We start from the raw sequence: 72,089 nt of genomic DNA on the forward strand, positions 1-72,089 counted from the left end.
GGCTCCGTCCCCACAAATTACCACATGAGGCTCCGTTCCCCCACATTACCACATGAGGCTCCGTCCCTACACATTACCACACAATGCTCCGTCCTCACACATTACCACACGAGGCTCCAGTTTGTTTTTGATTTTACACTGTAAATAAAATGTATTATTAGTATTATTCAGATTTTTAATGATTATTATTGTTATTAACTTCATTTTAAGTTAATTTACCACCTGCGTAAGCGCTATTGAATGTTGTCATTATTTACTTTAGTTCACCAGCAGCGTTAGTTAGATAGCAATGAGCGTGCCGAGCGTTAGCTGTCTGGAAACAGCTAGTTTAATATATAATATATAATTTTTTATATATATATATATATATATATATATATATATATATATACCGGTGTGTGTGTATGTATATATATATATATATATATATATATATATATATATATATATATATATATATATATATATATTTTTATTATTATTTTTTTTAATTTTTTTTTTTGCATAAAATAGAAAGAAATGTCACCTTTAAGTTTAGGCCTTTTTGATAATTTCATCTTCAACTTGCTTAACTACTCACAATAACGGTGATTTTGAACAGGGGTGCCTAGACTTTTACATGCCACTGTACAGTATATGCACATTAGGTATATACACATAATGGACAAGTCGTGTTCTATAGATTTTGGTGTCGGTAATGAAGTAGCAGGATGTAACAATGCTGCACATTTCGCCCCTGCACATCTGAGCTTCTCCAGTTGAGCCCCCGCTTTTTGCTTTGGGATTCACGATGCGCAACAGTAAACGCAGCGAATAATGGAGTCCGGCAGCAGAGATACATATCATTAGGGATATAACACCTTCAGCACGGAATATGGGGCCGGCGCGGACTCCCAAAATATTAGGAAGTCACTGCCTGTGATCTGCAGCTAAAGGGCTCACTGAGTGACAGTGAGATGGACGGTAAATATAAAGGGGGAAATCTACACCTCATGGAGAGAGCTCAGTGGGGGCTTCACATGGCCACGAGCAGATGATTAATTACATCTCCATACACCGTGCATATCATCAGCTCAGGTACACGTGTGATACCCTCTATCCAACATTGTATCTTTCATTACAAACACTGACAAATGCTGGTATAACCTGGGTATAATTATATATGTACAGCTGGTATAACCTGGGTATAATTATATATGTACAGCTAGTATAACCTGGGTATAATTATGTATGTGGAGCGCCCCCACACCGCCACAGGGCCGAGGGGTACCCGGAGCCGGGCCTCTGAGTCTCAGAGTCCTGGGGTTGTCACGGTGGCTAGACCCGGTCCGGGTAGCTGGGGGAGTCCTCGGCTCCGACCCCACGCTCCGGCTCCGGGCGGCTGGCCATGGCGTCCTCCATGTCGCTGAATTCTTCTTCCTGGTCCTTTTCCCGCTCTCTCCTTCGTGGGCGGTTTCGTTTTCTCTGTCTCTGCCCACCATTGAGGATCAGGAGGCGGATCTCGGCTGCTGACGGACACGTCCTCAAGGGGCCGGAATGTTTAGACTGGGCGGCCATTGTCTTTCGCGCTCTTCAGCTTGTTCACGCCCACTTCCACGCCCTTCTTCTCCTGCGCTCTCCTTAGCGCTGTAATGGCGGCGGTTTTGGCGGGAACTTTTGGCGGCAAGTGGCAATCCACAGTCTTTGCAATAAAGTACAGTCCAAGCACGATAAATCACAGTTCCAAGGCACACATGACCTGATTCTTCAGGCTTAAGTAGATCCTGTTCGTGACGCCAAGTTGGAGCGCCCCCACACCGCCACAGGGCCGAGGGGTACCCGGAGCCGGGCCTCTGAGTCTCAGAGTCCTGGGGTTGTCACGGTGGCTAGACCCGGTCCGTGGCCCTGTCTGTCAGTGGGGGACGTCCGGTGCAAATAGTGGTGTTGTAACGGTGCAGTTGTGGGGTGCAGGTCACGGTAAATAACGAGGACACCAGGTTGCAGTCTCTTTACCTCTTTACTGAAGATCTCTGGGTCCTCAGTCCAGAATACGGTTCGCCAGGCTACGCAAGTCCGGCCGGTCCAATGGCACCTCCAGAGTTCATTTCACAGGTGGAAATCGGTGCCTTCCTTCTTAGCGCTATGTGTTGTAGTCCTTCCCTGCTGTGCTTACGGAAAGTACCCCACAACCGTTGTGTCTGTTTCTTAAGTTCCCTCACAACTCGATTAAATGATGTTCTTCTAATCTTCCGTCCCTTCCTGATGTTACAGTTAGAACGGCACCCGTTTGTCGGATAGGCCTGGAGTTCTTCCGGGACCCTAGAGACGCCCCTCTCCCGCAATTGCCTCCCAAGACTTCATAGGTGATATGTGTTAGACAGCCCACCTTAAACTGACTGTCCTGCCGCTGTTTAGAGTATTGCTTGAAGCTGGTTATTGTAATACTCCCTCGGCGTTCCGGCCACCGGTAGTGCGCCTCAGTAGGATGTTGCTCCGGTCTTACAGCACGACCCCTACTGGTATTCTCCTATTGCTTGATCTCGTTTCTCACTCAGCACAATCCATCTCGCTTCTAGTCCTTTCTTGGGCACCGCCGCTACCCGGAGCAGGCGCGGTCCCTTTTCGTTCTTCCTCGTTGCCAAGCCTCTGCCAGGATCCCACCCCTGACAGAGACCCTACTGTCTCTTACTCCACAACACCCTCTGCCACTAGGTGTTACTTCGTTCAATCCAGTCAGCTTTCTGATCTAACTTCCTGCCTGACCCCCAGTTTACCCACTATGGTGGGGAGTGGCCTAATGAATAGAACCCTTAGCTCCCCCCGGAGGCCCTGCGGTGAAATGTATTGGTGTCTGTGATACCTGATCAGATGAACTCCTTCAGTGCCATCGGACGCACCGTAGCTCCCCATAGTGGCGGAGCCACAGTGCTGCAACGACCAGGACTCTGGGGCGCTGCACTCCCCCCTGGTTAAACACAGTACTCCGGGACTGGGAAGAAAACAACAATACAAGTTAGCAAAAAGACATACAATTTTGTTGAGTGCAAAACAATAAGTATACTTGAACAGGCTTCCCTTTATGGGAGGTGAGGACACTTAAATGTTACAAACATGGTTAACATTATAAATTACAGGCTATAAATAACTCCTGTTACCCAACCGGGTATTCTACTAAGTGCAAAATTGTTGAACAATAATTTAACATTGCCTTTAAGGACTCACACTCTAAATCCACTAAAGACCTTCCTATAATCACATTATAAGGCACTTTAACTTTTTCATTCTCCTACTTTGGATCTGCAGGACCGCCTGTCCTATCGGCACCAGACCTACTGCCTCTCCTTTCTGTTACAGGACCGCCCCGTTCAGCCAGGGCCTACTGCCTTTTCAGCTACTATACACAGTATAGAACATAACATTACTTTCAGTTTTAGAAGCACTGAGCCATCTACGTATGGCTCCTAGGAGGACTCACTACCTAACCCCTACGGGTTCACTTTCTGTCCTCTGTAACACATTATTAACTCTTTCTTTACAATAACTAACTTCTTATGGAGGACTCAGGGTCTACCTTCTATCCCCCCTTTTCTATCAACATTATTAAATATCGAACTTCCATCTTTACTCTTCTTACTACCGACTATGCAGGACACTGTGTCTACCCCTACGGGCCTACTGCATCTTTCTTCTAGCTCTCATTCTTTCTTCTAAAGGACATTATCAACATTTCTTTGTCTTACAGCCAACTAGTTCAATACAAGTAACTTCAACATATAAGCATTATCATCACATTACTGTTCTAAAACAGTATCACTCATAAGTACACAGTTGAGCATCCCCTTTAAGAGAGGATCGAGTCTTTATGAGGTAGCGTATCTCCTCAGGCTACCAGTCCTTGCTCAGCAAAGGCTCCGGTATGGTATCTTCGCAAAGAGTCTCTTTCCAAGTAAGACCAGTAGGAAGCGCCTTTAAGAAGGTGCAAACTATATACAGGAAGTTTGTATCATGCACTGTTCATGATTACGACAGTTCTTATAACATTGTGGAACAAAATAGCAAAAATGAAAGTGAAAGCAAAAATAAAAAGCAATAGGGATCCCGGGTAAACAAAGGGATCCTTTTAAGAGTTAACCCAGGACGGGTTTTAGCAGCAAAATAGCAAGGAAATAAACAGTTAACTATTTACAGTTTCAGGTTTCCGAGGCTTAGTTGAACGGCTTCCAGTGCTGCACCTGGCACTTAACCCCTCTTGGCCTGGGCAAAGTGAGGTCCAGGGTTACACCCAGTGCTGGACAAACGCCGTTAATCCGTCTTTCATGTACGATTAAATCATGCGCAGTGATGGAGGTCTGCGCAGCTTGAGTACGGGCATCTGCTGCAGCAGAGGTAGCGGCTGCTGCAAGATCAGTCACTGGAACGGAGTCAGCAGCTGTGGCACTAGCAGTCACTGGAGTGGTGTCGGTCGTCAGGGCAGGGTGGCTCTTCCTACCTGCTTCAGATGCGGTTCCTCCGGTGCCGGTCTGCTCCATCTCCGCTGGGGTCTGGAACGCTGGCTGCGGGGCCTTGTGCTGCGACGCTGTCATCTCTGCTTGCAGCACCTCGTTTTCCGGCAGGGCCTTGCTTTCTGGCTTCGGAGCGCTGGAACTTCTTTCTTGCTCCGGACCAGACGAGGCTGCCGACAGATGTCTGGTGAGGCTCCCGATGATGGTCTTCTTCCACCCGGCCTCAGTGCTCAGCTGCGTCTGCGGGAGTCGGTGGATCAGCTCGTCCGCTCCGGTCTGCAGGAGGTCAGCGTCAACTATGGAGGTCTGGCTGCGGTGCCTCTCCGGGTAGCTGGGGGAGTCCTCGGCTCCGACCCCACGCTCCGGCTCCGGGCGGCTGGCCATGGCGTCCTCCATGTCGCTGAATTCTTCTTCCTGGTCCTTTTCCCGCTCTCTCCTTCGTGGGCGGTTTCGTTTTCTCTGTCTCTGCCCACCATTGAGGATCAGGAGGCGGATCTCGGCTGCTGACGGACACGTCCTCAAGGGGCCGGAATGTTTAGACTGGGCGGCCATTGTCTTTCGCGCTCTTCAGCTTGTTCACGCCCACTTCCACGCCCTTCTTCTCCTGCGCTCTCCTTAGCGCTGTAATGGCGGCGGTTTTGGCGGGAACTTTTGGCGGCAAGTGGCAATCCACAGTCTTTGCAATAAAGTACAGTCCAAGCACGATAAATCACAGTTCCAAGGCACACATGACCTGATTCTTCAGGCTTAAGTAGATCCTGTTCGTGACGCCAAGTTGGAGCGCCCCCACACCGCCACAGGGCCGAGGGGTACCCGGAGCCGGGCCTCTGAGTCTCAGAGTCCTGGGGTTGTCACGGTGGCTAGACCCGGTCCGTGGCCCTGTCTGTCAGTGGGGGACGTCCGGTGCAAATAGTGGTGTTGTAACGGTGCAGTTGTGGGGTGCAGGTCACGGTAAATAACGAGGACACCAGGTTGCAGTCTCTTTACCTCTTTACTGAAGATCTCTGGGTCCTCAGTCCAGAATACGGTTCGCCAGGCTACGCAAGTCCGGCCGGTCCAATGGCACCTCCAGAGTTCACTTCACAGGTGGAAATCGGTGCCTTCCTTCTTAGCGCTATGTGTTGTAGTCCTTCCCTGCTGTGCTTACGGAAAGTACCCCACAACCGTTGTGTCTGTTTCTTAAGTTCCCTCACAACTCGATTAAATGATGTTCTTCTAATCTTCCGTCCCTTCCTGATGTTACAGTTAGAACGGCACCCGTTTGTCGGATAGGCCTGGAGTTCTTCCGGGACCCTAGAGACGCCCCTCTCCCACAATTGCCTCCCAAGACTTCATAGGTGATATGTGTTAGACAGCCCGCCTTAAACTGACTGTCCTGCCGCTGTTTAGAGTATTGCTTGAAGCTGGTTATTGTAATACTCCCTCGGCGTTCCGGCCACCGGTAGTGCGCCTCAGTAGGATGTTGCTCCGGTCTTACAGCACGACCCCTACTGGTATTCTCCTATTGCTTGATCTCGTTTCTCACTCAGCACAATCCATCTCGCTTCTAGTCCTTTCTTGGGCACCGCCGCTACCCGGAGCAGGCGCGGTCCCTTTTCGTTCTTCCTCGTTGCCAAGCCTCTGCCAGGATCCCACCCCTGACAGAGACCCTACTGTCTCTTACTCCACAACACCCTCTGCCACTAGGTGTTACTTCGTTCAATCCAGTCAGCTTTCTGATCTAACTTCCTGCCTGACCCCCAGTTTACCCACTATGGTGGGGAGTGGCCTAATGAATAGAACCCTTAGCTCCCCCCGGAGGCCCTGCGGTGAAATGTATTGGTGTCTGTGATACCTGATCAGATGAACTCCTTCAGTGCCATCGGACGCACCGTAGCTCCCCATAGTGGCGGAGCCACAGTGCTGCAACGACCAGGACTCTGGGGCGCTGCATATGCACAGCTGGTATAACCTGGGTATAATTATATATGTACAGCTGGTATAACCTGGGTATAATTATATATGTACAGCAGGTATAACCTGGGTATAATTATATATGTACAGCTGGTATAACCTGGGTATAATTATATATGTACAGCTGGTATAACCTGGGTATAATTATATATGTACAGCAGGTATAACCTGGGTATAATTATATATGTACAGCAGGTATAACCTGGGTATAATTATATATGTACAGCAGGTATAACCTGTGTATAATTATATATGTACAGCTGGTATAACCTGGGTATAATTATATATGTACAGCTGGTATATCCTGGGTATAATTATATATGTACAGCAGGTATAACCTGGGTATAATTATATATGTACAGCTGGTATAACCTGGGTATAATCATATATGTACAGCAGGTATAACCTGGGTATAATTATATATGTACAGCTGGTATAACATCGGTATAATTATATATGTACAGCTGGTATAACCTGGGTATAATTATATATGTACAGCAGGTATAACCTGGGTATAATTATATATGTACAGCAGGTATAACCTGGGTATAATTATATATGTACAGCAGGTATAACCTGGGTATAATTATATATGTACAGCTGGTATAACCTGGGTATAATTATATATGTACAGCTGGTATAACCTGGGTATAATTATATATGTACAGCTGGTATAACCTGGGTATAATTATATATGTACAGCTGGTATAACCTGGGTATAATTATATATGAACAGCAGGTATAACCTGGGTATAATTATATATGTACAGCAGGTATAACCTGGGGATCTTATACATATAATTATATATGCACAGCTGGTATAACCTGGGTATAATTATATATGTACAGCTGGTATAACCTGGGTATAATTATATATGTACAGCTGGTATAACCTGGGTATAATTATATATGTACAGCTGGTATAACCTGGGTATAATTATATATGTACAGCAGGTATAACCTGGGTATAATTATATATGTACAGCAGGTATAACCTGGGTATAATTATATATGTACAGCAGGTATAACCTGGGGATCTTATACATATAATTATATATGCACAGCTGGTATAACCTGGGTATAATTATATATGTACAGCTGGTATAACCTGGGTATAATTATATATGTACAGCTGGTATAACCTGGGTATAATTATATATGTACATCTGGTATAACCTGGGTATAATTCTATATGTACAGCGGTATAACCTGGGGATCTTATGTATATAATTATACTAGATGGTGGCCCGTGCTCATGATTATTGCAACCCCTGCCACTGTACAAGGAACTATAAACAGTGGAGCAAAGTGGACTAAAGTGAGCAGGCCAGAGGTCTGTGTAAACCTAATGGCGTGCTCACTTATTATGAGGGGGGAGAGGTTGTGATGGTGTGATATGCTGTGTGGGTATCTTTTTGTGTATATTTCTATTTTACTTAGGGTACCGTCACACAGTGCCATTTTCATCGCTACGACGGCACGATCCGTGACGTCGCAGCGTCGTATGATTATCGCTCCAGCGTCGTAGACTGCGGTCACACTTTGCAATCACGGCGCTGGAGCGATGCCGAAGTCCCCGGGTAACCAGGGTAAACATCGGGTTACTAAGCGCAGGGCCGCGCTTAGTAACCCGATGTTTACCCTGGTTACCAGCGTAAACGTAAAAAAACCAAACAGTACATACTTACATTCCGGTGTCTGTCCCCCGGCGTTCTGCTTCTCTGCACTGTGTAAGCACCATAGCCGGAAAGCAGAGCGGTGACGTCACCGCTGTGCTCGCTTTCCGGCCGGCAGGCGCTCACAGTGCAGAGAAGCTGAGACGCCGGAGGACAGACACCGGAATGTAAGTATGTACTGTTTGTTTTTTTTACGTTTACGCTGGTAACCAGGGTAAACATCGGGTTACTAAGCGCGGCCCTGCGCTTAGTTACCCGATGTTTACCCTGGTTACAAGCGAACACATCGCTGGATCGGTGTCACACACAACGATCCAGCGATGTCAGCGGGTGATCAAGCAACGAAAGAAAGTTCCAAACGATCTGCTACGACGTACGATTCTCAGCAGGGTCCCTGATCGCTGCTGCGTGTCAGACACTGCGATATCGTAACGATATCGCTAGAACATCACGAATCGTACCGTCGTAGCGATGAAAATGGCACTGTGTGACAGTACCCTTATTTTCATGGTGTTGAGTTGTTATTTGCCATCTGATATTCTCCCCACAGTTCTGTATTGTTATCTCTCCACAGGGTCAGTGAATAATGTTGTTTGCTAATATGCTAATGACATGTTGACCTAGCTTGTTGAAACAATGAGCCCCTGAGACCCACCCCCCTAACCTGTGAATGGGGAGGTGAGACACAGACCAGTCTTGTTTGGAACTAGGAAGGGAAGACAGCACGTCAGAGAGAAGGGGAAGCATATGGACCATTTTTTATCCTCTGTGTGCTGGATTGTTGGATCCTCAGTGTGGTGGATTATATGGACCTTTCGTGTTTTTGCCTAAATAAAAGTTCTGGAATTGTTCACTATTCTCTTGCTCTGTTGATTGTCTGATACCGGAGAAGGAACGCGTGACACCCAGCCACGTAATATATCGCACAGCCACGTAGTATATTACCCAGACACGTAGTATATTGCCCAGACACGTAGTATATTGCCCAGCCACATAGTATATAGCACAGCCACATATATATAGCACAGCCACGTAGTATATTGCACAGCCACGTAGTATATGGCAGACACGTAGTATATTGCCCAGCCACGTAGTATATAGATACCGGAGAAGGAACCCGTGACAACTGGTGGCAAGCAGCGGGATCAACAGAGCATAACCTAATAGAGAACCACACACAGAGTGAGTACAGAAATTGGACTGTATCCAGTTTACAGGAGAGAGCCAGAGACCTGGGCCTGAACTACCAGGGACTGACTAAAGAGGCCTTAATTGATCTACTGGTGGGTGCTAGCCAGACCACCTACTCCCATATGTCTGAAGGACGAGCACTGGAGACGAGTACCCCCACCCCAAAATGCCAGTGGGTGGTGAGGTACGAAGAAGAGATGGCGGTTCTGGGCCCAGGCGTCTCTCAGGAGTACAAGGAGGAGGCTGCCCGCCGGGCACAACGGAGACAAGAAGCAATGGAGCTTGAAAGAGGGAGTAACGCAATGTGGAATGTAAACCCAACGATCCGGGAGCCTGTACGGATCACCCGGACAGACTTTAAGCCATTTGATGAGGCTTCCGGAGATGTGGAGGGTTCTTCAAGGACATTGAGCAGCAGTGTGCTGTGATGGAGGTGCCCCACTCTGGCTGGATGCGTTTGTTAGTGGGACTCCTGAACGGTAGCCTGGCAGAGGCTTACCGAACCATTGACTCCCAGCAGAACCAGGATTATAACATTGTAAAGCAGACTATCCTGGATTACCATGCTATCACCCCAGACTCATATAGGGCCAAGTTCTGAGACCTCCCATGCACTTCGGGGGGATCGTTTAGGATGTATGCACATAAGATGTCCCAGGCATGTCGGAGATGGCTTTAAGCAGAAAACGCCTTTACTGTGGAAGATGTTATACAGGAGTTCCTTATAGAACAATTTCTTGCCAAGTGCCCCTCAGAAGTACGGGAATGGGTCCGGGAGTGCACGCCGTGCACCGTGGATAGAGCTGCAGCCCTGGCCGATGAAGCCCTTACTATCCGACCGCAATGGAGGAGGCTTCTGGACAATGAACCACGGCCTTCTCCCGCGTCCCGTCCCCCTCCGATTATATCTGCCCCTCCACCCAGCCGCAGGCCGATGACAATCACAGCTCACAATCCTGGGCCCCAACAGTTCTGACCACGACCTGGGGGTATCACAGAGAGGAGATGTTACGGGTGTGGGCAACCTGGACATTTGCAGTCTGGCTGTCCCTCAAGGATTCAGAGGGAGCCCCACGCAGCCCCACCTCGTCCAGTGCATCTTGTGCACTCCATCCTGCCTGTGGAAGAGCTACCACCACCCCCACCAGTGTGGACCACCGACCACGGCACATAGATACCCCTCCTGGAGTGTACGGACTCCGGCCTTTGTCCATCAGAAATACACAGCAACGGCACTGCCACCTGCAGGATGTCTTAATTGATGGATACAAAGTGTCGGGATTTAGAGACACGGGGGCATTCCTGACTATCGCTGACCCCCGTGTGGTTCGACCCGAGGCAATTCACCAGGGCCCGGGAATTCCCATTGTCCTGGCGGGGGGTGTCCGCAAATATATACAGAGAGCTTTGGTACATTTGGATTTTGGTTTTGGAGAAAAACTGTGTTGGATTGGAGTTATGGAAGGACTTCCTGCAGATATCCTCCTTGGAAATGACATTGGGGAGTTGCAAAGTCATTTTGTGGGAGCAGAAGGTCCGTGGGCCTCTCCTTATGAAAGAACAATTGGAGGGAGATATCGCAGATACCGTAACGCCCATCATTCCCTACGTTCTAGAGTTCAGAGACTGTCTCGCCCAGCTAGCTACCTTGGCTAATGAACATCAGCGAACGGCCCAGTCCAGTCAAAAAGCCTGGTATGACCATAAAGCCAGGACCCGGGAATTTATGGACAAATGCTCATGATTATTGCAACCCCTGCCACTGTACAAGGAACTATAAACAGTGGAGCAAAGTGGACTAAAGTGAGCAGGCCAGAGGTCTGTGTAAACCTAATGGCGTGCTCACTTATTATGAGGGGGGAGAGGTTGTGATGGTGTGATATGCTATGTGGGTATCTTTTTGTGTATATTTCTATTTTACTTATTTTCATGGTGTTGAGTTGTTATTTGCCATCTGATATTCTCCCCACAGTTCTGTATTGTTATCTCTCCACAGGGTCAGTGAATAATGTTGTTTGCTAATATGCTAATGACATGTTGACCTAGCTTGTTGAAACAATGAGCCCCTGCGACCCACCCCCCTAACCTGTGAATGGGGAGGTGAGACACAGACCAGTCTTGTTTGGAACTAGGAAGGGAAGACAGCACCTCAGAGAGAAGGGGAAGCATATGGACCATTTTTTATCCTCTGTGTGCTGGATTGTTGGATCCTCAGTGTGGTGGATTATATGGACCTTTCGTGTTTTTGCCTAAATAAAAGTTCTGGAATTGTTCACTATTCTCTTGCTCTGTTGATTGTGTGATACCGGAGAAGGAACCCGTGACACCCAGCCACGTAGTAGTATGTAGCACAGCCACGTAGTATATTACCCAGCCACGAAGTATTTTGCCCAGACACGTAGTATATTGCCCAGCCACGTAGTATATAGCACAGCCACATAGTATATAGCACAGCCACGTAGTATATTGCACAGCCACGTAGTATATGGCAGACACGTAGTATATTGCCCAGCCACGTAGTATATAGCACAGCCACATAGTATATAGCACAGCCACGTAGTATATAGCAGACATGTAGTATATTGCCCAGCCACGTAGTATATTGCCCAGCCACGTAGTATATAGCAGACACGTAGTATATTGCCCAGCCACGTAGTATATAGCACAGCCAAGTAGTATATTGCCCAGCCACGTAGTATATTGCCCAGCCACGTAGTATATAGCACAGCCACATAGTATATAGAACAGCCACGTAGTATATAGCACAGCCACGTAGTATATTGCCCAGCCACGTAGTATATAGCAGACACGTAGTATATTGCCCAGCCACGTAGTATATAGCACAGCCACGTAGTATGTAGCACAGCCACGTAGTATATTGCCGAGCCACGTAGTATATAGCACAGTCACGTAGTATATTGCCCAGCCACATAGTATATTGCCCAGCCATGTAGTATATAGCAGACACGTAGTATATTGCCCAGCCACGTAGTATATAGCACAGCCACGTAGTATATAGCACAGCCACGTAGTGTATTGCCCAGCCACGTAGTATATAGCACAGCCACGTAGTATATAGCACAGCCACGTAGTGTATTGCCCAGCCACGTAGTATATAGCACAGCCACGTAGCATATAGCACAGCCACGTAGTATGTTGACCAGCCACGTAGTATATTGCCCAGCCGCGTAGTATATAGCAGACACATCGTATATTGCCCAGCCACGTAGTATATTGCACAGCCACGTATATAGCACAACCACGTAGTATATAGCACAGAGACTTAGTATATAACACGGCCCATGCAGTATATAACACAGGCCACGTAGTATAGAGCAGAGCGATGCAGTATATTGCCCAGCCACGTAATATATACCACAGCCACGTAGTATATAGCACAGCCCATATAGTATATAGCACAGAGATGTAGTATATAACACTCCTGTGGTCTGTTGGTGAGCTGACTGGGCCCTTGGCCCCTGTATTTTTCTATTAGTATATAACAGCCCACGCAGTATGTAACAGCCCACGCAGTATATAGCAATGTGGGCACCATATCCCTGTTAAAAAAAAGAATTAAAATAAAAAATAGTTATATACTCACCCTCCATCAGCCCCCCAGATCCAGGCGAGGCGTTTACCGATGCTCCTCGCGACGCTCCGGTCCCAAGAGTGCATTACGGTCTCGCGAGATGATGATGTAGCGGTCTCGTGAGACCGCTACGTCATCATCTCGCGAGACCGCAATGCATGGACCGGTCACCGGAACGTCGCGAGGAGCAGAAAAGGCCTCGGCTGGATCCGGGGGCCCACGGAAGGTGAGTATATAATGATTTTTTATTTATTTATTATTTTTAACATTAGATCTTTTTACTATGGATGCTGCATAGGCAGCATCAATAGTAAAAAGTTGGTCACACAGGGTTAATAGCCGCGTTAACGGAGTGCGTTACACCGCGGCATAACGCGGTCCGTTAACGCTGCCATTAACCCTGTGTGAGCGCTGACTGGGGGGGGAGTATGGAGCGGGCACTGACGGCAGGGGAGTAGGGAGCGGCCATTTTGCCGCCACACTGTGCCCGTCGCCGCGACCAATCAGCGACTTGGGATTTCCGTGACAGAAAGAGAGACAGACAGACAGAAAGACGGAAGTGACCCTTAGACAATTATATAGTTGATATGTACAGCTGGTATAACCTGGGGATCTTATGTATATAATTATATATGTACAGCTGGTATAACCTGGGTATACTTATATATGTACATCTGGTATTACCTCGGGATCTTATGTGTATAATTATATATGTACAGCTGGTATAACCTGGGTATAATTATATATGTACAGCCAGTATAACCTGAGCATCTCCTGTATATAATTATATATGTACAGCTGGTAAAACCGGGGCATCTCCTGTATATATTTATATATGTATAGCTGCTATAACCTGGGCATCTCCTGTATATAATGATATATGTACAGCTGGTATAACCTGGGCATCTCCTGTATATAATTATATATGTACAGCTGCTATAACCTGGGCATCTCCTGTATATAATTATATATGTACAGCTGCTATAACCTGGGCATCTCCTGTATATATTTATATATGTACAGTCGCTATAACCTGGGCATCTCCTGTATATAATTTAATATGTACAGCTGGTATAACCTGGGCATTCTCCCAAAGGTGCATAAAAATGTTCGCAACCCTCCAGGTAGGCCAATTATTTCTGGGGTGGGTGGGCTTACGGAGGGCATCGGCAGATATATTGACTCGTTCCTCAAGCCCCTGGTGGAGACTATTCCTTCATACTTGAAGGATACTTCTGATTTTTTTAAAGAAAATAGACTCCGTGCACATTGATGATGACATGATCCTTGTGACTTGTGACGTTGAGTCATTGTACACTAATATTCGCCACCAGGATGGTTTGAGAGCGGTCCGGTATTTTTTGTCCATGACCAGCTTCTCCTCCAGTGACAATGAATTTCTGCTTGTTCTTTTACAATTTCTTTTAACTAAAAAATTTTTTCTTTTCAATGGGTCCTTCTACCTGCAGCTCCAGGGAACTGCGATGGCCGCGGCTTGTGCGCCAGCTTACGCTAACTTGTTCCTGGGGCTGTGGGAGAGGGACCTGTTCTCGTCGGATCGTGATTCATCAATGGAGCGGGTCATTTTTTGGACCCGCTACATTAATGACATTTTCATGATCTGGCGGGGTACTCCTCTTGAGTTACAGGATTTCTTTTCTGCATTGAATTTGAATGATTTGAACATCCATTTGACTTTTAAATTTGATTTCAATTCGATTGATTTTCTAGATGTCACTGTGAGGAGGGGTACTGATGGTATTTTGTTTGCCGATGCCTTCCGTAAGGACACGGCGGTCAATTCTGTACTGCATGCCACATCTTCCCACCCTCCCCATGTGATCAACTCTGTTCCTGTAGGCCAGTTCCTCCGTATTAAAAGGATTTGTACATCTAATGAGGACTTCGAGGTACGGGCTGGTGAAATGATGGATCGTTTCCTGGAAAAGGGTTACAGTAAGAGGTGCCTTAAGAGAGCTTTCAATAGAGCCCGAAACACTGGGAGGCATCAACTTCTCTACTCTCCTGGTACTATTAAAGAAGATACACAGGTAAGATTGGTCACACAATACCACTCCCAGTGGAAAAATATGCTTGATGTAGTCTCCAAATACTGGCCGATCCTTCTGGTGGACCCCATCCTTAAGCAATATTTACCCTCCAAACCTTCTATTACGGCCCGTAGGTCTCAGAATTTGGGTGATCACCTCGTAAGGAGTTACTTGGTGCCCCCTCCCCCACCCCCCATTTTTCCAGGTTTCCCTCCCCGGGTGAGTACCTGAGGTTGTCAGCCATGTGGTAGATGTGTGGCGTGTCCTAACATCTTGACAGCTCGAGATTTTTCTTCTTCTGATGGCCGTACATTCACAATCACACAAGCAATTACGTGTACGACCACAATGGTGGTGTACTATGCTTCTTGCCCGTGTGGCAAAATCTATGTAGGCCTCACTACGCGAGCTCTCAAGGTGAGAACAAGGGAGCATGTTCGCGACATTCTAGCTGCTGCTGAGGAGGAAAATATCGAAGCCCTAAAGACTATGCCACGCCATTTCAGGAATTTCCATTCCTGCGACCCCTCTGGCTTTCAGGTAAAGGGCATTGACCGCATTGTCTCTGGTTTACGTGGGGGTAACTTAAGTCGCCTTTTGGCGCAAAAAGAATCATTCTGGATCTGGAAACTCCGTACCCTACAGCCACAGGGTTTGAATGAGGTTTTAAGTTTTGTTCCCTTTCGGAAAACCCCTTGATCTCTTTTGCTGATTTATTTTTAATGGCATCTTAATTTATGGTGTGTTTTTTATTATTTTTTAACAGTCTTTATTTTCTACCTTCTATTTTAGTTTTATCGCTATTTTGGTGTTTACTTGCCTTTATTCAGCTTTGGAGGTGAAAATTAACTCCCATCAATCAGCCACTTTACTATGGATACACGCTGGATTCTTCACGTTATGCACTTTATATATATATTGCTGCTTTTTTATGTATTCTTTTTATGTATATCTCATGCGCATTTTAAAATATTTTGGCACATGTATTTTATATTCTTTATATATATATATATATCTATGTACCATTGTTTTGATCTTACATCCACTTCTCTGAGCACTTATTTATCAGCATTTAATTACTGTATTGTATCGTATCGCACTTTATTTTCCTATGTCGGCTGTTGTCCTCTAATTTTGGCCTCTCACCGTTGTGCGCATGTGCGCCTGCCCCTGGTGGTTGGACGCGTGTGACGGCGTCTTCATCGGGGTGTTTCCTCCTGTGCTCCGGGCTCCGCTCACGTGATCTTGTGTGGGCGGGGCCTCGCGGTCGGGCTAACTCACCCGATGACGTCCTCGCCCGCGCCCGCTTCCGGTTGTGCCGGCGCTCACATGCGCCGCTTTCATACGGTGATTACGACAGCTGTATTAGCTTCATTGGGCAAGTTCTCCTATATAAGGACTCTGTTGTGTTCTGGATGCCATCCCCCGGAAGAAGGCTTATAGCGCCGAAACACGCGTTGGGGACGGTGGCACCTCAGAGCTCCAGAACTCACTCAGGTAAACTACTTATAGCACTTAGTGACCTTATTGGTTTTACCCTGCTCTCAGTCTTAAGGGTGGTTTACAGCCCCTTTTTGCACTATCTCTGATGCTTTTTGTGACTATGCACAAATTCTGGTATCTGATCTTTGAGCATGTTCTTTATACTTCTAGCATATACCTGACTGGGTTCTGTTTTTGTTCTGTGGTGCCATCTACTATTGGTCTACCTTGTCATATCCCTGTTTTATCATTTTTTTCTTTTGTTTTTTGTTAATGTAATTTTCTCTTTAATAAACTTTTGCTATTTTTAATATTACTTTGTTATGGTGTTCCATTCTTATGTGATTTTCTATTAATTTTGGCACCTATCTTGATTATTTCCTCACCGTTCCTTGATTGGTTGGGGGTGCAGGCCTTGTTTATTTTGATTTATATATGTATAGCTGCTATAACCTGGGCATCTCCTGTATATAATGATATATGTACAGCTGGTATAACCTGGGCATCTCCTGTATATAATTATATATGTACAGCTGCTATAACCTGGGCATCTCCTGTATATAATTATATATGTACAGCTGCTATAACCTGGGCATCTCCTGTATATATTTATATATGTACAGTCGCTATAACCTGGACATCTCCTGTATATAATTTAATATGTACAGCTGGTATAATCTGGGCATTTCCTGTATATAATGATATATGTACAACTGGTATAACCTGGGTATCTCCTGTGTATAATTATATATGTACAGCTGGTATAACCTGGGCATCTCCTGTATATAATTATATATGTACAGCTGGTGTATCGGGGTCTACCGTGCTGGAGTACCTCTTTCAGTACCACCCTGTGTTTCAGGAGGTCCACTCTGCTTTGGCTGGAGTCTGAATGAAGGACGCTGGCTGGAATTGCTTGGTTACATGGGCGCATAAAAAAGATCACTGCTTCTCCACGTATTTCCAGTATGACAACACTTTACTCACCGGACACAGAATATATCACACAGATACAGAGGGCGGGCCAATTGAAAAGCGGCAGGCCAGACATACATTACAATAGCCGCAGGTGGCCGGAGCCTGCCGATATTTACTGTGGAAATTACAAAGGTGGGGGAGGACAGAAGGGGGATATCTTGTCCCCTCTGCCCAAGGGCGCAGCCTGTGGGCTGATGCATTAGGGACATGCATCTCACATGGAACCTATTATACATACATATAACTGCTCAACATATTCTGGGTGCTGGGGGGTTCCGTAACACGGCTCCCCTTTTCAGCGACGCGATCAGCATACACAGTCTGATCCTTAACGGATTGGTTTGGGGATGACCGAAGTTTATGGGGTTGGTACAAGTTCCGTTTGTCGACTTAGTCCTACTGCGTTACCGTTTTGTTTGCCGGGTCTGTAGTGGATGGTGAAGTCCAGAGGTTGTAGGGCTAAACTCCACCGCAGTAATCTGGCGTTGTCTCCGGAGACCCGATTAAGCCAGACTAGGGGATTATGGTCCATTAGGAGGGAAAACTGTCGTCCGTACAAATATGGTTGCAACTTTTTGAGTGCCCATACTACCGCCAGGCACTCTTTCTCGATGGCCGCATAGCTTACTTCACGGGCCAGTAGTTTCCGACTCAGGTAAGCTACCGGGTGTTCTTGGCCATCCGGCCCGACTTGGCTCAGTACTGCCCCCAATCCAAACATAGAAGCGTCTGTGTGAACAAGGAAACGTTTAGTTGGATCGGGTGCGGCCAATACAGGGGTATTGGTGAGGGCGTCCTTTAGCTGGCGGAAGGCTTCCTCACACTCTGGGGTCCAGGTTACCTGGCGGGGTTGGTTCTTACGGGTCAGATCAGTGAGGGGCTTGGCTACACTGCTGTAATTGGGAACGAATTTCCTGTAATACCCCGCTGTCCCTAGAAATGCCATGACCTGGGTTTTAGTGCGTGGGGTGGGCCATTTGGCTATGGCCTCAATCTTGGGTGGTTCTGGTCGCTGTTTCCCACTTCCCACCCAATGCCCTAAATACTGAACCTCTGCTTTGCCCACGTGACACTTGTTTGGGTTCAGGGTGATTCCGGCCTTGTGGATCCTGTCCAATACGGTCTCTAGGTTATTTAGATGCTCTTCCCATGTCGCGCTGTAGATGGCGATGTCATCCAGGTAGGCACAAGCATAGTCCTGGAGACCATCCAGAAGCCGGTCAGCCAGCCTCTGGAAGGTTGCCGGGGCATTCTTCATCCCGAATGGCATAACTCGAAACTGGAATAAGCCGAACGGGGTGACAAATGCCGACTTGGGAATAGCGTCAGGACTAAGGGGAATCTGCCAGTACCCTTTGCATAGATCGATGGTGGTCAAATACTTTGCCCCCGCCAGCCAGTCTAACAACTCATCCACATGCGGCATGGGATACGCATCCGTCATCGTTTTCTCATTGAGCTTACGATAGTCTACACAAAACCGTGTAGTCCCATCCTTCTTGGGCACTAACACTACGGGGATGCCCAGGGACTATCTGACTCTTCAATGACCCCTAAACGCAACATCTCTTGTATCTCTTGTCGCATCCCTTCTCGTACAGACTCAGGGACGCGGAAGGGGGGTTGTCACAGGGGGGTCTGATCCTGGGTCTCAACCTTGTGTTGTGCCAGGTGAGTGTACCCTGGTCTCCCCGAAAACATCCTCTGTCGCTGCCTCAACAACGCCTCCGCCTGCTGTCTCTCCCAGGGACCTAGGTCTTCACCCAAGTGTACCTGGTCCCATGTTTTAGACTGAGTCCTTTCCCCTAAGACATCAGGGAAGGGAAGTCCGGCTAAATCCTCTGCTTCAGGTGCACAGATGGCCACTACCTCTTCAGGGCGCTCCCGGTAGGGCTGCAGCATATTCACGTGGAACATGCGGATAACCCTGGGGTCGTCACAATCGGCGACATTATAGGTGGTGTCGGCTATTTTCCCCACTACCTGGTAGGGCCCCTGCCATGCAGCTTGAAACTTGTTCTGCCTAATGGGCTCTAACACCAGGACCTTCTGTCCTATTTCCAAGGTGCATTCTCTGGCCCTCCGATCGTACCATACGCGCTGGCGCCGCTGGGCCACCTGCATGTCCCACGTACAGCCTGGGTCAGCTCCTGTAGGCGGTCCCGGAATTCCAGCACATAGGTACCCCTTCTATGATGCCCTCCCCTTCCCAGTGTTCTAGCACTAAGTCTAGGGGTCCCCTTACCTGCCTCCTGTTTACCAGTTCGAACGTGGAGAACCCCGTGGATTCTTGGGGCACCTCCCGATAGGCAAACAGGAGGTGTGGCAAGAATTTCTCCCAGTTCCTGTAGGTCCTGGTAAAAGTCCCAATGAGTTGTTTTAACGTCCCGTTAAAGCGTTCACACAACCCATTGGTTTGCGGGTGGTACGGAGCGCTTCTAATGGACTTTACGCCGCACAGCTTCCACAGTTGGTTGGTCACCTCTGCTGTAAACTGGGTACCCTGGTCCGAGATAATCTCCCGTGGAAATCCAACCCGTGAGAAAACCTGGAGCAGGGCAGCCGCCACCGTCTCTGCCAGTATGTTAGGTAACGCAACCGCCTCTGGATACCGTGTGGCATAATCTACCACTGTCAATATATACCTTTTCCCTGGCGGACTGGGTTTGGCTAATGGCCCTATCAGATCGACCGCTACTCGGCTAAATGGTTCCTCCACAATGGGGAGGGGGCGTAATTTGGCCTTGCATCGATCTCCTCGCTTGCCAATGCGCTGGCAACTGTCACAGGTCTGGCAGTACTGACGAACATCATAGGTTACCCCCGGCCAAAAGAAGTTTTGTGTCAGACGATGCCTGGTGCGATTGACGCCGAAGTGCCCGGCCAAGGGTATGTCATGAGAGATTCGCAGTAACTCCTGCCTATACTTCTTGGGAACTACCAGCTGTCGTTTTATAGTGGGGCTTGTCCCTGTGTGGTGCTGCTCTGTGATCCGGTAGAGGAGTCCCTGCTTCCATACAAACTGTTCCCTTTCCAGTACCCCTCTCCCCTCCTGTGCCTTCCCACGATATCCCTCCAATGAAGGATCCTCAAGTAACTCCCTCTTAAATTCATCTGGGGTGGCCCAAGAAATGTGTCTGGCTATGGGAATACGTGTAGGGCTGGGATGTCTTACCTGGGCCTCCTTTGAGTGTGATTCTGCCTCCGCAGTTCGAGCTTGTCTCCGGGTGGTCACAGGATATGTCTCAGCCAGAGGGGCAACCGAGAAGGCAGACAACATGGGCCCCAAGTCATTTCCCAGCAAGACGTCTGCAGGCAAATCCTCCATCAAGCCAACCTCAACAAGGCCATCTCCGACTCCCCAGTTCAGGTGAATCCTGTCCGGTCCGTCTTCTCTTGGTCCCAGACGAGATGAGGCTTCACAAGGGTCAAAGTTGCCCCGGAATCTCTTTGTCCCTGCATACGTTTCCCATTAACCCACACGACCTGTCGATGCTGTTGTCGATTATCTGCCCGGGCTGCCTGCACGGAGTCTACTTCATGCAGCACTTCCTCCATCTCTTCCACCCTCTGGTTAGTCGTAGCCCCCAATGCCGGGTCAGCTTCGTCTTGGTAGCAGTGTACAGCGACCCGGCTCACGGTAGCTGTTCCTGTCTTTGGCCACTGGGTATGCTGAGTCCAGTTGGGACATTGTCTTTGCAGGTGTCCCAGCTGATGGCAGGTGTGGCATCGCACCCCAGGGGGACTGTGGTAGGCCGTGTTTTTAGCTGGTCCCCCTACAATCTTCTGTGGTTTGGGGGCCTCCAGGTCTAGGGTCGGACCCCTAGTGACCATCTTTGATCTGGACAACTGAGGCCTCCTGGCATCATGATGTTCATTGGCCAGACGAGCGGCCTCCTCAAGAGTCGTTGGCCGCCTGTCCCAAAGCCATTTCTATGTCTCGGGGGTTAGTCCATTAAAGAATCGTTCTAAGAAGAAGAGCTGCAGGACGTCCTCCTTAGTGGTTGCTTAGCTCCCTTGTACCCACTGTAGCAGTGACCGCCGTAATTTACAGGCCCATTCAGCGTGGGTATCGGTTACTCGTTTTATAAGTCCGCTGAACTTTTTGCGGTATGCCTCTGGTGTCAGCGCATACCGGGCCAAGATCACTTCTTTGATCCACTCATAGTCCATACAGTCCTCGCCAGGTACCGTGCGATAGGCGTCCGCTGCCTGGCCTGTCAGCTTGCTAGCCAGAATCTGAACCCATTCCTCCGGCTTCACTTGATGAAGGGCACACTGCCGCTCAAAGTCCTGCAGAAAGCCATCAATGTCTTCCTCTGCCTCCCCCAACTGTCGGAAGGCATTATACTGGATCTTTTTGTGGCTTACTGTTGAAGGTACCTGGGCGGAGGCCAGAGCTCCCCCTGCTCGCTGACTCTCCATCTTGGCCAGCTCCACTTTGGTCTTCTCTGCCAACTCCATCTTGGCTAGCTCTATCCTGGTCCGCTCGGCCATCTTTTCCTACAGATCAGTACGCACATCAGCCATCACCTCTCGTATGATCTCTACTGCAGGGTTTGGGCCATAGAACGCCAGTCTGTTCTTTACCTCCCTCTGGAATTCAGTCTCCTCCACGTTCACATTGGGGTGCGCTGCACTGTCGTGTTCCATGATGGCTGCTATCAAATCCGTTTTGTTTTGTTGCTGGCGATTAACCCTCGGGCTTCCACCAGATCTTTTAATGTAGTCCTCTTTAACTTCTGGTAGTTGTTTTCCATTCATTCCTTTCCTCCTGTAGACGGGGTATGATATCCCGCTGTCTGCCACCAGTGTAGCGGGGTCTACCATACTGGAGTACCTCTTTCAGTACCACCCCGTGTTTCAGGAGGTCCACTCTGCTTTGGCTGGAGTCTGAATGAAGGACGCTGGCTGGAATTGCTTGGTTACATGGGCGCATATAAAAGATCACTGCTTCTCCACGTATTTCCAGTGTGTCAGCACTTTACTCAGAGGACACAGAATATATCACACAGATACTGAAAAGCGGCAGGCCAGACATACATTACAATAGCCGCAGGTGGCCGGAGCCTGCCGATATTTACTGTGGGAATTACAAAGGTGGGGGAGGACAGAAGGGGAATATCTTGTCCCCTCTGCCCAGGGGCACAGCCTATGGGCTGATGCATTAGGGACATGCATCTCACATGGAACCTATTATACATACATACAACTGCACAACATATTCTGGGTGCTGGGGGGTTCCGTAACAGCCGGTATAAGGCGACTTTCACACTAGCGTCGGGCTCGGCCCGTCGCAGTTCGTTGGGCCGAGGTTACTGACGCTAGCGTTCTCTGCGCCGCACAACGGGGGCAGCGGATGCATTTTTCCAGCGCATCCGCTGCCCCATTGTGAGGTGCGGGGAGGTGGGGGCGGAGTTCCGGCCGCGCATGCGCGGTCAGAAAAAGCGGACCGTCGGCGGCAAAAAACGTTACATGTAGCGTTTTTTTGTGCCGACGGTCCGCCACAACACGGCGCAAACGTCGCACGACGGTTGCGACGTGTGGCAATCCATCGCAATGCGTCGCGTAATGTTAGCCAATGGAGAAAAAACGCATCCTGCAAGCACTTTTGCAGGATGCGTTTTTTCTGCAAAACGATGCATTGTGACGGATTGCAGTTAACGCTAGTGTGAAAGTAGCCTAACCTGGGGATCTCCTGTATATAATTATATATGTACAGCCGGTATAGCCTGAGCATCTCCTGTATATAATTATGTATGCACAGCTTCTTTCCCTTTTCCTTCTCTATATTTTTTATTTCTCTCTTTTTTTTTGTCTGTCTCTTTCACTATGTTTTTTTGTCTTCCTTTCTGTTTTTCTCTTTCTCTGTCTTATTCTTTCACTTTTTCTTTCCTTTTTTATTTTTCTTTGTTTTGTATCTGGCCGTTTTTGTTTTTTTTCGTTTTCTTTCTTTGTCTCTATTTTTTCTTTCTTTCACTCTTCCTCTTTTTTGTCTTTCTTTCTGTTTTCTGCCTCCCTGGCTATTTCTTCCTTTGTTTTCTCTCTTTTTCTTTCTTTCTTTCTTTCTTTCTTTCTTTCTTTCTTTCTTTCTTTCTTTCTTTCTTTCTTTCTTTTTCTTTCTTTCTTTCTTTCTTTCTTTCTTTCTTTCTCTCTCTCTTTCTCTCTTTCTTTCTCTCTCTCTTTCTTTCTTTCTTTCTCTCTTCCTCTTTTTTGTCTTTCTTTTTCCTCCCGTCTGTCAGGTCTGAGGTTTGTGGTGGGGACACTCACCCTTCACAGAGTATGACACTAATGTCGGCCTCAGAGGAGGAGAATGGAGGTCAATGCTGAGCGGCACAGATGTGCTGGAGGTGATTGTGGGAGATGGATGGAGGACGCGCATGAAACTCTCACTGAAATGTTACATTGTTTCATTAATCTAATTCTCTGTTATTAGGGAGATGGCGCTCTGTTCTGTAACCCTCCCCAAGAAGAGACCTCTTATTATAGGAGAGAGTGCCCCCTGCAGCTGACAACCCCCCACTGTGACAACTTTCACATGAAGGGCACCAGGCTTCTAGATGAGTGGCAGGTAAAAGCCCTGAATATCAGGAGAAACCTGATCTTAAAGCTGCAGTCCTGCTTGATTGGAGAAGAGACCTGCATGCTGAACCTTTCTTTTCTTCAAGGCTAATTTTTGGGCCCAGTTGGGATTGGTGTCTTCATATTGTCATCTTTGTAGCCTGAAAATCTCCTTTTTCTTCAGAGACTCAGTTTGCTGCTGCTTTTTCACTTCCCCCATGCTTTACACTGCAGCACATCTTTCTCTGACTACTATGCCGAATCACGAGCCATTCTACACGTGGGTGGTAATACACATTGTATCAGCATACGAGCTTGTGATTATGTGAGTATCTCAGATTTGGAGGTCCCGGACCCTCAGGCTCGTGCATCTTATTGTTATATGGATCCCTTGGGTGAATCGGCCACGTTACATTGCAGCGGGGCCGGTGCCGTCATACGGATTGTCAGCAGCCTGAATAGGAGTCGTGTATTCATAGCTTGTGCTTCTGGAAGGATCCGGCGGAGAATAGCGCTCCTCGTGTGCTGATTGTTTGCCGCTTATCACAGTGACACATAAAGGTTCCTTCTCCGAGTCGGCGGCCATGTCCCCTGAATTCTATCTCTCACATGCACGCTTCTCTCAGCGCCTCTCCTGTGCACTCACCTTGGCTCGTAGTCAAGGGTAGCACTCTATAGGATTGTGCCATGTCTCTTATAGGTGGTGCAATCATCTGCTGCTGCGCTTTGTGCCAACCTGCTGTTGTCCTGCAGAGCAGTAATCTGGAGCAGCGGCTCCTCTATTAATTATCCTGACTGAAGTTGTGAACTGGGTCTCACAAAGATGAGCAGATAATTGCTTCGTATCCACCAATTACGGTCAGTGTGTCGGTACTAATAGACCATTTTCCAAAGAGGCCAATATCTGCGCAGTAAACAATTGTCCTCCCACTCCTTAGCTATGTTCTTGATCACGAATATCATCTCACTCCTGGTTCTGAGCCTTGGATATGTTCTTGGCCACGTCTGTTGTCACACCCCGGGTTCTGACCCTTGGCTATGTTCTCGACCACGACTATCGTCTCACTCCTGGTTCTGACCCTTGGCTATGTTCTCAACCATGACTATTGTCTCAGTCCAGGTTCTGACCCTTGGATATGTTCTCGACCACAACTATCTTCCTACTTCAGGTTCTGACCCTTGGCTATGTTCTCAACCATGACTATTGTCTCCCTCCAGGTTCTGACCCTTGGCTATGTTCTCAACCACAACTATTTTTCTATTTCAGGTTCTGACCCTTGGCTATGTTCTCAACCATGACTATCGTCCAACTCCGGGTCCTGACCCTTTGATATGATCTCAACCACAATTATCATTCCACTTCAGGTTCTGACCCTTGGATATGTACTCGACCATGACTATCGTCCCACTCCAGGTTCTGACCCTTGACTATGTTCTTGACCACATCTGTTGTCCCACTCCAGGTTCTGAGCCTTGGCTATGTTCTTGACCACAACTATCGTCCCACTCCTGGTCCTGACCCCTGGCTGTTTTCTCGACCACGAGTATCTTCCTACTTCAGGTTCTGACCCTTAGCTATGTTCTCAAACATGACTATCATCCCACTCCCGGTCCTGACCCTTGGATATGATCTCGACCACGAATATCATCCCACTTCAGGTTCTGACCCTTGGATGTGTTCTCAACCATGACTATCATCCCACTCCAGGTTCTGACCCTTGACTATGTTCTCGACCACGTCTGTTGTCCCACTCCAGGTTCTGAGCCTTGGCTATGTTCTTGACCACGACTATTGTCCCACTTCTGGTCCTGACCCCTGGCAGTGTTCTCGACCACGACTATCATCCCACTCCAGGTTCTGACCCTTGGATATGTTCTCGGCCACGACTATCTTCCCACTCCAGGTTCTGACCCCTGGCTGTGTTCTCGACCACAACTATCATCCCACTCCAGGTTCTGACCCTTGGCTATGTTCTTGACCACGACTATTGTCCCACTTCTGGTCCTGACACCTGTCTGTGTTCTCGACCATGACTATCATCCCACTCCAGGTTCTGAACCTTGGATATGTTCTCGGCCACGACTATCTTCCCACTCCAGGTTCTGACCCTTGGCTATGTTCTTGACCAGGACTATCTTCCCTCTCCAGGTTATGACCCTTGGCTATGTTCTCAAACATGACTATCATCCCACTCCCGGTCCTGACCCTTGGATATGATCTCGACCACGAATATCATCCCACTTCAGGTTCTGACCCTTGGATGTGTTCTCAACCATGACTATCATCCCACTCCAGGTTCTGACCCTTGACTATGTTCTCGACCACGTCTGTTGTCCCACTCCAGGTTCTGAGCCTTGGCTATGTTCTTGACCACGACTATTGTCCCACTTCTGATCCTGACCCCTGGCAGTGTTCTCGACCACGACTATCATCCCACTCCAGGTTCTGACCCTTGGATATGTTCTCGGCCACGACTATCTTCCCACTCCAGGTTCTGACCCCTGGCTGTGTTCTCGACCACAACTATCGTCCCACTCCAGGTTCTGACCCTTGGCTATGTTCTTGACCACGACTATTGTCCCACTTCTGGTCCTGACCCCTGGCTGTGTTCTCGACCATGACTATCATCCCACTCCAGGTTCTGACCCTTGGATATGTTCTCGGCCACGACTATCTTCCCACTCCAGGTTCTGACCCTTGGCTATGTTCTTGACCAGGACTATCTTCCCTCTCCAGGTTATGACCCTTGGCTATGTTGTTGACCACGTCCATTGTCCCACTCCAGGTTCTGAGCCTTTGCTTTGTTCTTGACCATGACTGTCGTCCCACCCCAGGTTATGACCCTTGGCTATTTTCTTGACCATGACTATCATCCTACTCCAGGTTTTGACCCTTGGCTATGTTCCTGACCACTCTCTTGCATTGTTCTTTAGAGTGCTTAGTCTACTATGTCAGCCCTACTGCCATCAATCCGTGACTATTCTGGGTCGGTGGTCTCAGGATTTTCTTACTGTGAAGTTCATACCTTCTGGCAGGAATTAATGGTGAAGATCAGGGGATTTCTTAGAATCCACACCCAGATTTAGAGAAACCTCTTCCCAGCATGTGACATTGTAGCAACTATGTAACCATAATAATGGTAGGATTGGTGCAGCTATGCTAAATATTCTGGACGTATTAATGTGCAGGCTCCTAATTGGTGGAAGAGTTCACAGAATCTTCATTTCCGTCTGTCATTACAGAGGATGAGATGCCCACAGGTTCCTATTGGGGTGACCACCGGTCCACAGCTGCCTGCACTACAGAAGTTGCTCTGAGTTGCTGCACTACAGGCTGCTCCTCATGCTGCACAGTCTAAACTGCGCAAAACAAGGCTGAAGGGTGAGAGGCGGCCAACACAAGGGAGATGGGCTCCAAGTCTTCTACAGTCGGGATAGCTGTCGTTGTGAGATGCGGAACGACCATCGTAGCTACATACAAGGCAGATGGTGCGCAAGGTTTGGTTCTCCATTCACTGCTACACTTATCTACTTGGATCTGCACAGCGGGAGAACACTATTGTCTCAAACTTCATTATATGGTAAATCCTTCCCCGTTCTTTCTTTGGGACGGCACAATATTAACCGCGACCTTTTCATCTGTCATCTTTCCATGAAAATGACATTATTTATGACCGGCTGTAGCAGAGCTGAATCTCTGGTGGTGAAATACGGTCTGCGCTTCCCACCGACGATTATCTGTAACTTATTATCTATATCGGCGGCAGGTGGTGAAACATTTACTGGAAACATAGAAATGTATGTGACCGTTATATTCTATACGTGGTAGGTCGTGAGACAGAATGATCATATTCACACAGGGCGATGTCATCATGTCTGACAGAAGAGTGTTCAGGTCACCGGTCAGTTTAGATGGATCAAGTGGGGATTTCTTATTAAATGTGGAGCGCCCCCAATTTATGAAGAAAGTAACAAAACTAGAAAGTCCCATAAATATAGAAATTAAGTTCTACGTAAGAAAATATCACTACAAGTATAGGAGTCAGATGCACAGAATGAAAACGTACTAAAACATCAAGATTTACCCCCATGGTAAGACCACCGCCTTTCCCACCGAAACCCACCCCAAAAAAGCACACACCTACCGGATGACTGTGAATATTACACGCAACATAAAAGCCTCCAAACAAATCCTAATACTATAAGATACAGCAAAATGCGCAAAACACGTGCAGAGTTATAGAATGCCGTCCAAAAAAAGTGCAAAAAGAGGAGTCCGAGCTGGCGACATTTGTGGACACAAACCATTGCCCCATGTTCCCATGTCATGTAAATGCTATTTTTTCTGCTACTTTTTTTGTGCAGAAAATCTGTTGTCTGACAAACGTGGCTATGACTTCATGAACTTTCCTGCCACTGTAGCTGTAGATGATGTCGAACTCTGCAATTCTTTGGGAGATTTTTTTTTTTCTCTAAAGGCTTCTATGAGGAACCTGAAAAATAAGCATCTAAAAACGCACAAAGAAAACACGCAAGATGCATTTATAAGAGCGGAATCAAAGTACTAAAATAACACATTAATAAACGCTGCTTCAACACTGCACTGAAAATGAGGAACAAGCACAGGAAAAATGCAACAATCAGAGAAGGACGTTATTGCATGTTATGGTGCAGATGTGAGGGTGATCTCTTAAAGCGAGATCTATATGATTGCTTGTACCTGACCAAATATAAGCTGAGTGCTAGCTTAGAGGCTAAGAATGTATCAGATTCACAGAGAAGATACACACACTCCTCTCTCAGTCAAAGATGATGCCCAACTGAACTTTATTCTCAAAACAAAAGAATATACTAAGAGCAGGAAATAGGGGGGTCGCACAACTTTTGAACAACTAGTCACTTTGTCCAACTTCACTTCCATATATGGTATTCAGTCCATACCAGTGTTCAGTGATGTCTTCAGATTCCAAAAGTTCCTTCCAGTGTGCTGCTGATCAGGAAATAGACTCCATCTTGCTACACCATATCTGAACTGACTTATATAAGTTTTAATAATTGATTTCATTAGCCATTTTCTCCTTCACAGTCCCCCCTAAATCAATTATTAACCTGATGTCACAATGTAACATGATCCAATAGGTGGTCGGTCAATGAATTCACAACACACAGAAAGGGATGGAAAATGGGGAAAGGAAGGCCTTACCGATAGGGAAATGGGGAATGGTCACCACCTGAATTTAACCTGAACCTATCCCTGCACTGCCCTAATTGGGTCCTTCCCCCCACCGCCGCCAGGATCCTCGTCCCTCACTGATACCTAACTCTGCCCTGACTAGTGCACTGGCCGGCAAGGACGCTAGCCTCACCACTGCAGATAATACACACAGGGGACAGTGACAAACACAAAAAGACAAGGAGAAAACACAGTACATGGATCATGATATCTGAGCTGTCCATTAGACAGGCAATGTTAAGCTTTTACCCCCCTTGATGCAATCTTTATTCATGTAGAAATCAGATATATATTTATCCCTGTTTAATAAATCGAATTGGTCTTCAGGGGTTTTATAGTAGAATCATGGCCATCGCCATCTTCTTGGAAAACCAGTGTAGGGGTTAGGTTGTCCACGCTCTTGTTGACCATCTATTTAATACAAGGAAATATACAACAAGAAACCACAGACATGAAAACAAGGATTACCATAATAATTGTACCAATCTGTGCCAACCATTTCTGCCATCCTGTCAACCACCCAAACCAAGTATCCTAAAGATCACCAATTTTTTAATTTTTCTTAAGTTCCTCAGATAAGGATTCAAGCTTTTTTATAGCTAAGGTGATCTTTCCATTCAGACCTGTGTTATCGGGGATAAAGGTACAACAAGTTTCTCCAATCGTTTTACATACCCCTCCTTTCTCTGCTAGTAACATATCCAAAGCCATCCGGTTTTGGAAAGCCATAGTGGATGTAGCTTCCAACTGTTCAGCTATCCCCTTTAATGCATCCTTAGTATAATTTATGAATCTTTGTTGGTTATAATATATGTAGTTAATCCAATCTACATTTTTATTGACAGTTACAATAGGGATTATAGACTCAAATCCTGCTTTAACCTGGTCCCTTGCTTTAAACTCATCAGGGACCACCCCTATAGCATCAATATACACATGAGGGTCAAAGCTTTTTTGGGGGGCAATTCCCCTTTTCATATGTTGGGGCTGTTTCTGATTAGTCAAAGGCGAACCTTCAGGGATAAGATGAAAAGGCATGATGGCCTTGGCCAAAGTACACTGTCCCGTCCAATTACCCTCTAACTTAGACCTTATCTTCATATCCTCACATATCCAGAATATGTCTGCTACTGAGGAGACCTGCTGTGTTAACTTCTCGGGGGTTGCTGAGGAGTAATTATAGCAAAAATCCTTACTAAAATTCCCCAAGAAACAGCCCTCTCCTTGTATTTGCATACAGGTACAATTCCCAGGATAGATAGTAATACTTTGACCAAGAGACAGAGTTTTATCCAACGCAGGATATTTATCCCTCCATCTCCCACATTGTGTATAATTAGTGGAGGTGTTGGTAAAGAGGGCAAGGACACACTGCTCCTCCAATTCAGGGATTAATAGGGGAACAGATCCCAAATAGGGCCTAGCTGCTGCACACATAACAATTGGTTCAATTTTGTTGTTGTGCAGTGTACCTCGTCCACTCAACCCAGGCGTTAACATCTGTATACCCAGTCTCTATAGCAAGTGTATCCTCATAAGTGGGGTTCTGAATTGCGGTCATGCCCCTAAAAACACGAACATGTTGAAGAAGTGGAATCCATGGTATTCCAGATTTGTCACTTTCACCCTGCACATTTGCCCATTCTTGAGGCTCCAACATATCTTTAAATTGGAAATTGCCTGTTGGGGTCTTTCCCCCTGATTATAATATGCACCCAAAGTATACTCTCCTACATCATTGGGTGATAGATCCTCAATACTGAGTATCAAAGGATGACATTATGTCCTACATTGGTCACTAGAGTCAGACTTGAGTAGCGTCATCGGCGTAAGCAAGGACTTCCCTTTATTACTCTTTTATTTGAAGGCAGGGGTCGGTTTATATCCCCACTCTTTATCACTTGTATCCCATCCTACAGATGTCCAAGAACCACAGTTTTTATTTCTTCTTTCCCAATTACCCCAAATAAAGAATACAAACTGTTGTCTTTCCCGAGAGTCGTGACACTCCTGGCTCCCCACACCCACTTCCCTGTATTATATCACAGGCATCAAACCCATATGTAGCCACCACTGTACTCGAGGAATTGTACCAGAAAGTAATAATTCCCTTTTCTTTAGTTACAGCTACCTGTTGCCCAGTTTCTATACATAACAGTATTAGGTAGATGATTACAAGGATATGTATTACTCGGGTGGTTAGTCCACTTTTTTTAATGTTAGGCATGAATCCATGGTGGTCTCCCTTAGAGTTTCACTGAGGTAGGTGTTGTCAGGAGAACTTGGTATAGCCACTCAAACTGTGGATCTAGACTTCTTCTCACGTGTCTGCATATGACCACCAATCACCTGGATTCAGCTGATACACGTCTGCACTTTCATTAGGATCTAGAATGGATGAGAACACATGTTTATGCACCACAATAAGTCTTTTCCTGCAAGGCCTGGACATAGGTTGTAGTACTTATGGGAAGTACAGACCAGTCTTTGGGGCACTACCAAACAGGACTTCAGAAGGAGATAAGCCTGTCTTTCTATTTGGAGTGCGTCTGACTGAAAAGAGTGCAAGAGACAAGCACTCTAGCCAATTCTTTCATGTGTCTGTCATTGCCTTCTGAATTTTTAAGTTTAAGTGTCATTTTAGCATTAATTAGCACATTTTACTGGATGGGCTTCCAGCCAACCAGAGTAGAGATCTACACATACTAGGACATTTTTCACACACTCCTACCTGGGTAGCTGTATGTAGTCAGTCTGCAGTCTCTGAAATGGGTAGAGAGGCCTGAGTGTCGCTTTCTTAGGAATTTTTTTACTGTTTTACCTGGGTTGTGCTGTACACAGATGAGGCACGACTGTACGAGTTTCACCGCTACGTAACTGAAACCAGGAGCGATCCAGAAGACATTTACCATGGTACACATGTGACATTTTGAGGTGTGACTGGGGCCATATATTGCTTGCGCCATAATTGGGAACAGGGACCTTGGTATATACAATTCATCCTTATTCTCCCATACTCCTTTTGAGTTCAGCTCAGCCCATTCTCTCCCAGTGTTCCTTCTGTTTGGGCAGCTGGAGGGATTTCAGGATATCTAGGCTCAGTGTGGCTGGAATATGCTGACTCTCCACCACTGTCCACTGCTCCCTAGGCCGCCTTGCTGCTACTTTAGCAAACTCGTCCGCCCTTCTGTTGCCCTCTACCTCCACGGAGTCACCATTTGTGTGTGCTTTCACCTTGATTATGCCAACCTGGACTGGTAACATCAATGCCTCCATTAATTGTTTCACCAGCTCTGCATTGTTAATGGGCTTACCGGCTGATTTAAGAAACGCTCTGCTTCTCCAGATAGGGCCATAATCATGGGATATTTCCCATCCATAATTCAAATCTGTAAACATTAGCGACTTTACCTGCAGCAGCTCTACACGCCTCACTGAGTGCCTTCAACTCTGCCTCCTGCACCGACATGTGAGGAGCGAGTGGTTCAGCTCAGATTACCTCATTTGAGGATACTACTGCATATCCAATGTAGAATCACCCATCCTGGTGGTATCTGGAGCCATCTACAAGAAAAAATTCAAAATATACATTAGGATCAGGTTTATCATGGACATGTGCAAAACCCACTGTCTCCTGACTCATCTATGCAGTCATGTTCGTGCGTCATGTCAGAGTACTCTTCCTGGACCGACATGTGTGGGGACAGCGGTTCCACATTTATGGTATCATGGACCAACAGCATATTCGGTGTAGAACTGGTCATCCACACAATACTGCAATCCATCCACAAAGAGCTCATGGTCTGGGTTATCTAGTGGGACATCGCACCATGACTGAATCCCCCTGTGGGACATTATCTGTACAGTCATGGTCCTGTTGTAGTTCAACTAGCAGGTCAGGCAGGTTCCACTACCACCCACTTCCCTCCTCTTCTCCCCAGAGGCAGCAGGATGGCTGAAATCAGTAGTGCGCCAGGAATGCTGATATTATCAGACACAAGGAGGCAGAGTGAAATCTGAGATCTCAGCAGCACTGAGAGAAGGGGGAGAGAGGGAGGGGGACTATCACAGCAGCACAGCTTTATGACCCTGACCTCCCCCCTAAGAGACTGAAGAGGGGAGAAGGAGGGGGCTATCCCCCTGCGCAGCGTCTGTGTGCATACTTTACACATATAGGAATGATATATATCAACCACTGAGGACTCTCAGTTCTAAATACTTTTCTACTTTACACATTAAGTTTCTTTTCCCTTGCCTGGTCTACGTAACAGGGGCTCTGGACCAGGTTTTTGCATTATCAGAGCTGGGAATATGACTTTAATACTCTGAGTGGGACATTATTAGTGGCTCTATAATCAAAGACTTTAAACCTTTAACTTTGCCAGAGCCAGGTATAATATTTTCTCCTGATTCAGTAGAATCCTGTTGGATATCATGAAGAATGACTGTCCTGGAGGCTAATCTGTTCCTCTAAATCTCACCAGCAACAGCAGAAAGCATTACTATTTTTTTTTTTATTATCCTCTGTAACAAATGACATGGAAAATATTTCAGGGTCTTTCATTCTACTCATTATGGCCAGCATTTCACTAGGATCCTGGGACTGTACCATAACTGATCCCCTAGTCTGGGTAGTAAGGTCTGGTGGCTATAAGCCAGATAAGCACTGCAAGAGAACAGCAGGGGTTGAGGTGGGCTGCCCACCCTGGCTGAGTAATTGTCCTAGTGAGTCTCAGATGGCAGCAAAAGACAGACGTATTAGTAACTGCTGCATCCATTTGGATTTTATCAAGAAAAGATCTAGAGGGCAGGAGGGCCTGAAGGGGGTGCTGGTGCCATCCAGTGCAGGCATGGTACTCATTGAGGGCATGGACAAGACTTATGGGGGCGTAGCATTTGGGACACTGGACAAGAGGCACAGTATGCACATGAATGGTGGGGGGATAACAAAGGATACAATCCTAGCTTAGAAATAGGTTTAATAGTTCCTATGTGCCAACAGGGGGCACCACATACAGTTCTCCACCCAAACTAAATTCTAGTTCCTACATACACAACATGTCCATCCTCTAGGGACAATGTAAGGGGTGGAGACAAACTGGGAGCAGCATCTTTGTTTCATACTTTCTCATACTAAAACTTATCACCATGTTTTTCTTCCTGCACATCACCTCTAATTATGCAGGTTTTTTCATAATATCTCAGCCTGATCTAACAAGCCAGCATCATTTAAAGATCCTCTTTTTTACTTCAATACATTTCCAGAAAACCCTCATTAAGTCAGTCACCCAACTTTCCTGAGACAGACAGATTTTCTGTTGTTCTGCACCATGCTAAACTTACTTGCAGAAATTCCTCATCTTTCAACTTCCTTTCTTTCCTTTAATAACTCCCTGCCATTCTAACTACTGTAATCTGCCTTTCTCGGGGAATACACATACTTTCATTAATCACCTCATATTCTATATATACTTCTTCCCCCCTCTGGCAAACACTATCATACAGCAGTCTTATCTGCCATCATCACATTCCCTCCTCTCTTAAGGTACCTTCACACTAAACAATATCGCTAGCGATCCGTGACGTTGCAGCGTCCTGGCTAGCGATATCGTTTAGTTTGACACGCAGCAGCGATCAGGATCCTGCTGTGATATCGCTGGTCGTTGAACAAAGTTCAGAACTTTATTTGGTCGTCAGACCGGCGTGTATCGTCGTGTTTGACACCAAAAGCAACGATACCAGCGATGTTTTACACTGGTAACCAGGGTAAACATCGGGTTACTAAGCGCAGGGCCGCGCTTAGTAACCCGATGTTTACCCTGGTTACCAGTGTAAAATGTAAAAAAAACAAACAGTACATACTCACCTTCGCGTCCCCCGGTGTCCGCTTCCCACACTGACTGAGCGCCGTAAAGTGAAAGTGAAAGTACAGCACAGCGGTGACGTCACCGCTCTGCTGTTAGGGCCGGCGCTCACACAATGCAGGAAGCGGACGCTGGGGGACGCGAATGTAAGTATGTACTGTTTGGTTTTTTTACATTTTACGCTGGTAACCAGGGTAAACATCGGGTTACTAAGCGCGGCCCTGCGCTTAGTAACCCGATGTTTACCCTGGTTACCCGGGGACCTCGGCATCGTTGGTCGCTGGAGAGCTGTCTGTGTGACAGCTCTCCAGCGATCAAACAGCGACGCTGCAGCGATCGGCATCGTTGTCGCTATCGCTGCAGCGTCGCTTAATGTGAAGGTACCTTTACGGAACTGCAAAAACTTCTCCACTTTCTGCTGGCTTTAGACAAACAAAAAAACTGAGTGTTTTCCAGTCACCAGAAGTCCCAGCCCAAATCTATGAACTGCACAGAGAATGAGACGTGTCTGCTGGATGCCGTGTCTCCCCTCGGAACTGCACCGAGTTACTTGGTACCACACAGAATTTGCGCTAACCCCAGCACCAACACTAAATCTCGCCGTTCCTCACGTGCGGTCACAGACAGGACGGCTAATTCTGGAAGAGGGACAACACTCTCAGACATACATAACCAGACGGACGGACAAACACAAAACTGACCGTCCTCTGTAACTGGGATTTCTATCTCAGACCTTGTGCACAATGCTAGGGTTCAAAGAGGTTTCTACCGTTTTTTGCACTACGTGGTTCGACCACCCGTGATTCTATCACGCCATGCTCCGCACCCGAGACTCTAGGAGCAACTTTACGCTCACGATATCATAGACAACCTCCTCTCCCCCTGCCTGCTACACACAGGCAGAGACTCAGATAGCCCCGATCAGTGCTGGTATGAGACAAGACATGCAGCAGGTTACAAGCAGTCAATCACGGTTTGTGTTCCTCACAGCCAGTAGCTGTGGGTTCTTTTAGGGCCACCAGGTGTACATATCTCACACCCACCATGTCAGGGCGGCACAGACACTCGGCAAACACGAGTACAGAACTACACAGGATGGTTCGAGAAACACAGGCAAGTACTACATATTCATAAAGGAATCAGCAGACTTACCGTGTTTTTATGGAGGTGATCAGTCTCCTAGTCTCCTAGTCGAACCACTCTGGACGTTCTTCCTCTATCCATTCCAGGTGTCAATGTCTGGGGAGTGTACATCCTCAGTGAGCCGCCGCACGTTGAGGCGCCAAAAATGTGAGGGTGATCTCTTAAAGTGAGATCTATATGATTGCTTGTACCTGACCAAATATAAGCTGAGTGCTAGCTTAGAGGCTAAGAATGTATCAAATTCACAGAGACGATACACACACTCCTCTCTCAGTCAAAGATGATGCCCAACTGAACTTTATTCTCAAAACAAAATAATATACTAAGAGCAGAAAATAGGGGGGTCGCACAACTTTTGAACAACTAGTCACTTTGTAATTGGTCCAGTCCATTCCAGTGTTCAGTGATGTCTTCACATTCCAAAAGTTCCTTCCAGTGTGCTGCTGATCAGGAAATAGACTCCATCTTGCTACACCATATCTGAACTGACTTATATAAGGTTTAATAATTGATTTCATTAGCCATTTTCTCCTTCACACAGACACCTGCAGATAACATGCAGATAAAAAGGGCAGCAGTTATGTGAACACGGCCTTGGTTAAATGTAAGGGTTCTGATCAGTCTCAGATTGCTCATCCTGCAGTAGCCGTGTCAGAGCAGTAGCCTACATGTATCACCATGTAGCAAGACTTCATCAGGGGCAGTGAGGCTGTGCACAGGACCTGTCTTATATCGGCATTATGTATCCACCCCACATTGTGTTCAGGTCACGGCCTATGTATATAGCCATGTAGCAAGGCTTCATCAGAGGAAAATGAGGATATGCAAAGGACCTGTCTTATATCGACCATGTATCCATCCCACCTTGTGTTCAGATCACGGCCTATGTGTATAGCTATGTAGCAAGGCTTCATCAGGGGAAATGAGGCTGTGCACAGGACCTGTTGTATATCGGCTTTATGTATCCAGCCCACATTATGTTCAGGTCACAGCCTATATTGTATGTATTGCCATGTAGCAAGGCTTCATCTGCGGTAATGAAGATGTCCAAAGTACCTGTAATATATTGGGTTCATGTATTCACCCCACATTGTGTTCAGGTCACAGCCTATGTGTATCACCATGTAGCAAGGCTTCATCAGGGGCAATGAGGTTATGCACAGGATCTGTCTTCTATCAGCCTCATTTATCCATGCCATATTGTCTTTAGCTCACAGCCTACACGTATCGCCATGTAGCAAGGCTTTGCTATAGGTAGTGAGGATGTGCAAAAGACCTGTCATACATTGGCCTCATGTATCCACCCTACATTGTGTACAAAATCAGGAGTGGAGTAATATGCAGGCGCACTGGCGTTCACTCATTCCTCATCCCGTATTATTTTTTTAACAATAGTTTTTCTTAATATATTTCAGGTGTCGATAACAACATTCCTAAACAAAAGCTAAAATAAAATACGTTAACATGAGCATCAGAGAGAGGAGACATCGGTCAGTGAATGTTCAAGCATCACGGTACCACCTATCAAGCACAACTAGCCATCAGCAGAGGCGCCGGGGAGGCCGGCAGGTAAGGAGAAGGTTCGCAGGCTCCTGTCCGGCTGCCACAGATAATGACATGGCCAGAGTCCTGAAAATCATTTTGATCATTGCTAATTTTTACTATACTCCTGTTTTATCAGCATCTTGCATGGACATGTCCTCCAAAGTTATCAGCACTGTTGTCACTGATTTTGGGTGATTTGCACGCATGCGCCTAAACTTGTCCATATTCTTGCCATTGCCATACAAAAATATATCTTTTCTGGCAGCGTGTGACATCCTGTCTGACATTAATGGTGCAATATATACCTTGTATTTGCTATATAAGGTAATTACCAGGGACTCATTTTAGCGACACTGACCCTGCAGTTTTTTAGGATATGCTCTGCAGTGTGTCTGGCTGTTATTCTAGCCCGGATATGTATATTTCCTGAACACAGTTCTGGGCACGGTCTCATTGCCACTGATGAAGCAATTTTGTTTGGCGAAACGTGCACCCACAGGACGAGTGATTTGCTTATACAAATGGTTATGTTTCCATAAGAATTGCCCATTTAGACATCTTTATTCTCTTTTTTCCCCATATTCTCCTCTTTTTCTATAACTTTGAGTTTTGTGGATTTTGCCGAATATTGCTGTATTCGGATACATTTGGAAGCTTTTGTGTTGCACGTAATATTCGTGCTCATCTGGTACGCGCTTTGTCAGGCTGACATACTGTATCTAGACCTCCGACTTGCTCTTCAAACTCAGCAATAAATGAGTCCGTGATGTTTGGTTGGGAATGGCGCCTGTCTCAATCCTGGGATCGGGACATTGAAGGGACCGATGGCCATAATGCCGTTATCTCTCGCAGAATCTGACAACCGGATCTTACAGGAAGCAGGATTTATTTCACAATTACTAGAAAGTGCTCACGTCGCCATTTGCGCGGCGCTCCCAGATTGGATGCTATCTGTTATCGCAGACATGGGGTGGCTTTCTGTAGTTTCAGCAGAGCATCCGTCATGTGTCACCTCCATGTCGACAATAGCGGGCGCTCACAGCTGTCATTTCTCGCATGTTTGGACCGTGGAGGTCACTGGTGGTGGGCACCCCCGGGGTCAGGGTATTTACCAGCCTTGCTGACACCATATGGATGGAGCAGCTCTGGAGGCATCCTCCTCTTTCTTGGCTGGCGGTCTTCTCGCTTCTCACACTGCGCAGGAAAGGTGGGAGCCGTCATATGAGGAGCAGATGATATGTTTTCATATCTCATTTTATAATTAAGCTTTCAATTAAAACTGGATGACGTGGGAGGAAGTTACTAAAATTAGAAGAGACTGAACACCCAATGTTTAATGATCTTCACTAGCAATCAGCATCTGGTAAAGCGCGAGAGGATCAGAGGGGCGAGGGAGGATCAGAGGAGGCAAGAGAGGATCACATGGGGCGATAGAGGGGCGAGAGCAGATCAGAAAAGGCGGTAGAGGATCAGAGGGGCAAGAGAGGATCACATGGGGCGGGAGAGGATCAGAGAGGGTGAGAGAGGATCACATTGGGCAAGAGAGGATCAGAGAGGGCGAGAGAGGATCACATGGGGCGATAGAGGATCAGAGGGGGCGAGAGAGGATCACATGGGGCGAGAGGATCAGAGGGGGCGAGAGAGGATCACATGGGGCGATAGAGGATCAGAGGGGACGAGAGAGGATCAGAGGGGGTGGGAGAGGATCAGAGGGGGTGGGAGAAGATCAGAGGGGGTGATAGAGGATCGGGTGGCAAGAATGTGGAAGAGGATCTGAGGGGACGAGAAAGGATCAGAGGGGGTGAGAAAGTGCAAGAGGATCAGAGGGGACGAGAAAGGATCAGAGGGGGCGATAGAGGATCAGAGGGGGTGAGAGAAGATCAGAGGGGGCAGGAGAGGATCAGAGGAGGCGAGAAAGTGCAAGAGGATCAGAGGGGACGAGAAAGGATCAGAGGGGTGATAGAGGATCAGAGGGGACAAGAGAGGATCACATGGGGCGATAGACAATCAGAGGGGGAAAGAGAGGATCACATGGGGCAACAGAGGATCAGAAGGGGAGATAAAGTGCAAGAGGATCAGAGGGGCGAGAGAGGATCACATGGGACGATATAGGATCAGAGGGGGTGAGAGAGTGCAAGAGGATCAGAGGGTATGAGAAGGGATCAGAGGGGGCAAGAGTGTGAGAGGATCAGAGGGGGTGATAGAGGATCAGAGTGGGCGAGCGAGGATCATAAGGTACGAGAGGATCAGAGGGGTGAGAGAGGATCAGAGGGGGCATGAGAGGATCCAAGTGGGCGAATAGAGTGCGAGAGGATCAGAGGGGGTGCGAGAGGATCAGAGGGGGCGAGAGGATCAGAGGGGGCGAGAGAATCGGAGGGGGCAAGAGAGAATCAGAGTGGGCAAGCAAGGATCATAGGCAGCAAGAGGATCAGAGGGGTGAGAGAGGATCAGAGGGGGCATGAGAGGATCCGAGTGGGCGAATAGAGTGCGATAGGATCAGAGGGGGTGCGAGAGGATCAGAGGGGGCGAGAGAATCGGAGGGGGCAAGAGAGAATCAGAGTGGGCAAGCAAGGATCATAGTGCAAAGGGTGAAGCACGAGACGGGTTACTCTGTAGAGCACCGCCCAAGCCCAAAAAAGACGCACCGTTGAGGTTCATCTCGACGTATAATAATCATTGGGACACTATGCGTCAAATATTACAGAAACATTGGGCGGTTCTCAGAACAGAGCCTGTCTTGAAACGGGTGATCCCAGATCGACCGCTGCTGACGGCCAGACGAGGGAGGAATTTAAAAGATTTGTTAGTCAGGAGCCACTATGTGCCCAGCACCCCCAATATCTTTGGTGCCCCTAGGCAGAGGTGGGGTTGTTATCCTTGTGGTTCTTGTCTGGCGTGTCGTAATATTGATCGGGCTACATCTTTTGCTACATCAGATGGGGGTAGGGACTACCGGATTGTTAATTACATCTCCTGCAGTACCACTTTTGTGGTCTACTACGCTGTTTGCCCGTGTAATCTCATTTACGTGGGGCTTACCTCACGTGAATTGAGAATTAGGACAAGGGAACACGTAAGGGACATCGTGGCAGCCAAAACCTGTCCTGATCCCTCGGTTCTGAAGACTATCCCTGGACATTTCAGGCTGCGCCACAACTGTGACCCCACTGGATTAAGGATTAGGGGTATCGACAAGGTGCATTTGGGCATACGTGGTGGGAACCCCAAACGTGTTCTGGCGCAGCTTGAATGTCGATGGATAGTCTCTTTGAAAACAATGTCTCCCCATGGCTTGAATGAAAAGCTCTCATTCTCCCCATTCTTGTAATTGTCATATTTTGTCATCTTTTTCCTGCTTTTAATATTGTATGTGTTGTCATTGTGGTAGTAATTGTTGTTTTTATTATTATATTTTTTTGATAAAAAACAGTATCCGCTTCTGGGGCGTATTATTGTTGTTTTCCACACCAATCTATTCATAATAAATGGACTCTTCAGCCCTGGATGGTGCGGTGCACAATATGAAGAAGTAATCGATACTTTTTGGCTGGATCGATTTACGGGGACAAGTGGAAAAAGCAAAAGAGAAATCATGGTCCCGACCCGTTGTGCCCATACCTAATACTGTTGTGATATATATTTTTTTCGTATTTTTTCTTTCTTCTTTTTTCTTTATAACTGTACTACCGGTATAGCGGATTTTGTTAATTGTTTTTTATTGTTTGTCATATACCCATCTAACCAACATTCACATACCATATTATATATGATGTGCCTGACATGGTTGAGCAGTAATCGGCACCAGTGTCATCTGATGCTGTGGCGTTTGAGTTGGCTTCATATGGCCGGGCGCTGCTGGCTGCGCATGCGCTGTGGTGCTGTGTGTGCGCCGGCGCCTCCGAAGTCGTCCTTAAGCTGCGGCGCGGGCCTATGACGTCATCGGAAGTTTTTTCCTGGACCCGCGCCGTGAGCTGGACGTACGAACGTGGTGCGCGGCGTCTTCAGCTCCACGCCGCATGCGCTCACAGGTGCAGCACCTCATACCCCTTATAAATACACTCTCTGTCAGGCTTAACCACACTGCCCCCCGAAGAAGCCCGCAACGCGAAACGCGCGTCGGGGCGTGCTGCATGCACATTAACTGTGCCTTTATCTGCCATGGGTAAGTTACGTTGAGCTGCTACTATTATTCACACTATGTCACTTTAAGCACTAGCACCTTATAGACGTGGCATCTACAAATACCGCATAGCCCTACCTTTAGCACCTAGACACTACAGTGAGTTAGTATCACAGGAATAAGTTTCCTCTTAAAATGGTGTAATTTTGGGTATGGGCTATAGACACTTGTTCAGTGGTATTTTTGTATTTTTTGCCCGTCTGCAACAGCATCCCATCACAGCTTCTGTGCATGCAGCCCCTTTTTTTGCTCTTCTCTTGAGACATTCGTCCATAAGTAATATATGTCCATATGTGTATTGGGCCTTCCGTTTTTTGTAACTGTTTTGCAATTTTGTGTTTTGGTTGTTCAATAAATTTATACTGTTTTAGAACTGTGGTTGGTCCCCTTGTGTATGAGTCTTGAACTCCAGTCTTTATAGGTAGTATGTCTTCATAGGGAGTGACTCTCTTCTTTTTTACTATTAATAGTGATCCGCTATGTCAGCTTTTGTTAAATAAGCAAGGATCATAGGCAGCGAGTGGATCAGAGGGGTGAGAGAGGATCAGAGGGGGCATGAGAGGATCCGAGTGGGCGAATAGAGTGCGAGAGGATCAGAGGGGGTGCGAGAGGATCAGAGGGGGCGAGAGAATCGGAGGGGGCAAGAGAGAATCAGAGTGGGCGAGCAAGGATCATAGGCAGCGAGAGGATCAGAGGGGTTGAGAGGATCAGAGGGGGAGATAGAGGATTAGAGGGGGCAATGAAGTGCAAGAGGATCAGAGTTCGGTGAAAGAGCACCAGAGTATCTGAGGGGAGAGAAAGGATCAGAGGGGGCAAAAGAGGATCAGAGGGGCTGAGAGAGGATCGAGGGTGAAAGAAAGGATCAGAGGGGGCTAGAGAGGATCAGAGGGGCAAGGGAGGATCTAAGGGAGAGAGAGGATCAGAAGGGATGAGAAAGAATCAGGTGGCAAGAGAGGATCAAAGGTGGCAAGAGAGGATGGGAGGGGCTAGAGAGGATCAGAGGCGGCGAGAGAGGATCAGAGGAAATGAGAGGATCATAGGGGACAAGTGAGGATCAGAGGAGGTAAGAGGATCAGAAGGGGTGAGAAAGGATCAGAGGAAGCAATAGAGGATCAGAGGGGGCAAGAGAGGATGGGAGGAGGCGAGACAGGATCAGAAAGGGTGAGGACATCAGAGAATCAGGGGCAAGAACAAGAGGATCAGAGGGGGCGAGAAAGCAAGAGGTTCAGAGAGGGTGAGAGGGGGCGAGAGAATCAGAGGGAATGAGAGGATCAGGGGGAGCAAGAGAGGATCAAGGGGGTCAAAAAATCAGGGGGCAAGAGGTTCAGAGAGGCCAAGAGAGAATCAGATGGAGAGAGAAGATCAGATTGGACAAGAGGATCAAGGTGACTGACAGGATCAAAGAGCATGAGAAGATCAGAGGGGGAAAGAGGATCAGAAAGGCCGAGAGAGAGCGAGAGGATCAGAGGGGGCATGAGAAAGCGAGAGGATGAGAGAGGGCGAGATAGAGAATCAGAGAGGGCGAGAAGATCTGAGGTAATGAGAGGAATTCAGAGGCGGTGTGAGGATAGATTGAGAGCAAGAGAACACAAGAGGAACAAAGGGGGTGATAGAGGATCAGAGAGGGCAAGACAGGAACAGAGAGGATGAGAGAGCAGGAGAGGATCAGAAGGGGCTAACGAGGATCAGAGGACATGAGAGAGCAGGAGAGGATCAGAGGGGGCTAGAGAAGATCATAGAGGGAAAGAGGAACAGAGGGGTAAGAGAGTATCAGGGAGCAAGAGAGTATCAGAGGGGCGAGAGAGGATTAAAGGTAGCGAAAAAGGATCAGAGGGGGCGAGAGGATCAGAGGAGGTAACAGAACGCAAGAGGATCAGAGGGGAACAAGCGGATCAGATTGTGTATGAAAGGATCAGAGGGGATGAGAGAGCAAGAGAGGATCAGAGGGGGAAAGAGAGAATCAGAGGGGCAAAGAGAGGGCCAGAGGGGGCAACAAAGTGCGAGCGGGTAAGAGGGATCGAGAGAGGATTAGAGGAGGTGAGAATGAGCCTGAGAAAGGGGATAAGAGACATGGAGGAATGAGGAGAGAGGGAGATGACTATCCCATGAGTAGAGATATAGCGGGGATGACAAATGAGACCCCCATACACAGCTGTTTCCATCCACACTCTATTCAGTATTAATATTAATTTCCATCTTTTCCATAAATCTCTTCAGTGATTAAACATGCGTGTGACATGGCAACCATATTACTCACCGACAGGACGCGCCATTTATCTGGAGACAGCGAGACCCCCTGCGAAGCTTCATGTTAAATAGGTGCAATTAAGCTGGATGACATTTCGGAGCGGCTCAACCTGCATCAATGAAAATTGGGAACACGACCGGATTGTTAGACTGCGAGCGCTGCAGAGTGATGATCGCCATACAGCGGAGGGACGATGCCAGCAGATAATGCCGGGCAGCATGGGGCCCTCAGACGTCTGTGGGGGCCCCAGTACGGGGAAAGGCTGCCGTGCATGGCATTATGGGAACAGGTGGAATGAATTCACAGCCGAGACCCTGCACCGCGGCCTCTGAGATCAGAGCTAATATCACTGAAGCTCCGGATCAATAACATGCATGGAAGGAACGAAAATACTCCAGAAAGTAAAGTCTATTAACTCTGCAGCCCCCCGCCCAGTCACCGGCCCCCACCGGACACAGAACTGCATCAAAGCCTGGAAGAAATTCATTAAAACCGGCCCTCCTGGAGGGACCCAGAAAAGCTCAAAGTGAAACTCCAGCTGGGGACTTGGAAGAGGCAAAGTCATGGGGCCCCAGAGGTGTGGCACTTCCTGCTGCGCATGATAAGTGCAGGGTAGGTGGTGATGTAGGGATGCTGGCATCATGCCCGCTCCTGGGCCACAATCCTCAGAGCTCCAGTGTGAAGTCAGTTATTACCTGTGACCAGAGAGCAGTCGCCATGAGGACGGCAGCGGCAGTGGTGTAGCTAGGGTCTGATGGCCCCAGGGCCAGATATAGACCATACTAATTATATATATACTGTGAGAAGGTCACTGGTAAAATACCAAAGGGAAGATACGTGTCACTGAGGATGTTAGCCTCAGTGATATGAACCTGGAAAAATGCTTCAGCACTCTATGTGCTGAGATGGGTTAATTGGCCATGTTAAGGGCTGGGTTTTGTGAAGAGTGAAGAGTGGGTGGGAGACTGTTCACCAAATCTCCACCCCAGGGTGCGGTCCAGAAGCTAATTTTAGAGCCTTTTGACTCATTCACTGTTCAGTGTCCCTGGAGATGAGATTTTCAGAGCTGTGCTCATATTAAAGAGAGCTGAACCTTGTGGTTTGTTTTCCCGTTATGCCAGAAGGGCCGGCTATGTTTATTACTGCTGAACTGGTTTATGCTGCACGTTTTTTAATAAACCAGTGGAAGATTTAAGCAGAAAGTGTTCCTGTGTCTGCCTCTGCGAGCAGCCGAGTGACCTGATCTACAACAATGCAGCTCTGACAAAAATTAAGAGACCACCACATCACATCCCTGTCATGGCCGCCCAATCTCCACACCTGAACCCCAATGAAAACCTCCGGAATGTAATCAGGTGGAAGATGGATAGTCACAAGCCATCAAACAAAGAAGAACTGCTGACATTTTTGCACCAGAAGCAGTGTTTTATTTGCATTATTTGAGGTCCGAAAGCACTGTTTTTTTTTAAAAAAACATTTTGACCATTTTTCTTTGTCAGAAAAAAAAAATACAAAATGTATTGCTTGGAACTTCGGAGACATGTTGTCAGAAGTTTATAGAATAAAAGAACAATGTACATTTTACTCAAAAATATACCTATAAAGAGAAAAATCAGACAAACTGAACGTTTTGCAGTGGTCTCTTAATTTTTGCCAGAGCTGTATGTGCCCCGTACTTGTATATATGTTTCCCTTTCTTCCGCTGTTCGGTAATGTGTAAAAATTAAACCATTATACTCAACAAGGGACTACATAGAGGTCCATATAGTATATTGCATCCCCATAGTCCTCCATGCAGTATAATGCACCCCCTTAGCTGTTCATATAGTATGATGCACACCTCATAGTCCTCCATATAGCATAATGCACCCAATAGTTCTCCATAAAATATAATGCACCCCATAGTCCCCATATAATATTATATAGTATTAGTATAATACACAGCCCATATATTTCACATAATATAATGCACAGCCCATAGTCATCTACGTAGTATAATTCACAGCCCATAGTACTCCATGTAGAATAATGCACAGCCCATAGTTATCCACATAGTATAACGCACAGCCCATAGTCATCCATGTAGTGTAATACACAGTCCATAGTCTTCCATGTAGTATATAGCACATCCCATAGTCCTCCATATAGTATAATGTGCAGCCCATACTCATCCGTGCAGTATAATTCACAGCCCATAGTCTTCCATATTGTATAATACACACCGCTCATACTCATCCTTGCAGTTAGTGACTGCTGAGCCGTGTATCTAATCCTTCCTGTGTGATACTGTCTGCTGAGCCGTGTACTAATTCTATCCTTTGTGATACTGTCTGCTGAGCCGTGTATCTAATTCTATCCTGTGTGATACTGTCTGCTGAGCCGTGTATCTAATCCTCTCCTGTGTGATACTGACTGCTGGGCCGTGTATCTAATCCTCTCCTGTGTGATACTGTCGGCTGAGCCGTGTATCTAATCCTATCCTTTGTGATACTGACTGCTGAGCCATGTATCTAATCCTATCCTGTGTGATACTGTCTGTTGAGCTGTGTATCTAATCCTCCCCTGGGTGATAGTGACTGCTGAGCTGTGGATCTAATCCTATCCTGTGTGATACTGACTGCTGAGCCGTGTATCTAATCCTCCCCTAGGTGATACTGACAGCTGAGCTGATGTATCTAATCCTCCCCTGGGTGATAGTGACTGCTGAGCCGCGTATCTAATCCTCCCCTGGGTGATACTGTCTGCTGAGCCATGTATCTAATCCTCCCCTGGGTGATAGTGACTGCTGAGCCGTGTATCTAATCCTATCCTGTGTGATACTGACTGCTGAGCCGTGTATCTAATCCTCCCCTGGGTTATGCTGACTGCTGAGCCATGTATCTAATCCTATCCTGTGTGATACTGACTACTGAGCCGTGTATCTAATCCTATCCTGTGTGATACTGACTGCTGAGCCGTGTATCTAATCCTATCCTGTGTGATACTGTCTGCTGAGCCATGTATCTAATCCTCCCCTGGGTGATAGTGACTGCTGGGCCGTGTATCTAATCCTATCCTGTGTGATACTGACTGCTGAGCTCTGTATCTAATCCTTCCTATGTGATACAGTCTGCTGAGCCCTGTATCTAATCCTCCCCATCATCACTTTGTCACGTCTCTCTTGCTCTTTCTTGCTCCGTTATCAGTGACTCGCGGCGGTTACATGAGGACTGGATGGGAATAACATCCTCCATGATGGCTGCTGGGGATATTTGGCGGCTGCGCTGGAGCCGTAGTCAGATTTCCTTGGATCAGTGCGGAGTGTGATGCCCGCCGGCCACAGCTCCTGGCGCTCTGCACTGATAGATGTGAGCAGCCTGGCAGCGGCATCAGTTGAAACGAGCAGAGCTGGACGGGTTTGTCTTTCTGAACCTTCCAAACACGTCTGCAGCCGCGCGTCGGTCGCAGATCATCGCTGCACTTCTGATGATTAAATAAAGAGCTCCAACACCAATATGACTGCCAGATTCAAGATAGATGGTGGCTCCTGTGCCATAGTGAGCGCCACCGAGAGCCTCCCCGAAAACCCTCCACTTCCTAAAACTGGACGCAAAACCTGAGACGGTGCAATAGAGGGGCTTCTGTGCCAATGTGTGTGCCAGGCTGTGGATAGAGTTGGTCATGCGCCATAGTCAGCGAGGCTGAGGACGTCTCCGGAAACCCCTCCATCTCCTAAAACTGGGGCCCACACCCGAGACACAACTACAAAGAAGTTTCAGGCCACAGTGTGTGCCAGGATTCGGGTAGCTCATATGCCAAGGCCAGGCTGTAGCATGAACCATGGTGAGCAGGAGAGACGTCATCTATGACCTCTCCCGTCCATAATACTGGGGGCCAGATTTCCCCGCTGGGCTGCGGAGTTGGGCATGGCACTCTGTGTTACTAGCAGATATTGCTAGTAGCCAATGGGAGTCGGATGGAACAAGAGCGAAATATTCGGCTCATCGTCTCCTGTGCATAGACTCAAAAAAAAATCAGACTTATGGAAAATAGAAAGCACCACTGGTGTCTACAGACATCCCCAACATCCTGCCCTTTCCTGTCCCTGCGGTTCTGCCCTCTTTCCCTTTACTGTCCCCGACATCCTGCCTATTCCTGTCCCCAAAATCCTGCCCTTTCTTGTCCTTGACTTCCTGCCGATTCATTTCCCCCACATACTTCCCAGTCTTGTCTCAACACTGTCTTAACACTTTGACCTCCTGTCTGTTGCTTTTTGTGATGTCCCATAGCTCCCAACAGTCCCTCATTGTGCGGGACTGTCCCGGATTTGATGCTTTGCCCCGCAGTCCCGCATGGGCCGCTCTGATCCCGCAGACAGCAGGAAAAGCGAACCGACACGCCCCCGTGTGTTAAGCCACGCCCATATGTTAAGCCAAGTCCTGGGTCACCTCCCGACCGACCAACCCCCCCCGCACCCCCCCTCCGGCCGCCCGCCCGCCCGCCATGCCCTCTTTGAAGACGATACTCACCTTGCTCCAGCGATGCCTGGTCTCGGCGTGCACAGCTTATCCTGAATGAGCGGTCACGTGGTACCGCTCATTAAGGTCATGAATATGCGCATATTCATGACCTTAATGAGCGGTATCACGTGACCTCTCACGCAGGAAGAAGGTGCTGCGCCGGGAGTTGGGACAGAGCGAGAGGGATGTCGGCGCGGCTGTGCAGTGTGGCACAGGTGAGTATGGGACGGGGGGGATGAAGGAGGACATAAGCCGGCGCGCCATGCAAGATGGGAGCGGGGGCGTGGAGAGATAAGCCATGCATCCAGGGGGGAATATGAGCCATGCATTCAGTGGGGGGGGGGGAATATGAGCCATGCACACAGGGGGGGGATATGAGCCATGCATACAGGGGGGGGAATATGAGCCATGCATACAGGGGGGGTTATATGAGCCATGCATACAGGAGCGGGAATATGAGCCATGCATACGGGGGGGGAATATGAGCCATGCATACAGGGGGGAGAATATGAACCATGCATACGGGGGGGGGAATATGAGCCATGCATACAGGAGCGGGAGTATGAGCCATGCTTACAGGGGGGGGAATATGAGCCATGCATACAGGGGGGGGAATATGAGCCATGCATACGGGGGGGGATATGAGCCATGCATACAGGGGGGGGGATATGAGCCATGCATACAGGAGGGGGAATATGAGCCATGCATACAGGGGGGGAATATGAGCCATGCATACAGGGGGGGGAATATGAGCCATGCATACAGGAGGGGGAATATGAGCCATGCATACAGGAGGGGGGGATATGAGCCATGTATATGGGATGGGAGGGAGATGAGCCATGCATACAGGAGGGGGGTCATTATACAGTATTGAGCATCATGTGGGATCATTATACAGTATGGAGAACTGTGTGTGGCCATTATACAGTATTGAGCATCATGTGTGGTCGTTATACAGTATGGAGCATCATGTGTGGCCATTATACAGTATGGAGCATCATGTGCGGTCATTATACAATATGGAGCATCATGTGCGGTCATTATACAGTATGGAGCATCATGTGTGGCCATTATACAGTATGGAGCATCATGTGTGGTCATTATACAATATGGAGCATCATGTGCGGTCATTATATAATATGGAGCATCATGTGCGGTCATTATACAGTATGGTGATAGAACAGCGTGTGCACAACTAACTTAATGGTGCCTGGGTAGGTTCCCAAACCATAATAATAACTAAAGCATAACCCAGCACTCAACTTAGCGGTGAAGAAATATAAAGGATTTTATTCATCCCAATGTAAGCCAGACGTTTCGGTCCCTAACCGGGACCTTCATCAATGACTGTAAAAGTATATACAGACATATACAGTAAATAAAAATAACAACAGTGGGTGACAATCAACAAAAACAAAGTATATACAAAATATATATAAACATAATGTACAAAGTATACGCTAGTAGAGAAATATATTGTGGCTAGTTATCAGATAGACCGAGCAGAATTGTAAGAGGAAGATACATGCTATACAAGGCAAAAAACCACATTATGTCAAATGTAAGAACATACCATATGAAGGGGTGAAGCGTGATAATGGACGGCTGTATTAGCCTATAGTAAAAATAACAGTGGTAGTGTGTTATGCGAGGCCTAGATGAAGGGCCAAAGGAGAGCTTGAAAAGGAATGTAAAAACTGGAGCTTACCAGAAATATGGATAGAAGTGACTCAAAGGAGAACCAATTGGAATGAGGACTAAACCTGTATGGAGATATGTGTGATGATTAAGGGCATGCCCACATGTGGGTATATGCGCTATGTCACAGCAGACTATGTTGCACCAAAAAGGTGCAGCATGTTACAAAATATGGCCGAGAGCGTGAGGAGTTACCTGTGTCCTTATGACCGCGGAATCCACCGCTGTGTTAGGGGTATGTTGGAGTGTGCTCGGGATTAAATAGCAGAGCACAGGTGTTCGGCTGGCGTGTAGTTCCGGTTCCCTGTAGGGGAGACCGGGCGCACTGCGCAGAGGCGGAAATGACGCTAAAAGGGGGCGTGGTTAGGACATGCGTTCCACCGCCAGATACAGCTAATATGGACGTGCGCTCCACCATGTGGAATAATGGAGCATGCGCGGATGTAGAAGGAGACACTATGTGGGCATATGTGCTAAATGGGGCAGAATGCAGTATGATGTGAAAATATAAAGGAGGAACGGGAGAGGCACGGGAATAACAAGGCCTTTAAAGGGGATGGTGAAACACGGCACTAGGAAATGGATGGTAAAGCAAATAGTCAGATTTTATAGGGTGCTCATATCCGGTAAGTTGATGTGAAATGATATACGTGGAGCACTAGAAGACTCAGAGAAGATGTGCAACGCGTGCTGGTCTATATTCGTGCTTAACGGTGTCCAAAGATCAGTAGAGACGACTCTGAAGGGAATAAGAAGAATGGTGTTAGCAGTTGGAAACATAAAAAGCATATACGGTTATATAAATGCCATTAAATCATAGTCCTTATTGAGACCCCTTGGTGAGAGGGTCTCTAATGTATGAATCCAAAATGCCTCTCTTTTCGTTAGCAGTATTGATCTGTTACCACCTCTCCTTGGTGGGGGAACTGAATCGATGACCTGAAACCTGAGTTGCGAGACCGAGTGTCCGTGTGTATGGCAGTGATGAGGAATTGGTAATAATAAGTTTTTACACCGGATTGTGGATTTGTGTTTTGAAATCCTGTCACGGACCGACTGGGTGGTTTCACCGATATAAAGGAGGCCACAAGGGCATTTAATCATGTACACCACAAAAGATGAATCACAGGTAAAAAAGTCTCTGATATGGAAGGTCTTGCCGGACCGAGGATGTTGGAACGTGCCTCCCTTCTGCACATTGTTGCACTGAGCACAGTGCAAACAAGGAAATGTACCGGTTTTTGGTTTGGATAAAAAGCGCTGTTTATGTGAGGAATAGGGGCCCATGTAGGCCCTGATTAGGCGATCTCTGAGATTAGGTGGTCTTTTAAAACAGGGCAGAAAAGGTTCTCTGAATTCTGGTACATCAGGATGTGCAGTGGACAGGAGGTGCCAATGTTTTCTAATAGACTTATGTAATATGTATGAGGCAGGATGATACAAATGGACAAACGGGATACGTTTGCCCTTGCTCATTGTGGGAGAACTAGAAGGGGGGTCCCTAGAATGGTCCAGAACTGACGAGGGGTAACCCCTTTTTTTAAATTTAGTGGTCATGTCATGGAGACGTTGTTCTCTCAAGGGGCCATCAGGGACTATTCGTTTGACCCTCTGGAATTGGGATCTAGGAATTGAGCGCTTCACCGGAGGGGGGTGGAAACTCTGGTAGTGGAGGATACTGTTCCTGTCCGTGGGCTTGATGTAGATATCCGTGGTCAGAATGCCATCGGAATCCTTGAGCACCATAGTATCCAGGAAGTTGATAGCATGTGAATCGTAATTCATGGTGAATTTTATCCCAGGCCAGGCCTCATTGAGAAATGTAAAAAACTCCTGTAGGGACTCCAATGAGCCCCCCCAAATGCAAAAAATGTCATCAATATAGCACTTCCAGAGGGAAACGCTACTGATGAATAAATGATGTTTGTAGATGATGGAAGACTCAAAGTCAGACATGTAGGTATTTGCATAGGGGGGGGCGCTACATTGGAGCCCATAGAGGTCCCCCGCGTCTGCAAATAAAAAGTATTCTGAAAGAGAAAAAAATTGCTAAACAAGACAGTTGTCAACAGATCCACACAGAGATTGATTTGCTCGGTATCAAAACCGGCTGTGGTTAGAGAGTGATGGACAGAATTTATACCGTTGATATGTGGAATGGACGTGTATAAGTCCTTGACGTCAAAAGTGACCAGTAGAGCCTCAGCCGGTACCTGTTTGATTAATGAAATACACTGAAGGAATCCCCCTGTGTCAAGGAGAAATGATGGGGATGATTGGGTGATGGGGGGCAGAATTTTTTCAAGGTAGATGGATAATGGAGAGAGAATTGAGTCAGTGGAGGTGACTATGGGCCTCCCTGGGGGATTCTGAAGATTTTTGTGGATCTTGGGTAAGATATAGAACACCGGTATAATGGGATTGTCCTTCTTAAGGTAGTCGTAAGTTTTGGCATCAAGGGTGCCTTTAGAGAGATATTTGGTAAGAATAGACTCAATCTTATTACGGATCTCCGAGGTAGGGTCCTTAGTGAGTTTACTATAAATAGTGGTGTCACAAAGTTGTCTATTGATTTCTGATGTGTACTGTGTTTTGTCCATGACGACTAGGGCACCGCCCTTATCAGCCGGTTTTATAATTAAACTGTCATCTTTCTGTAAAGAAGAGAGTGCATGATGTTCAGTGGAAGACAAATTAGAGGGAAAAAACAACCGTTTCTTTTCAATGTGATCACGTATGGTAAGGAAGGAATCCTGTATGAAACCAATAAAGGTTTCTACCGCGTGGGAGCCCTGAAGTGGGCGAAATGAACTTGTATTACGGAGACCAAGGTTCAAAATAGACATGGGGTTAGTGGGAAGTAAAGCAGGTGTAGTGGGGGTGGGTGAAGAGGAAAAATAAGCCTTAAGTCTGAGGAGGCGAAAGAACCGTTGAAGGTCCATTTCAAGTTCGAAGGTTTTGCACTGGTAAGAAGGGCAGAAGGATAGACCTTTTTGTAACACTTCCAATTCGGAAATGCCCAGTGACCGAGAAGAAATATTAACAACTATAGAGTCTATACCTTGGATCTCGTGGTTCTCATTTGATCCGAGGCATTTCTTCTTTCCATAGCCACGTCTGTTTTTTTTCGTGGGGGGCGTCGACGGGGTCCTAAAAAAGGGGCTGAGGTAGAAGGGAGGGGATTCCTGTCTGGCTCCGAACCTGAGGTGGAATAGTCCGTAGAAGACCTTGGGTTGCAAGTAGGTTGACGTCTTGATGAGGAGCTGTCCTGCCATCGATACACTCTATTGGTTTCGTAGTCAATGCTGTCCCTGGCGAACTTGTTATGCTTACGATTCTCGATGTCTCTTTTATGAAGGTTGATGCGATCCTGGATCTGGGTCCTGAGTGTGAGAGTGTGATTCTCTTAACCCAAAGGTATTCAGAGGTATACCTTCGGGTTAAGAGAATCCCGAGAGGGCTTAGGGTTCCACTGCGTCCCACCCTCTTTCACGATTGTCCTGAATTCCGCACTAAGTTTGAACAAATATTAAATAAGTGTTCCTTCGATTTTATAACACTCACCCTAGAACACCTGCATAAAGCCATCGAGATCAACGCAACACAGATTAAGAACATCGAGTCGCAACTAGCCTCTGCTGGAACACCAGACGAACTACAAACACTCAGGACCCAGATCCAGGATCGCATCAACCTTCATAAAAGAGACATCGAGAATCGTAAGCGTAACAAGTTCGCCAGGGACAGCATTGACTACGAAACCAATAGAGTTTAAAAACACAAATACACCAAAAATCAAAAATAAATTATATTAATAAATGTACAGATAATTATTAATAAACCACTAATGGTGTATTGTGAGAAATAGTGACTGAACACTAGAAATAGAGACCCAACCACAACTAGAACATGAACAGCAAAGAAAGTGTACCCACGCAGGAGATATTTATCAAATAGCCTTTATTTTGTGGTGGCAAGTGGCACAAATAAAACAATTAATCAGTACGCGATTTATAACAGGACATAAAAACATATTTTTATAAAAACCAATCAGATATAAATAGGTGACCTCGACATATCTCACGCAATTTTTTGCCAAAAAATTAATTAATGGTCGGTATAAATAATTTAAAACCAAAAATTAAAAAATATAAATTTAGTATATATATATAAGGTGCATAAGCAAAAATTCAACTAGCTTAAGAGATACTTGCTTGAAAATAGTGCAAAATCAAATCAAAATATGTGTAGCACCACAGGGCACATAAAATAGGGCCTGCGGGATGATAAATAATTCAATTGAGGTGCAAAGTGCAAACAAAACAAACAACTATATAAAATCACCCGCAGGGCACACTAAGTAACACCAGCGGGTCAGTGAAAAAACACCCATAAAGTGCAGTGTGCAACAAAACACGACCATAAGATCAAAACAAGAGGCAATTATATCTGCAATACCTTCTAAGGAGGTCACCTGGTCCCGCTACCGCGCACCCTGACGCGCGTTTCGGAATCTCTTCCTTCGTCAGGGGAATAATTATCTGTACATTTATTAATATAATTTATTTTTGATTTTTGGTGTATTTGTGTTTTTAAACTCTATTGGTTTCGTAGTCAATGCTGTCCCTGGCGAACTTGTTACGCTTACGATTCTCGATGTCTCTTTTATGAAGGTTGATGCGATCCTGGATCTGGGTCCTGAATGTTTGTAGTTCGTCCGGTGTTCCAGCAGAGGCTAGTTGCGACTCGATGTTCTTAATCTGTGTTGCGTTGATCTCGATGGCTTTATGCAGGTGTTCTAGGGTGAGTGTTATCAAATCGTAGGAACACTTATTTAGTATTTGTTCAAACTTAGTGCGGAATTCAGGACAATCGTGAAAGAGGGTGGGACGCAGTGGAACCCTAAGCCCTCTCGGGATTCTCTTAACCCGAAGGTATACCTCTGAATACCTTTGGGTTAAGAGAATCACACTCTCACACTCAGGACCCAGATCCAGGATCGCATCAACCTTCATAAAAGAGACATCGAGAATCGTAAGCGTAACAAGTTCACCAGGGACAGCATTGACTACGAAACCAATAGAGTGTATCGATGGCAGGACAGCTCCTCATCAAGACGTCAACCTACTCGCAACCCAAGGTCTTCTACGGACTATTCCACCTCAGGTTCGGAGCCAGACAGGAATCCCCTCCCTTCTACCTCAGCCCCTTTTTTAGGACCCCGTCGACGCCCCCCACGAAAAAAAACAGACGTGGCTATGGAAAGAAGAAATGCCTCGGATCAAATGAGAACCACGAGATCCAAGGTATAGACTCTATAGTTGTTAATATTTCTTCTCGGTCACTGGGCATTTCCGAATTGGAAGTGTTACAAAAAGGTCTATCCTTCTGCCCTTCTTACCAGTGCAAAACCTTCGAACTTGAAATGGACCTTCAACGGTTCTTTCGCCTCCTCAGACTTAAGGCTTATTTTTCCTCTTCACCCACCCCCACTACACCTGCTTTACTTCCCACTAACCCCATGTCTATTTTGAACCTTGGTCTCCGTAATACAAGTTCATTTCGCCCACTTCAGGGCTCCCACGCGGTAGAAACCTTTATTGGTTTCATACAGGATTCCTTCCTTACCATACGTGATCACATTGAAAAGAAACGGTTGTTTTTTCCCTCTAATTTGTCTTCCACTGAACATCATGCACTCTCTTCTTTACAGAAAGATGACAGTTTAATTATAAAACCGGCTGATAAGGGCGGTGCCCTAGTCGTCATGGACAAAACACAGTACACATCAGAAATCAATAGACAACTTTGTGACACCACTATTTATAGTAAACTCACTAAGGACCCTACCTCGGAGATCCGTAATAAGATTGAGTCTATTCTTACCAAATATCTCTCTAAAGGCACCCTTGATGCCAAAACTTACGACTACCTTAAGAAGGACAATCCCATTATACCGGTGTTCTATATCTTACCCAAGATCCACAAAAATCTTCAGAATCCCCCAGGGAGGCCCATAGTCGCCTCCACTGACTCAATTCTCTCTCCATTATCCATCTACCTTGAAAAAATTCTGCCCCCCATCACCCAATCATCCCCATCATTTCTCCTTGACACAGGGGGATTCCTTCAGTGTATTTCATTAATCAAACAGGTACCGGCTGAGGCTCTACTGGTCACTTTTGACGTCAAGGACTTATACACGTCCATTCCACATATCAACGGTATAAATTCTGTCCATCACTCTCTAACCACAGCCGGTTTTGATACCGAGCAAATCAATCTCTGTGTGGATCTGTTGACAACTGTCTTGTTTAACAATTTTTTTCTCTTTCAGAATACTTTTTATTTGCAGACGCGGGGGACCTCTATGGGCTCCAATGTAGCGCCCCCCTATGCAAATACCTACATGTCTGACTTTGAGTCTTCCATCATCTACAAACATCATTTATTCATCAGTAGCGTTTCCCTCTGGAAGTGCTATATTGATGACATTTTTTGCATTTGGGGGGGCTCATTGGAGTCCCTACAGGAGTTTTTTACATTTCTCAATGAGGCCTGGCCTGGGATAAAATTCACCATGAATTACGATTCACATGCTATCAACTTCCTGGATACTATGGTGCTCAAGGATTCCGATGGCATTCTGACCACGGATATCTACATCAAGCCCACGGACAGGAACAGTATCCTCCACTACCAGAGTTTCCACCCCCCTCCGGTGAAGCGCTCAATTCCTAGATCCCAATTCCAGAGGGTCAAACGAATAGTCCCTGATGGCCCCTTGAGAGAACAACGTCTCCATGACATGACCACTAAATTTAAAAAAAGGGGTTACCCCTCGTCAGTTCTGGACCATTCTAGGGACCCCCCTTCTAGTTCTCCCACAATGAGCAAGGGCAAACGTATCCCGTTTGTCCATTTGTATCATCCTGCCTCATACATATTACATAAGTCTATTAGAAAACATTGGCACCTCCTGTCCACTGCACATCCTGATGTACCAGAATTCAGAGAACCTTTTCTGCCCTGTTTTAAAAGACCACCTAATCTCAGAGATCGCCTAATCAGGGCCTACATGGGCCCCTATTCCTCACATAAACAGCGCTTTTTATCCAAACCAAAAACCGGTACATTTCCTTGTTTGCACTGTGCTCAGTGCAACAATGTGCAGAAGGGAGGCACGTTCCAACATCCTCGGTCCGGCAAGACCTTCCATATCAGAGACTTTTTTACCTGTGATTCATCTTTTGTGGTGTACATGATTAAATGCCCTTGTGGCCTCCTTTATATCGGTGAAACCACCCAGTCGGTCCGTGACAGGATTTCAAAACACAAATCCACAATCCGGTGTAAAAACTTATTATTACCAATTCCTCATCACTGCCATACACACGGACACTCGGTCTCGCAACTCAGGTTTCAGGTCATCGATTCAGTTCCCCCACCAAGGAGAGGTGGTAACAGATCAATACTGCTAACGAAAAGAGAGGCATTTTGGATTCATACATTAGAGACCCTCTCACCAAGGGGTCTCAATAAGGACTATGATTTAATGGCATTTATATAACCGTATATGCTTTTTATGTTTCCAACTGCTAACACCATTCTTCTTATTCCCTTCAGAGTCGTCTCTACTGATCTTTGGACACCGTTAAGCACGAATATAGACCAGCACGCGTTGCACATCTTCTCTGAGTCTTCTAGTGCTCCACGTATATCATCTCACATCAACTTACCGGATATGAGCACCCTATAAAATCTGACTATTTGCTTTACCATCCATTTCCTAGTGCCGTGTTTCACCATCCCCTTTAAAGGCCTTTTTATTCCCGTGCCTCTCCCGTTCCTCCTTTATATTTTCACATCATACTGCATTCTGCCCCATTTAGCACATATGCCCACATAGTGTCTCCTTCTACATCCGCGCATGCTCCATTATTCCACATGGTGGAGCGCACGTCCATATTAGCTGTATCTGGCGGTGGAACGCATATCCTAACCACGCCCCCTTTTAGCGTCATTTCCGCCTCTGCGCAGTGCGCCCGGTCTCCCCTACAGGGAACCGGAACTACACGCCAGCCGAACACCTGTGCTCTGCTATTTAATCCCGAGCACACTCCAACATACCCCTAACACAGCGGTGGATTCCGCGGTCATAAGGACACAGGTAACTCCTCACGCTCTCGGCCATATTTTGTAACATGCTGCACCTTTTTGGTGCAACATAGTCTGCTGTGACATAGCGCATATACCCACATGTGGGCATGCCCTTAATCATCACACATATCTCCATACAGGTTTAGTCCTCATTCCAATTGGTTCTCCTTTGAGTCACTTCTATCCATATTTCTGGTAAGCTCCAGTTTTTACATTCCTTTTCAAGCTCTCCTTTGGCCCTTCATCTAGGCCTCGCATAACACACTACCACTGTTATTTTTACTATAGGCTAATACAGCCGTCCATTATCACGCTTCACCCCTTCATATGGTATGTTCTTACATTTGACATAATGTGGTTTTTTGCCTTGTATAGCATGTATCTTCCTCTTACAATTCTGCTCGGTCTATCTGATAACTAGCCACAATATATTTCTCTACTAGCGTATACTTTGTACATTATGTTTATATATATTTTGTATATACTTTGTTTTTGTTGATTGTCACCCACTGTTGTTATTTTTATTTACTGTATATGTCTGTATATACTTTTACAGTCATTGATGAAGGTCCCGGTTAGGGACCGAAACGTCTGGCTTACATTGGGATGAATAAAATCCTTTATATTTCTTCACCGCTAAGTTGAGTGCTGGGTTATGCTTTAATTATACAGTATGGAGCATCATGTGTGGCCATTATACAATATGGAGCATCATGTGCAGTCATTATACAGTATGGAGCACTATGTGGCCATTATACAGTATGGAGCATCATGTGGGGTCATTATACAGTATGGAGCATCATGTGTGGCCATTATACAGTATGGAGCATCATGTGCGGCCATTATACAATATGGAGCATCATGTGCAGTCATTATACAGTATGGAGCACTATGTGGCCATTATACGGTATTGAGCATCATGTGTGGCCATTATATGGTATGGAGCATCATGTGTGGCCATTATACAGTATTGAGCATCATGTGTGGCCATTATACGGTATGGAGCACTGTGTGGCCATATTTTTTTTTTGTTTAATTATTGTATATGAAACAGTGTGATCAGCAGTGCTAAATGGGTGTGGTTGGGACGTGGATATGGGTGTGACTAATTATGAATGGGTGTGGTCAGAGGCGTGGCCTAAAATTTGCCACGGCACGCATTGCGCGCCGCAAACTTTGTCCCTTTCCCATCTTCAAAAGTTGGGAGGTATGGATGTCCTGTGCTACTGCCAATTCCTCTCCCTGATGTCCTACTCTCCTCCCTGTTCCTGATGTCCTAGGCTCCTTCCTGCTCCTGTCCCTGACGTGCTACGCTCCTCCCTGTTCCTCCATGACATCCTACGCTCCTTTCTGTTCCTGTCCCTGACATCTTACGCTCTTTCCTGTTTCTGTCCCTGACATCCTATGCTCCTCCATGTTCCTCCATGACATCCTACGCTCCTTCCTGTTCCGGTCCCTGACATCTTACGCTCCTCCATGTTCCTGTCCCTGACATCTTACGCTCCTTCCTGTTCATGTCCCTGACGTCCTATGCTCCTCCATGTTCCTGTCCTTGATGTCCTACGCTTCACCCTGTTCCTGTCCCTGATGTCCTAGGCTCCTCCCTCTTCCTTCCTGACATCCTACGCTCCTCCCTATTCCTGTCCCTGACTTCCTATGTGGAAAGCCCGCCAGTGCAGTGGGGATACTCGGTACCAGGTCCGGTACTTAAAGGGGAATGTCATGGTGGCGGCAACCTGGTCCGTGGCCCTGGGCACCCATGTTAAAGGGAATGTCCTTAAAGAGGTTTTGAATAAAGTTTATGTTCGTGACGCCACCTGTGGTATTCAGTCAGGGTGACCAACGCTGCTTAAAGGGGTCCACTGGAGTGATGATAAGGCAGCTGAGATGGTATAACTTCCCACAGGTGAAGTGTATCCCCAGGGCTTCCAGTGTATAGATGAGGATGGTGAGTGGTGCAGTAAAGAACGGAGGACGCAGGTTTACCTGGTTTACTGAATTCTTCAGGCAGCCACAGTCCAGGGCACCAGATCACAGGTACAGGCAGGGACTGGCCAGCTTGGAAGCAAATTCAGAGTCCCTTTTGGTGTAGTCCCTTGCTGCCTGTGGCTTCTATCAAGGTCCTCACAGTTCTCCCTGTCCTCCATAAAGGTGGGACACCAACCCAAATGACAGGTGGCTCGAGCCTTTTTATAGGGTCTTTGTCATGACCCGGGCTCTATGAGCCACTGTGTCTCCTGGGTATTAGGGCAGACAGAGTACATGTAGTCCAGCTGTGATGCTGGTTTCTGCTGTAAGCCTTAGAGTCCCTCACAGCCTTGGTCTTCCAGCTACCGGTGTCTGCGCTCTGCCAGGGAGGTAGCCCAGTCGCAGCTGTCCTCCCCAATTGTCACTCCCCTGTGCTTCACTCTCCTGCATGCTCACTACACGCTGTTCTTCCTTCTCAGTTTCTCTGTCCAGGATCTGCAGCACCCCCTTGGCTGCTCAGCCCCTTCAGTCTGCTCTCTTCCTTCCTTCCTCTTTCTGTCAGGAGCTGCAGACCCCCACATCTGCTCAACTATTCTCCTTTTGTACCAGCTCCGCCTGAAGTTCTGCGACTAGCTCCTCTCTGGCCTTCTCCAACTCTATGCTCTGTTCTCTGCCTCAGACTGCTCAAGTCTCCTGTTTGGCACCAACTCACTCCTCTCACCAACTAACTTTCCCTCCAGACCAGAATGTATATATAGGGGAGCCACCCTTAAGCAGGATCAGAGCTCCCCCTTCTGGCCTGGAGTAAGAACATGTTGTGTGCTTTGTGGTTACCTGATAAAAGAGATATTCCTTTGCTTCCAAGTGTGACATCACTCTCCCCATGAGGAAAGCAATGCCACTGTAACAACCAGGACCCTGAGGTGTCACACTACTGTATGCTCAGCCTGTTTCTGTCCCTTATTTCTTGCGCTTCTGCCTGTTCTTGCCCCTGACGTCCTGCCTGTTCCTGTCCCTGACGTCCTGCCTGTTCCTGTCCCTGACGTCCTGTGCTCCTGCCTGTTCCTGGCCCTGTGCTACTGCCTGTTCTTGTCCCTTACATCGTACGCTCTTCCTTGTTCCTGCCCCTGACGTCCTGCACGCCTCCCTGTTCCTGTCCCTTACATCCTACGTTCTTCTTTGTTCCTGTCCCTGACGTCCTGGGCTCCTTCTTGTTCCTGTCCCTTACATCCTACGTTCTTCTTTGTTCCTCTCCCTGACATCCTGGGCTCCATCTTGTTCCTGTCCCTGACGTCCTGGGCTCCATCTTGTTCCTGTCTCTGACATCCTACTAAGTTGAGAGATGCCTGTATGTGACGCTGTGAACTGCACGATGCTGATATGTGACCTGATCAACCAGAAATATTCTTGTCAAAGTTAATTTATTGCTACTTGGAATGACAAGTGGTTTGGTGGAGAATCGCCCCAAGAAAAGCGGAGCAGCCACAGTGGTGCATGGGACATCTGTTATATATCTGTATAATGCCACAATATGGCAATAAACCCAAGAAGACTCAGCAAGAAGGGATTATATTGTCAGCTGCCAGAGGGGGAAGGACACTAAGTACATAATGTTTCTCTTCATTGCTTCATAAGTAATCACTATTGGACAGTGTAAAGTCCTGAAGAAGAGATTGAATCCTACCATCTTATATATGAAGAGCGAGTGTGAAGAAACCAGATTGTATCTTAATTTCCCAGACAACCGTGTTTTTGCAAATCCAAAAGAACTGGCTTTTTATCTGTATACTGGCTTGTGAATTTAAGTGTTTATGTCTGGTGGGTCAAGAAGACAGACTTGGCAACTGATATACTATCTAACATACTGTGTAGGTCTGTAGTGGTGACTGTACATTGAGTGTGTTGGGCTTTGTTTGTTGATGTGTGCTTGTATGCTAATAGTGCTACTTAATCCCATCACCATTGTTTACCTTATCTTGATGTTAGACTGAAAGACCCTGGGTAATTCTAAAAATAGCTTACATGCCTTGGGTATAAAAAGACTCAGAGATCACATACTGGGAGACTGAAGTAATACAGAGCAACCAGCCGGACATTCTGCAAACCACCCAACAGACAAGAGAAAGGACTGCAGCCAATTCATCATGGCACCATCACGAGGGACACTGATCTAGGATTCTATAGGATACAACCTAGGGGTTTTCGGCTCCGGTTGGAAGGACACAGATCTGATCCAGTGACCATCTCTGCACCATGGATATGTTTGGAGAAAGTCAGGGTTGGGACTCGCTGGTCGCCTGGTTCCATGGAGATGGTCAGATAAGCCAGGTGGTGACTCTCGTGTCAACTGGCTTTGGACCTTGTATGGACTGTATGGACAGTTCTTGGTCATCTCCCTATGCTTGTCGTTACCCCTTCTCTGTGCGTGCATCCACAGATGGAGTAGCAACCCTGGGAGCTCTGACATCATGTCATACTGGAAATACGTGGAGACACAGTGATCTTTTATATGCGCCCATGTGACCCTGGGAGCTCTGACATCATGTCATATTGGAAATACGTGGAGACGCAGTGATATTTTATATGCGCCCATGTGACCAAACAATTGCTATTGTGTGTTGTGGTTCAATAAAGTATTGCCACACTGTTTTACCTTAACCCTGTGTTGTCTGTGTAGTGTATTGCCTATGGGGAGATAGAGCGGGCGTTCAGTGGTATGAGCTGTGGTCCATGCAGTCTTGCTAAAGACAGCCGGGCCAGCGGACGAGAGCACCCACTGAGCCCGTTTCTCCACAGCGGGAATATTTATTTTCTTCCCCCTAAAACGCCTCGTATCTCAGCAATCGCCCTAATGAATCTAAGAGAATCAAAGATCATCTCGTGTCTGATAATATCCACACATTTTGTGGTAGGAGTTTCCATTTAATTATCCATTATTAAAATAAACGATCCTCTCCGTCATTTACATTTTTCACTGTAACAAACAGCTGCGGGGCTTGTTACAATGTATCATAGCTCTCCTTTGTAACAAGACAGGATTTCTCTGGATATAAACTGTGAGGTTTCCTGTCCCTTCCAGCATCAGTGACAAAATGTACATTAGGGCAGGAAATAACTCATCAAAGTCACAAGGAACTCATCTACATAAACGGAAGTCACCATTGCAATATTATAGAATAGTCGTCTCCTTCCTGGAGCTGCTCCACCAGGAAATATTTAGTGCGCAAACATAAAATTGCTATTTCCCTGCATCCAGCGCATTTATTGCATAGTGTAGTGCCCCCTACCTTTCACAGAGTATAGTCCCCCTAATGAGCTGAGAGCTGGAGGTCAGACACGCTCAGTCACCTCCACCTGATGAGCAGAGTGCTGGAGGACACACACGCTCAGTCACCTCAACCTGATGAGCAGAGTGCCGGAGGACACACATGCTCAGTCACCTCCACCTGATGAGCCGCATGCTGGATGACACACATGCTCAGTCACCTCCACCTGATGAGCAGAGTGCTGGAGGACACACACGCTCAGTCACCACCTGATGAGCCGCATACTGGAGAACACACATGCTCAGTCACCTCCACCGGATGAGCAGAGTGCTGGAGGACACACACGCTCAGTCACCTCCACCTGATGAGCCGCGTACTGGAGGACACACATGCTTACTCACCTCCACCTGATGAGCAGAGTGCAGGAGGACACACGTGCTCAGTCACCTCCACCTGATGAGCAGAGTGCTGGAGGACACACATGCTCAGTCACCTCCACCTGGTGAGCTGCATGCTGGATGACACACGCTCAGTCACCTCCACCTGATGAGCCGCGTACTGGAGGACACACATGCTCAGTCACTTCCACCTGATGAGGCTAGTACCGGAGGACACACACGCTCAGTCACTTCCACCTGATGAGGCTAGTACCGGAGGACACACATGGTCAGTCACCTCCACCTGATGAGCCGCATGCTGGATGACACACACGCTCAGTCACCTCCACCTGATGAGCCGCATGCTGGATGACACACATGCTCAGACACCTCCACCTGATGAGCCGAGTGCTGGAGGACACACGCTCAGTCACCTCCACCTGATGAGCCGCGTACTGGAGGACACACACGCTCAGTCACCTCCACCTGATGAGCCGCGTACTGGAGGACACACATGCTTAGTCACCTCCACCTGATGACCAGAGTGCTGGAGGACACACGTGCTCAGTCACCTCCACTTGATGAGAAGAGTGCTGGAGGACACACATGCTCAGTCACCTCCACCTGATGAGCTGCATGCTGGATGACACACATGCTTAGTCACCTCCACCTGATGAGCCGCTTGCTGGATGACACACATGCTCAGTCACCTCCACCTGCTGAGCAGAGTGCTGGAGGACACACACGCTCAGTCACCTCCACCTGATCAGCAGAGTGCTGGAGGAGAGACACGCTCAGTCACCTCCACCTGATGAGCAGAGTGCTGGAGGACACACATGCTCAGTCACCTCCACCTGATGAGCTGCATGCTGGATGACACACACGCTTAGTCACCTCCACCTGATGAGCCGCTTGCTGAATGACACACACGCTCAGTTACCTCCACCTGCTGAGCAGAGTGCTGGAAGACACACACGCTCAGTCACCTCCACCTGATGAGCAGAGTGCCGGAGGACACACATGCTCAGTCACCTCCACCTGATGAGCCGCATGCTGGATGACACACATGCTCAGTCACCTCCACCTGATGAGCAGAGTGCTGGAGGACACACACGCTCAGTCACCACCTGATGAGCCGCATACTGGAGGACACACATGCTTACTCACCTCCACCTGATGAGCAGAGTGCAGGAGGACACACGTGCTCAGTCACCTCCACCTGATGAGCAGAGTGCTGGAGGACACACATGCTCAGTCACCTCCACCTGGTGAGCTGCATGCTGGATGACACACGCTCAGTCACCTCCACCTGATGAGCCGCGTACTGGAGGACACACATGCTCAGTCACTTCCACCTGATGAGGCTAGTACCGGAGGACACACACGCTCAGTCACTTCCACCTGATGAGGCTAGTACTGGAGGACACACACGGTCAGTCACCTCCACCTGATGAGCCGCATGCTGGATGACACACACGCTCAGTCACCTCCACCTGATGAGCCGCATGCTGGATGACACACATGATCAGACACCTCCACCTGATGAGCCGAGTGCTGGAGGACACACGCTCAGTCACCTCCACCTGATGAGCAGCGTACTGGAGGACACACATGCTCAGTCACCTCCACCGGATGAGCCGCGTACTGGAGGACACACATGCTTAGTCACCTCCACCTGATGACCAGAGTGCTGGAGGACACACGTGCTCAGTCACCTCCACCTGATGAGCTGCATGCTGGATGACACACACGCTTAGTCACCTCCACCTGATGAGCCGCTTGCTGGATGACACACACGCTCAGTCACCTCCACCTGCTGAGCAGAGTGCTGGAGGACACACACGCTCAGTCACCTCCACCTGATCAGCAGAGTGCTGGAGAGACACGCTCAGTCACCTCCACCTGATGAGCAGAGTGCCGGAGGACACACATGCTCAGTCACCTCCACCTGATGAGCCACATGCTGGATGACACACATGCTCAGTCACCTCCACCTGATGAGCAGAGTGCTGGAGGACACACACGCTCTGTCACCACCTGATGAGCCGCATACTGGAGGACACACATGCTCAGTCACCTCCACCGGATGAGCAGAGTGCTGGAGGACACACACGCTCAGTCACCTCCACCTGATGAGCCGCGTACTGGAGGACACACATGCTCAGTCATTTCCACCTGATGAGGCTAGTACCGGAGGACACACACGCTCAGTCACTTCCACCTGATGAGGCTAGTACCGGAGGACACACACGGTCAGTCACCTCCACCTGATGAGCCGCATGCTGGATGACACACACGCTCAGTCACCTCCACCTGATGAGCCGCATGCTGGATGACACACATGCTCAGACACCTCCACCTGATGAGCCGAGTGCTGGAGGACACACGCTCAGTCACCTCCACCTGATGAGCCGCGTACTGGAGGACACACATGCTCAGTCACCTCCACCTGATGAGCAGAGTGCTGGAGGACACACACGCTCAGTCACCTCCACCTGATGAGCCGCGTACTGGAGGACACACATGCTTAGTCACCTCCACCTGATGACCAGAGTGCTGGAGGACACACGTGCTCAGTCACCTCCACCTGATGAGAAGAGTGCTGGAGGACACACATGCTCAGTCACCTCCACCTGATGAGCTGCATGCTGGATGACACACACGCTTAGTCACCTCCACCTGATGAGCCGCTTGCTGGATGACACACATGCTCAGTCACCTCCACCTGCTGAGCAGAGTGCTGGAGGACACACACGCTCAGTCACCTCCACCTGATCAGCAGAGTGCTGGAGGAGAGACACGCTCAGTCACCTCCACCTGATGAGCAGAGTGCTGGAGGACACACACGCTCAGTCACCTCCACCTGATGAGCAGAGTGCCGGAGGACACACATGCTCAGTCACCTCCACCTGATGAGCCGCATGCTGGATGACACACATGCTCAGTCACCTCCACCTGATGAGCAGAGTGCTGGAGGACACACACGCTCAGTCACCTCCACCTGATGAGCCGCGTACTGGAGGACACACATGCTCAGTCACCTCCACCTGATGAGCAGAGTGCTAGAGGACACACATGCCTAGTCACCACCACCTAATGAGCTGAGTGCTGGAGGACACACACTCAGTCACCTCCACCTGATGAGCCGCGTACTGGAGGACACACATGCTCAGTCACCTCCACCTGATGAGCAGAGTGCTGGAGGACACACGTGCTCAGTCACCTCCACCTGATGAGCCGCGTACTGGAGGACACACATGCTCAGTCACCTCCACCTGATGAGCTGCATGCTGGATGACACACGCTCAGTCACCTCCACCTGATGAGCAGAGTACTGGAGGACACACATGCTCTGTCACCTCCACCTGATGAGCCACATGCTGGAGGACACACATGCTCAGTCACTTCCACATGATGAGCAGAGTGCTAGAGGACACACATGCCAAGTTACCGCCACCTAATGAGCTGAGTGCTGGAGGACACACGCTCAGTCACCTCCACCTGATGAGCCGCATGCTGGATGACACACACGCTCAGTCACCTCCACCTGATGAGCCGCATGCTGGATGACACACATGCTCAGTCCCCTCCACCCGATGAACAGAGCGCTGGAGGACACACACGCTCAGCCACCTCCACCCGATGAGCCGCGTGCTGGAGGACACAGACGCTCAGTCACCTCAACCTGATGAGCCGAGTGCCGGAGGACACACACACATTCAGTCACCTCCACCTGATGAGCCATGTGCTGGAGGACACACATGCTCAGTCACCTCCACCTGACGACCTGAGTGCTAGAGGACACACGCTCAGTCACCTCCTCCTGACCAGCTGAGAGCTGGAGGACACACATGCTCAGTCACCTCCACCTGATGAGCCGAGTGCCAGAAGACACACATGCTCAGTCACTTCCCCTAGTGGGCTAGGTGCTGGAGGTCACACATGCTCAGTCACTTTTCCCTAGTGGGCTAGGTGCTGGAGGTCACACACCCTCAGTCACTTTTCCCTAGTGGGCTATGTGCTGGAGGACACACATGCTCAGTCACTTTTCCCTAGTGGGCTAGGTGCTGGAGGTCACACACGCTCAGTCACTTTTCCCTAGTGGGCTATGTGCTGGAGGACACACATGCTCAGTCGCGCTCCTCGTAGTCATGTCTCTGCTAAGTGAACCTCTGTGCACTGCAGGGCAGTCAATAGAAGTGACTGCTTGTCAGGAAAGGAGCAGCCTCTGCAGTACATGGGAAAATAACTGAGACTTCTTTTATAGGGTGAGTAAGAAGGGACGATACTGTCAGCTGCCAGAGGGGGAAGGAGACTCTTCTCTAATGGATAAAACATTATGTTTGAGGACGTGACAACTTATCAGCGTCCATCCTGGATTGCATGGCTGTGACCAGCCACCTGCTTCCGTACAGAAGTGTTTCTTACTGGCGTCCCCTAAAGTGTCCAAGGAGTCTGGGGAGTTATGAGATAAATTCCCTTCACGCAAAAGCCAAGCTCAGAAGTGGTTCGCCGGCCGCTCTGCCCCCGGCGTGCACCAGGTAGGATCCTCCTCCTCCTGGAGGCTATTATATGGCTTCATTACAGGACTATTAATTAGCAGAAGGAAAGTTACTAATTGTAATTGTGAGCAATAAGTCCTCATTACAGAGGCGCCAATAAGATGAGACGGTAACGAGACTCGAGCAGCCGACCCTTGGTGTCAAGGTCCTGCACTGTATGGGATATGGTGGGATTGTGCTCATGTTGGGGGGCACCATGATGTTACAATATAATAATAGTAATAATCTTTATTTTTATATAGCGTTAACATGTTCCACAGCACTTTACAGTTTGCACACATTATTATTATTATAACAATGATGTTATAGTGACCCTTCAGCCGATTACTGGGCTGCCATGAGGGTCTACTAGTGTGCTCTGCATAGGCCCCCATCCCTTGTCCCTGCCTGATTGCACAGTTATTCGGGGCGTTTCTTCCGTATACTGTGCAGTAGAACATTGCAGAATATTTAGTGCGAGCTATTATTATACTGTATCTTATTATCAAACTGGTGATTAGAAGAACTTTCTCCAGCTCCGGGGGTCGGAGGATGGGTTTTATCCTGTGAAATATCTTCATTCTGCTGCATTCAATTTCTCTGGAAACCTCCAAGTCGTCCATTATTCATAGTTAAACACTGTCCTGTTCTGGACTAAAATCCGATGCTACACTGACGCCGGGCTAATCCAACCGCCATCTGGTTACTGTCATGTGACTATTGATGGAGTGATCCGCAGCGCGGTGACCACAAGAGCAGAAGGTCTGGAGTCCACGAGAATAGAGATGGGAAAGAAAGCAAAGAGCTGCTAATAGAGCGAGCGGGATACAGTACTGTATATAGGGGCAGGGATATAGCAGTTATATTCCTGTACATAGGGGCAGTATTATAGTAGTTATATTCTTGTACATAGGTGCAGTATTATAGTAGGTATATTCTTGTACATAGAGGGCAGTATTATAGTAGTTATATTCTTGTACATAGGGGCAGTATTATAGTAGGTATATTCTTGTAAATAGTGGCAGTATTATAGTAGTTATATTCTTGTACATAGGGGCAGTATTATAGTAGTTATATTCTTGTACATAGGAGCAGTATTATAGTAGTTATATTCTTGTACAAAGGAGCAGTATTATAGTAGTTATATTCATGTACATAGGAGCAGTATTATAGTAGTTATATTCTTGTACACATGGGGCAGTATTATAGTAGTTATATTCTTGTACATAGGAGCAGTATTATAGTAGTTATATTCTTGTACATAAGAGCAGTATTATAGTAGTTATATCCTTGTACATAGGAGCAGTATTATAGTAGTTACCGTATTTTTCGGACTATAGGACGCACCGGACTATAAGGCGCACCCAGGTTTTAGAGGTGGAAAATAGGGAAAAAAATATTTATATTTGAAGCAAAAAAATGTGGTAAAATATTTAATAACATACTATTATATGTGGTGTTATTATATATAATAGTATGTTATTATGTTGGAAGCTGCGGACCAGTGTGGTGTCTTTGAAGTACTATATGAAGATGCTGGAGGGTGAGTATAAGAATGGGGGCACAGGGCTTATATTGAAAGCACCACTCCAGCACTGCAAAATAACACTGGAGTGCTGCTTTAAAATCCCATGGGAGAACTATAACTGCCAGCATGTCCAGCAGATCCTATGACATGCTGGGAGTTATAGTTCACTAAAGGAGTAGCAGAGTGCTTTATTGTGTTTTGGAAAGACTAACCTCTTAATTGTAGCAGCCACACTGTGGTGAGGTAAAAGCATCCCATGACTGTACACAGAGCCCTCCCTCTTGTTGCCTTTCCACAGCACAGGTAATGGAAGCCTGCAGATTCTAGTGTTGGAGTCTGAAGGACCTGTGATGATGTCAAGAAGAGGGAGGGCTCTGTGCTGCCATGTGATGCTCCAGCCCGCCCACTTCTGACATCATCACAGGTCCTCCTTGTGCACACTGCACAGCACTCAGCTCCAGCCCAGGAAGGTACCAGCGATCTCCTCTCCCCCGGACCCTGCTGCGGCTGCCTCCTCCTCCCCCAGACACACGGATCTCCCCAGCTGCTGCAGGAATCAGCGCTGAGGAAACCATGTGTGTCCCTGCTTAAGTGCAGTATTCATTTGCTGCTCCCGACTCACCACTCTGCTGATAGGTGGGCGGGGAGTAGCTAATGAATATTCACTGCACTTAATCATCGGGACCACGTGCTTTCCCGCTGATTCCCGTCAATGGGGACATTATTCTGCCTCCTGAAGTGGGATAACAGTGCGATCCCACTCGCTGCTGCCCCCCTCGCCACATGCTACATCCCTACCATAAGACGCACCCACACTTTCCTCCCAAATTTGGAGGAAAAAAAGTGCGTCTTATGGTCAGAAAAATACGGTATATTCTTGTACATAAGGGCAGTATTATAGTAGTTATATTCTTGTACATAGGAGCAGTATTATAGTAATTATATTCTTGTAAATAGGGGCAGTATTACAGTAGTTATATTCTTGTACATAGGGGCAGTATTATAGTAATTATATTCTTGTACATTGGGGCAGTATTATAGTAGTTATATTCTTGTACATAGGAGCAGTATTATAGTAGTTATATTCTTGTACATGGGTCAGGATTATAGTAGTTATATTCTTGTACATAGGGGCAGTGTCACAGGGTCCTACTCCGGTATCACACAATCAACAGAGCGAGAGATGAGTGAAAAGATCCAAGAATCTTTATTTAGGCAAAAACACGAAAGGTCCAGATATACAATCCACCACACAAAGGATAAAAAATAGTCCAGAACACGAATGCAGTTCAGTTACAGAATAAAAGTCCAACAATCCAGCACAGAGGATAACAGTCCATATTCCCTTCTTTCTCTCCGATATGCTCTTCACATCATGGTTTCACATCAGACTGATCTCTGTGTCTCACCTCTCTGATATTTACAAGTCCCCCCCCTCATTCACAGGTCAGGAGGGGGAAGGTTGCAGGGACTCATTATTTCAACAAGCCAGGTCAACATGTCATTAGCATATTAGCAAACAACATTATTCGCTGACCCTGTGGAGAGATAACAATACAGAACTGTGGGGAGAATATCAGATGGCAAATAACAACTCATCCTACAAGATACAGTAAAGGCCCCGTCTCACATAGCGATTTACCAACGATCACGACCAGCGATACGACCTGGCCGTGATCGTTGGTAAGTCGCTGTGTGGTCGCTGGGGAGCTGTCACACAGACAGCTCTCTCCAGCGACCAACGATCAGGGGAACGACTTCGGCATCGTTGAAACTGTCTTCAACTATGCCGAAGTCCCCCTGCAGCACCCGGGTAACCAGGGTAAACATCGGGTTACTAAGCGCAGGGCCGCGCTTAGTAACCCGATGTTTAC

The 72,089-nt window shown here is 47.4% G+C and overlaps 1 long non-coding RNA gene across 3 annotated transcripts; it reads right to left on the bottom strand.

The window, feature by feature from the left end:
• Nucleotides 1-31,787: 31,787 nt before the first annotated feature.
• LOC143768765 (uncharacterized) lies at nt 31,788-50,702 on the bottom strand. Of its 3 annotated transcripts, XR_013214014.1 has the most exons (5): nt 50,571-50,674; nt 50,386-50,440; nt 50,251-50,292; nt 44,188-44,287; nt 38,484-38,944 (listed from the first exon to the last, which is right to left on the bottom strand). It is a non-coding gene; the product is annotated as an uncharacterized LOC143768765 (long non-coding RNA). The 3 variants fall into 3 exon arrangements; XR_013214015.1 differs by lacking the exon at nt 38,484-38,944 and adding an exon at nt 31,788-32,762 and having other exon boundaries at nt 50,386-50,702; XR_013214013.1 differs by having other exon boundaries at nt 50,386-50,702.
• Between the last annotated feature and the right edge of the window lie 21,387 nt (nt 50,703-72,089).

This window comes from Ranitomeya variabilis, chromosome 4 (assembly GCF_051348905.1).
Source record: "Ranitomeya variabilis isolate aRanVar5 chromosome 4, aRanVar5.hap1, whole genome shotgun sequence".
NCBI lineage: Eukaryota > Metazoa > Chordata > Amphibia > Anura > Dendrobatidae > Ranitomeya > Ranitomeya variabilis.